Source organism: Lygodium microphyllum, chromosome 22, assembly GCF_053477565.2.
Source record: "Lygodium microphyllum isolate KBCC chromosome 22, Lygodium_microphyllum_v1.1.10, whole genome shotgun sequence".
NCBI lineage: Eukaryota > Viridiplantae > Streptophyta > Polypodiopsida > Schizaeales > Lygodiaceae > Lygodium > Lygodium microphyllum.
Window position 1 is genome coordinate 49,310,830 of NC_141156.1, and position 72,089 is coordinate 49,382,918.

A 72,089-nucleotide genomic window follows, 5' to 3' on the forward strand; every position below is an offset into this window, starting at 1 on the left:
GGACATCCAAAGCATTGCTACGTGCTCAAGGGTATTACACATGTAACCGATGGTTGTGGGTGCCACAACTCCCTACTAAACCACCTCTGTTAGCTGAACTACAGACTGCATCAAAAGCGAAGAAGTGCAGGAGGAAATCTAAACGAAAAACCAAGGCTCGAGTCAACAACATTGGAGTGACTGAGCCCCTCATGATTGAAATTAAGAAATTAAACATGACTGCTCGAAAGGTAGATCCTCAGCCTAGTGTGCTCAACAAGTAGATATTAGATGTAACCATCGGGTGTGCACAAAAGCCACTAGTGCCCAAGGAGCCTTTGATTTCCCAAGAGGATAACGAGCATCATAGGTGCAACATTGCTTATGGTAAGGTTGATTGCTCAACAAAGTGAATGGAAAAATCATATAATAGCCACAAGAAAATCTCCCAGCCAGTGCCAAGTCCACCTAGGAGTCCCAAATCTCCTACACCCTCTTCCCCTAAACGGACACAGGAAGCACAATAATAGTCATCAAGTACAACTTCTCAATCCCAATCTCTATCTCCATCTAAGATTCCAAATGTCCAAGAGGTGGGACATGACACCACCCTTAGCTCTCAGCCTAAGGATAGACTTGTGCAATCCATCGTGACTAGCTCTCTTGATCTGCACAAGTGAATGCACAAATGGCAACAAAAGACATGGCCATTTCTGATCTGCTTAAGGACTTGACACTGTGGTCTACCAATAGTATCCAGTCCACTGAACTAGCTGCTACTACTTCCAATTAGAAATCACAGCAGTCACAGCCTTGGGCCGTGACGTTGCCCCTTGCAAAACGCATCCTTAACAATTCACATGTGCAAGAGGTGTTGCAACCAACATCCTTGACACCTCTAGCACTACCAAAACACCTAAAGCCTAGGCTTGAGGAGAAATCTCTCGAAGATTTGGCCAAGGAGATGGCACATCTAACCAATGAACCAAAGATGAAGTGCTTGATGAATCTTGATCACAAGTTGACAGCCATCACACGTGCATACATCCATGTGGACATAGAAAGTCCAACATTAGAGAACACGAAGCTCATAAGTTGAACCCCTGACTTGGAATGAGTAACAACATGTTTGCTCCTGCTATGAAGCTATTGCTGAGGAAGTCATAAAGGATATCCCAAAGGCCACATCTAGAGAATTGTGCTTGATACCCTCTATATTTCCCAATGTGAGACAAAAAAAGGAAAAGCTCGAAGCAATCAAGCAAAAAGGGAAAGGACAAGGCAACTTTGTGCAGAAATGGTACTCCAATCAAAGTTTGGCATCCAAAATTGGCCACCAACTAATGACACTCGCTGAGCAAAGGAAAGCCTTTTGGAAATCAATACATGATCCCACATACATTGCCCCAACCTCATTATGAGTGTTGGTAGTTGTACATGAGGCCCAACTTTTTGCCACTATCCAAAAACATCCCTTGTATGATAAACTGCTTCTAGAAGAAGATCTACATGTGGCTAGCATGAAGATCTGCATGTGGCTAGCATGCTAGGAGTAGGGAGCATGGTTCTTGATGTTAGCATATATGTCTTCTGCGCCTCACTCAAGACCCTACAATCCTAGATCTCTATGCTTCCCATCAATACAACCCTGACTTCTTCAGTTGGTTTCGTCCAAGCCTACAAGACAAGAACCCTAAATTGTCTCTTGATTCTACACTAGAGTCACCGGAACCTCTTGAGCAAGACAAAAATAGCTCTAAATACAACACATGCAATGATAAGAAGCAATGGAGGCATGTTCCAACAATGGGTAAGGACAAGAGCCTAAAGCAAACGCCCCCAACCTAGAGCAACTACCAATGCAATTAGATGAGGAGCTAGACGGTTGAAGAGCTAGACTCTCCAAAAAGAGAGGCCCTCATAACCTAGTGAGGCTGTTCAACAAGCCGCAACTACGTTCCATGAGGACACATTAGAGGAAGAGAGGGTTGAGGCCCAACCAAGCACACCAACAATTGACTTAGTTCAGGGTCCAAAATCTTTAAAGGATACACCTCAATTGCTCAAGAAAAAGAGGAGACAACAATGAAAACAACGATAGTTACAAGTGATTGTAGATGCTAAGAAGATTGAGACCAAGAGTGCTGAAAAGCTAAGGAATAAAGCATCGAGTCCACCCATGAATGAACCCATTTTCATCTCTCCTAATAGCGGTGAAACCTCAGACACATCGATGTGTTATGATAAGTCAAAGCAACCATTACCATCAATGGTTGCTTGCAATACTCAATCCACCGACAACAACAAAACTTGCATTGACCAATCATGAGTGGATACAACACTGTCACAATAGGTTGACAAAAGTATACCAATCACATCTGAGGAGAACCATAACACAATAACAACAAAGCCTCAGGAGAAACATGAAAACCTCAAGGACATAAACAATCCTAGCATTGACCAATCTTGCTCATCTAGGCCTGAGCCCCCAGCCATGCTAAAGCCTAGAGAAACTCCCAAAACCTTGCATGAGATAGCAACCGACCAAGCCCTCATTGAACATAGAAGTGTCACAAAATACTTAACTGATTTGGATGCTAAACTCAAATTATTTGCACGTGTCTACGTCCTTGTAGACATGGGTGCATTCCCTAAACAGCTTAAGGAATACTTGCCATATCCTCTATCCTGGGAAGAGCAAGAATATCTTAGTGACACTATGACAAGCTCCTACATGAATGTATGAAACTCATCTCTGATGAGAGGAGGTCGACAAACTATGCCTAACTGTGACATTCAACGAAGCGCTTTGCCAACCAAATCTCTTAGAGATAGAGTAACTAAAGTGACAATCAAAGGGTCCAATTCAATTTAAAAAACGTTGGTTTGAAAACCTCACTACAATGGCCGAACTTGGAGCAGATTATGATAGTCTTAGAGGAGCGATTGGCCAAATGGCGGTCTCAAAGAGACCCAACCTATGTGGCGCCAACTTCCTTCCGAGTACTGACTCCCACTCGAGGTATGGACTTAGACGAAACTAGCCAAGAGAACTCTCTGGTTGATAAGATTCTCATTGAGGAGGCTATATGTTGCGAGTAGACTCAGACAATGTACCATGCTACTCAATGTTGCGAAATATCTGTTGATATTGAGTAGGCTACCACGAGTACTGGATGCGTGTGCCACACTCTAGTACAATCTTGAGTTCTACAACTAGTTTTTATCTTCACGAAGTGACATGGATTCATAAATGTGTACATAAATAAACAATGAGTTTTGTGACTGTGTATAGATAATACCAACACACACAAGCAATGATAATCAAGCGGAAGAAGAAAATTTTGGGCAAGCTGAGCTCCTCAGGTCCTCCTTTCACCACGTGTCTAGAAGCCGTGTGATCGTTCCCACCTCCCCTGGAGGGCATGCGACTCTCATTGCCACCATTGGAAGCCCTGGCCAACACCTCTAAGGGTGTGAACGGGGCGTTGTCCCCTCCTACAGGCTTTCCCCCTTTTCAGTCTATTCTTCTAGGGGCGAGCCCTGCTCCATCCCATCACAGCCAGTCCACACAACTTGGTAGGAGCGAAGATTTGCTACTGGATGGAATCCATTCTACACTTGAGGCAGGACGAGTATAATCACCGAGGTCATCCCTCTACAGCCAATACAGCATGCCTTGCCTCACCCCTCCTCGTCATATGCGCATGTTAACCCGCTGTGTAATCTCTCTCATGCAAATAGCTCTATCCTACCTCAGGGTCTAACCCCACGATTGGTGACCCCATGATTGGAAGTTCATGGGGTGCTTCATGGGGTCACCAATCATGAAGCACCCCATGCCGTTGGCCTGCAAGGAAGCACCCCATGTTGCAGAAGGGAGCACATGGTGCACTGCCACTGGAACACTATATACCCACCGTGAAGAGATACTTGCTGAGAAGAGGCCCAAAGCGGCACCACCTAGGACGCAGGTTGAACGCTCCCCAAACCAAGAAAAGGAAGGTTTAAAGAAATGCATGGAGGGTAGCGAACCCTAATGTGCAGACCTTCCCTAGACGCTCAAGCACCAGGTGCTTGAAAGAGGAAAAAGAAGTAAAAATCAAGAATGAAATTGTTGAACTATTCTAGAGCATTCTTGATATGGCAGCGACCAGGGACTACACCATTTGGGTTCTAGCCGATGTCTCCCCTGCCTTGCCTAATAGGAGCTCACCACCAACAATGCCCCAATCGTCCAGACACACCCTACCTCATACAAATAGAATAACCCTATTTTGTATAAGATGCTTACCAAGTGCTATCTTGCCATGACTTTTTGTCTTTAGGTGGTTAAAAGCGGCAAGTTTCCTAATTGTACAAACTTGCCTTACCTACTTCTAATACATTTCACGTCTTTAACAAAAAAGATAATCAAGCACATGTGATATGCATTGAAGTCAACACCATGGAATTCAGATATGTGATGTCTCTTTGTGTTGCACATGTTCATTATAGTTGAAACATATGACTTGCATGCACTCTCATGAGTTATTAAGTGGATATAGGACGACACAGGTCTCTATACAAAAGCGTTCAATGTCCAAGTTACGGCAAGACCACCAACCCCACAAAGAGCCATTACAGAAAAGCAAAAGAAGTACCAAGAACAAAGAACCATGACAAAAGCCCCACTGCGGGAAGAGAAAATCACCCTTGCAAAATGCCCACATTGCATTTGAGCATGGCCAAAAGCATAGTCATTGGCTACTCTCTCTTTCTTGGCCAAACTCTACATTTGGCTCACTGCATTTGCTACCTCAGTTATACCGATATCTCACATATTACAAAGAGGTTTGCAAAATCTCAAGTGTATCTCTCCATCTCAACAACTGTTCTTCTAGCATCAAGACTAGTAATAAAATTATCATTGTAATATCCATTTTCACAACCTTTGGATCTTGACATCCCAATCCAAATGAAAGGTTGATAGCCTCAACATATTGCAATGGTTGTATTCATGGTATCAAAAAAAAAGAAAAAGAAAAGAAAAGAAAATGAAAAAAAAGGCACTCACGATCACATCACAATACCTAGGGGTCCTCAAATTAGGTACATCCAGTGACCTTGGTCGGCTGGCTCCATCCCTAGCCCCCTAGCCCCTTACACATCTCCCACAATTGTTCAGGGTACATCAAGGGCATGACATACTTGTCTCGCCTATAGTTAGACCTATCACCCTCACCCATTTGCATGCTTCTTTTTTTGCACTCCATCTTAGTACCATTGCAATCAATAGTGGTAAGCAAGGCACAAAAGACCATGGAAAGTACACCGTACTCTTCAAACAATACAACTAGCCACTAGCTACTAAAAGTTAAGGTGTCAATAAGCTCAATTATGCTACATTGTGTTGTCAAAATCACAAATGATGCCTCAACAAACCTTTGTGTGTACTTCTCCTCAACATCGACAATTTTTTTCCACCCCATTGAACCCTTGCTTCATCCACACAGTGCTACAAGGAACCAGACCAACAGTCTTCTAACTATGTAATATCTAAGTATACAAGGGCACTCACATAATATCTAAACCATAACCTATACACAGTTTGGGTCCTTAAGTGCAGGCCATTACTCTTAGCTTGCTTAGAGTTCAACCTATCTCCTAAACTAATCTAACTACTTCTTATGTGCACAATACGAAGACTAGCACCAACCCCTCGGGAGGGACCATATGAGAGGTTTTCAATTGTATGCATTGACGACTCCAACAAAAATACCGATAGCTCTTCATCACCACTCAACTTTGAACTCTCGTCCTTTCTTGTCATGCAAGCCCACCAAATAACCGTCATGTGTAGAATCCCCACAAACCAACACCTATGCTAGCCCTCGGTGCAATTCCCAACAACGAACAACCGTCTCCCCAACTCCAACAACCCAACCACCAACCACTTAGGCCACCGATATGCCCCTAACGACCTTCATCTGCACCACCATCAAAACTCCTCCAGGGCAAACCACAAATGTCCCTTCTACCCACGTCTTTGGTGCATGCCAAAGCCTGCTACCTACGACGGTGAGTGCCATGGGACTGGCACTTGTCTAGGAGGGGGTAATGTTAACCCTCAAATGAAGAAGGTGAAAAATCCGAAAAATCTAAAGCAAAAGACAAGGCTAAGGTAAAAGTGAAATGAAAGACGAAGGCATGTCAAAGAAGAATCCGAAAACACAAGAAGTGCAAAATAGTCATCAAGCAGAAAGACGCACAAGAAAAAGCACAAATTAATACTTTTGTAAAAGAGTGTAAGGTGCACCATGATTTATTTTAAGAACACCGAGCTCTCACCCGTGCAAATTGCAGAGGTAGATGGGAGGTGGAAAGAAAGTTAGAAAGATAGGATGACAATGGGAAAAAGGGCCTAGGCTACGATCGGCCATGTAAAAAATGAGATAAGGGGATGGCCACCCAAAAGGGTTTTAGGTTTTTGTATATAAAGTTGAAAAGTGAATGAGAAGCTCATTCTTGTGTGTGGCCAAAAGTAGCTCTCTTCTTCTTCTTCTTATTCTCCTTCTTCTTGCTTGCTTGAGCTTGTGCTTGAGAGAGGGAGTGTGAGTGTGTGAGGAAATGAGTGTGTGAGGGTGAGGGATTGTGGTGGAGAAGCTCTCCATCTTCCCCTCTCTTCTTCTCTTTTCTTCTCTTCTATTCTCTTGCTCGCGGCAATGGAGCTTGGAGCATGGAGCTTGCTTGAAGCTTGCATTTGGATCGTGGAGTTACCGGAGTGGTCAAGAGAGGAGGCAACTCGATCGAGCATGGAGGTAAGCTCACTACACTCGTAGAGAGGGATAGTGCGTCAGCTATGTGAGAAATAGCCATTAGTGCTCGGCTTGGAATACTTGAATAATCAGCGGTCCGTGGGTTCTGGTGGTTGAGCGGTCCATGGATCTTGGTGGTTGAGCTTAAGCTCAACCACTAAGACCCACGGACCTCTTATTATTGTTCAAGCGTTCCAAGCCGAGCACTAATGGCTACCTCTCACATAGTTGACGCGCTATCCCTCTCTACGAGTGTAGTGAGCTTACCTTGATGCCCAATTGAGTTGCTTCCTCTCTCCAGCATTGTGATAGCTTCACAATTCGTGATGCAAGCTCCAGCATTCTTAAGCCTCTTCCTCCAAGCTACATCCTCCATAGCCACACGCAAGACAAGAGAAGATAAAAAGAAGAGACGAGAAGATGGAGAGCTTCACCTCCAAGATCCCTCACTCTCACAAGCTCACTCCCTCACACTCTGTCCCTCAAGCACTCACAAGCAAGCAAAAGAAGAGAAGAAGAAGAAGAAGAAGAGAGCTACTTTTGGCCACACACAATAATAAGCTTCTCACTCACTTTTCAACTTTATATACAAAATCCTAAATCCCTTTTGGGTGGTCATCCCCTTATCTCCTTTTTTACATGGCCAATCGTGGCCTAGGCCCTTTTTCCCATTGTCTTCTTATCTTCCTAGCTTCCTTTCCACCGCCCATCTACCTTTACAATTTGCATGGGTGAGAGCCCGGTGCTCTCAAAATAAATCCCGGTGCGCCTTGTGCTCTTTTATAAAAGTATTAACTTGTGCTTTTTCTTATGTGTCTTTCTCCTTGATTTGGGACTATTTTGCACTTCTTGTGTTTTTGGATTCTTCTTTAGCATGCCTCCGTCTTCCATTTCACTTTTGTCTTAGTCTTGTCTTCTACTTTAGATTTTCCGAATTTTCCACCTTGTTTGTTTGAGGGTTAACACCTGCATACCAATTAGAAAAGTCACATGTATCTAATTAAAATTATCATGGGAGGGGAATGTTAATGGACAAGTATGGGATAAGAGGGTTAAGAGTTTTCATTTACATAAAGCCCTATGAAAGTGTGTAAAAATAAATAAAGAGCTCATTCTTATGTATGCAACTTTGAGAAAAAACTTTATCTCCTTTTTTCTACTCTAGAGCAGCTTGTTCTTTGTCTTGTTCTCTACTCTATCTGCTTTTCTCTTTCTTTCTCTTTTTCTTTATCCTATCCCCTTTCTTTACCATCTTCTCCCTTACTTTTGATAATATTTGAAAAATCATTATTTAATATTAATATTTAGATGTTTAGATAAACTAGATCTAATATTTTTTCTAAATACTTATGAATAAATTTATTAAATATGTTTAATATTAATTTATTAATTAAACTCTTAATGAATGAATATTTAAATAAGATCATTTTTGTATATTTAAATTAATAATTAAATGGATTTTTTTATTTTTTAAAAAACTTACATAAAAATCATAATTATATTAATATACTAATTACATCATTTAAAAAAAATAAATATTATTTCTTAAAGTAGTTTATCAATGTGGAATACCGTTCAATGTGATTCAGCATCCCATATTTGAAGATGCTTTACTTAGCATGGTAAGAAAAGGCTTTGTTTTGCTTGATTATAATAAAATGCACATATAATATATAAATAAAGTTAAGAATAGCACTACATCTGTGCTTAAAAGAAATGTACTTGATTTTATGCCAATTTATGTGTGCACAATAGCATTAGATGAATGGACCAATTTTTGAAAAAAAACCTTTGATCAATATCATGTGCATTTGTCCTTGAGGTTTTATGTTTCTTGAGGAAAATGATATGTCCCTTAAGGAGAAAACTTCCACATACTTAGCTAAAGTGTATGAGAGAGCCATTGCTCGTATGAAAGAGCCTAAGGATATCACTACCATTGTCATTGACAATGCTTCAAACTTTAAGAGTTGATGATCTAATAATGGAGAAATATCCTAAATTTAAATGGATACCTTTGCATATAGTATATAAATAAAGTTAAGAATAGTATTATAGTTTTGCTTAAAAGAACTGTACTTGATTTTATTCCAATGTATGGGTGCACAACAGGATTAGATGAATTGACAATTTTTTCAAAAAAAACCTTTGATGAATATCATGTGCAGTTGTTCCTTAAAACTTCCACATACTTAGCTAAAGTGTATGGGAGAGCCATTGCTTGTACGAAAGAGCCTAAAGATATCACTACCATTGTCATTCACAATGCTTCAAACTTTAAAGGAGTTGATGATCTAATAATGGAGAAATGTCCTAAATTTACATGGATACCTTTACATATAGTATATAAATAAAGTTAAGAAAAGTATTATAGTTGTGCTTAAAAGAACTGTACTTGATCTTATGCCAATGTATGGGTGCACAACAGCATTAGATGAATCAACTATTTTTTCGAAAAGAACCTTTGATCAATATCATGTGCAGTTGTCCTGGAGGTTCTATGTTTCTTGAGGAAAATGATATGTCCCTTAAATAAGGAGAAAACTTCCACATGCTTAGCTAAAGTGTATGAGAGAGCCATTGCTTGTACGAAAGAACCTAAAGATATCACTACCATTGTCATCCACAATGCTTCGAACATTAAAGGAGTTGATGATCTAATAATGGAGAAATATCCTAAATTTACATGAATACCTTACACTGCTCACACTTTAAATATTTTCTAAAGAACATTGCGAAGCTCCCATTTATTAGACATTACCTTCTTGGATTCAAATGACATTACTAAGTTCATCAAGGGAACATCAAATTACCTTTCATGTCTTTAGAGCCAAGTCTCTCTTAAAGACCTTGCAAATCTTTCATATCACATGCTTTACCACAACATACTACATGCTATGTATATTGATTTTTGTGGGATCGATGATTTTAGTTTATAGACGATGGGAGCTATTGTTGGAGAAATACCCTTTTTATCAAAGTGATAATGACAAGTGTGTTCACCTTGTGCAATTAGTCACTTTTTGGCACAACATAGAAAAAGTGGTTGGCATTTTTAAGCCCTTTGTCGATCTACTTCACCTAATGGATACTAATAAGTTTGTTATTGGCAAGGTGTGTTGGCATATATCTAAAGCTATTAAGACAATGAAAGAGTATGATGTATTCATAGTAAGAGAGAAAAGTCAAATAGTGTCTCTTGCAAACCACGGATAGCGGCAACTTCATAGTCACCACACAAAGCTACCTTTGTTTTGGAGCCTAAGTATCAATTAGGTGGTCAAGTGGGGAATAATGAAATGGTGAGTAATTTCAAAAAAGTATGCTTACAATTATTACCAAGAGATCAAGGCAAAGAGGCTTTTCACCAACATGTAGTATATGTGAACAAGATGGGAATGTTTCCAGACCCATGGCATATTGATGCAATAAAACAAGTTGCCGGTCCCATCCAATGAAAGGAGTATGGTGGAGAGATGGTTAAGCTACAATTTGTTGACATAAGAGTGCTTTCATCGCAACTTCTAGTAGTAGTTGTGAGTGTAATTGGTTTGCTTTTGACCTCATGCACACTAAGTGGTGCAATACACTTGAATCCAACCTATATAGTTGATTTGGTGTATGTGTTTTGTAACATGCAATTGATGCATGTGTCATTAAAGATAGCAAAGAGAGTTACAAATACAAATTTTGGCACACTCCAAACTACAAAGGCTCTTGTGAAAGAATGGCATAGTGATGATGACATGGAGTAGAAGATAGCTTGGAAGTGCCCTAATGCAAAGGAAGTTGATAAACTAGTTCCAATTTTGGATATGCAGGACACCCTAGAAATAGAGTCATGTTTTTTTTCTCCATTGTATACATAACTTGAATGATTTTTGTGGTTCTAATATATATATCTCTTGATTTTTGGGTTCTCATGTGTATAATTCTTAATGAATACAATGAAAAAAGTACAATCGATACACGTTGAAACACAAGTCGACAATAATTAATGCATATTCATTAATAAAAAGTTTTTTGGTTACACCATTGTTTTGTTACATAAACAACCATATTTTGATTACACCATAACCATAGTTTCAAAATGAAGACCCGTGTTTACATGATATTTTCAAAATGATGTCACATGTTTATAACTTCTCAAAATCTAACATTGTGAATCTTTCAAATGAGCTATTACTAGCATTACTTGGGTGTAACTCTATTGAATTTGCAGATACGTTGAATTATGCTACTACATTCTTAAATCATTGAGCTTGGCATTTTTTCATCCCAATGCGGCACTAGATGCCAATAGTTCCTCCACACTTTGTCCTTGTGATGCTAGTATTGCTCCTTATGTTGCTCAAGCAATAGCACAATGGATCTCTTTCCTGGTGGTCGTACAACTTATCCTCTTCATAGTTGGGCCTTATTAGCTATTCACCCCTAGCCAATGCCCGTGTTGGTTGTATTTTTATTTCAGTTCATATGCCTTTGTAAAACTTAATGGACATAGCATTGTTGCACAAAGTAGATAGCCACTTGATTGTTGTTGTTGGGAAAGCTTATTTCCTATCAAATGACCCGTGCTAGAAGAACCCTAGCCAATCCCATGCGCTGCAAGTCAGATTCCTTCAAAAGTGTGGTTTCACTTGCCATGCCTAATATACAAAATTTTTATTTCAGTTCATATGCCTTTGTAAAACTTAATGGACATAGCATTGTTGCACAAAGTAGATAGCCACTTGATTGTTGTTGTTGGGAAAGCTTCTTTCCTATCAAATGACCCGTGCTAGAAGAACCCTAGCCAATCCCATGCGCTGCAAGTCAGATTCCTTCAAAAGTGTGGTTTCACTTGCCATGCCTAATATACAAAACAATGTGTCCACATAAATTTCATGTAGGAAAGCTTTGATATTAACATGTATTTTTCATATAAAAGAAAATGTTCTCTCTCCCAAATGTGGCTCAACCAAAAAAACAATGCTAGAGGACCATAAGATATGCAATTTGGGAGCATTATACAAGGCTACATATCCCTAGCACTCTACTCTCTTGTGTACCTTTGTGTATTGTCTCTTTGTTGTTTGGCTCCATCGTTTGCATTGTTTTGTGTGGAGAGCCCTCAAAATATGCTTTAACTTTGTATATTTCTAAGAGATGATGCATTAATCACATCCTCTCTTCAAATAATAGTTGTTGCAAGATGGTTGGGGACTATGTCTTTGCCATGGCTACAATCTAATCCATGATTTCCCTAATCTCCAAGAATAAGGACTTGGATGTGCAAAAGGCTATGTTGGGTTAGAAAAGAGTCTTCAAGACACACATACATGGGTTGCCAAGTCAACAATAAACAAGTCATATGCATCCTTGTCGGCATCAGTACAAGTATTGGCAAACAACTTCACTTAAGCATCTTCTTTGGGTTGGAGATGGAGGGCTCACCACTCAACATTACTAAAATGTTGAAAATAAACATTTATTGAATAAGATTTGAAACATGATAACCAAACCCTATTTGGTCTTATTTTAAAACACGCAAGCATAGATATGCATAAAACATTGTGAACTCAAAATATGCACCATATTGTCAATGTGTGTGAAAATGCATACACAAGTACAATCATTCACAAATTGAGCTATATGAGTGAGTGTATGACTCAAATTAAAAAATAAATAGCAACAAGGACTCCAAAACGATACATGTATTCCAAAATGCAATTTTGTTTTTGAAGTGTGAGGTAAGCCTCTAATACACACAAATGACTCATTACTCTAACATGTAATTTCATTCTTGGAATGTGAGGCAAGTTTCTAACACAAATAGAATAGATTACCCTAACACATAACTCCATTTCTAAAACATATCCAATAGCAAAGACTAAGCAAAATCTTACATTTGTATTGTGAGAGTGAGTATAAGTCTCTAACATGATGCAAATACAAGTACCACAATTTAAATACATACCTAGTGTGTAAAGCAAGTCTCAACACTCATTACAATATAACTTTTATAGCCCAAATGTACTATTGGAGTGTGAGTGCAGATCTCAAATGCAACCCGATAGCAGAGACTATACAATTTCTATGCTTGTATTATGAGTCTGAGTATTAATCTCTAACATAATACAACTACAAGCACCACCGAGTTTGAATTTGTTCTTGGAGTGTGGGGCCTGCCTCTAACGCATGTTAAAATGAATTTTTTATTACATAGACCTAATACTGGAGTGTAAGTACAAGCCTCGAACACTATCAATAGTAAATCCAAGCAAATCCTAAGCATGTATTGTGAGTGTGAGTGCAAGCATCTAACACGACATAAAATAATTAATCATAATATCTTCTGTCTAAAGTATGAGGCAAGGCTCTAACACACATAAAAAGGGAGACTCAAAATTTATAGGTACTTTTGAAGTGTGAGTTAAACCTTTAACAAAAAAAAAGTATTGAAAAAATAACAAATGTCATAAAAAGTAATTTAAAAATGACATGTTAAAATAACAAATGTCATAAAAAATAACAAATGTTAAAATTAAAAAAGTGTGTCACTAAGCATCTTAAGGACATAAAAAGCAACATTTGAAACCATTGTCTTTGTGTGTGTGTGTGTGTGTGTGTGTGTGTGTGTGTGTGTGTGTGTGTGTGTGTGTGTGCACGTGACATTATCTAGAAAGATGGATAATCATTATAGAATGCACACACCCCATTGTGTAAGAGCCATGCGATAAGTCAACCAATCTATGAGGTTGTTGACGCTTCTGATTAACATAAGGAAGAAAGAAGAAGAGAAGGCTTTTAAGACATTGTGTTCATGTTTCTTGCTCCAAATATTGTAAAATTTATATGGACAAGCAATGCCTTGCTTTATTAGTTTAAGTTTCCAAACTCTAAATCCAAAAATTAAGGATTTATTCACACCCACTCCCCACACCCCACCACCTAAATTATGTTTGATATAACATCACTTATAGGTTCAAACAATATTTGATTGAAATGGTCAAAGGATTATGAATATTGATGCTACATGTAGGAAGACATTATTAAATCCAATTGGGATTTTATACTTGTATCCGCATTTGGCTAGTAGTGTTTGATTAGTACTTTGCGAGATCCTCATGATGGATGGGGTAAAGTTGATCAATGCTTTTTCAAAATTTAAGTTACAAACAAGCTTATACTATTCTTTCCAATTATATTTGAATTTCATATAACTAGAAACTCATAAATTGTGTAGATAAGTCTTTCTTGTGGCTAGTAAAATTGATCCTCTAGCTCAACTAATCTCCTAAAGAGCCACATACCTAATTGTGCCTTGCACAAGGTTTGGTACCACATACAATTTAGTGGATTTCAATATTGTGAAAATCTATAGCCAATGCAACAACAAATTTTCCCTTCTAAGTGAGAGCAAGAGAGTTGGGTTGTGCGAGTCAAAACTCATACATGTAATTGTCAACATATATTGTCCACCTATTGTCACAATATTAAAAATGCTGCAAGAAACTCTCTAATACGATATGTAGGGAATTGCAATCTTCTAGAGCCTTGTGGATTTTAAAAAAGGAATCAATGGCTCTAATATCATGAAAGGAAGAGTAATTTTCAACGACTCACATGCATAAAAAAGGAACACCTAAGAAGAATTTTGAACTCTAATGCTCTTATCATGGTGTTAAAGTGCTTATTCCCACCACCATTGCCATGATTACCCCATTTTGTGGTTTCCCCAAAACACTATGCAATAAATTGAGACTTGGATTTACTAAACATATCCATATATGTATCATGTAATGCAAAAGTAGGCAAAGCTTCAGCAAATGCAACATAGAACATTCAACTATAGATTGAAATGAATTCCTAGGCAAGGCAAATAACTAGATCGCAAATTTGCTACACATGGTTCATTATTTATATAAGGTTTTTTCAACCTATGCAAGGGGATACCAAGCAAAAGCAAATAATTATTTAATTTTATAATTAGCCAATCTCCTAAAAATAGAAGTGAAGCATGCAATTTACTAAGGAAAATTCCAAATGTATAAACAAGAAGCTACTCTAGGACTTGGTGGTTTTCATGTCTCACTCTATGATTCTAAGACACTTGTGATGGAGATCATGTTGTATTGTGCACAATGTCCTCTTTTGCATGTGGGTGTTGGGAAGGGGTTGCATGTGAACTCGTGCACTTACATGCGTACGTGCGCACACACACACACACACTCTCTCTCTCTCTCTCTCTCTCTCTCTCTCTCTCTCTCTCTCTCTCAAAGAGTCATTATCATAGCTCATCTCCTCAAATCGTTAATCTCATAAGTCATTCCTCTACTTGAACAATCTCATTGTCCTTCTCAATCACCAACAAACAATATCTCTCTCTCTAAACCTTAGTTCATGTACCTTATACAGGAGCTCTTTAAAGTCAACACCTTCCCCTATGATGTAAGGGTGCCACCTAGAGATGATTAAATTTGAGTTCTACCCTAGTTGCAAGATGTATGCAAATACCTTGTCAAAGGTTTTGGCAACACCATCCAAGCCAACTTGAGAGCCAAGCCCACGGAGGTAATATATATACTAAAAGGTTCACACCTTGGAAGTGGAGAACATAGTCTTGAAGGACTAACTAACTAAAGTGCACAACACCAAGAGGAAAAATAGGTGGAGAAGATACATTGGTAAAGAAGATTGCATCCCATACACATCAAGGAGACCTCCTTCATGGGTGGCATAAGGAACCACAATAGGAGCTGGATGATTAAGACTGCCATACATGTTCCAAGTCATGCCAAGGAAGGAAGTAATTGAGCTACTTTGGTATTTAGAGACCATTAGATAAAATCAAAGCATTAAAGCAATCAAAATGTTTCAAGGAAAACAAAATGCGAATCATATATAAACTTGCACCAACATAACTCAAAGCACAACCTTGTAAAATTGCCAAGATAAAGCCAACTAGAAAAGAGAGCAAATGCAAAGTCTATGAAGGTGATAAAGCCAACATGGAGGAGATTAAAAACCTCAACACTAAGTTAACCTTAGCGCTAAGTTTCTATAGGGTTGTTTTGTATTTAGCAACTCTCGCAACTTAGAAACTAGGGTTTCTTTTACTTATGCCATTGGCACCTGAAGTGGATTGTGACTAAAATCTTTATGTGCGTCATTTTCTCGTATGTGCCTTTGAGGCATCTTAAAGGATGTTAATACAACTCTCTCTCTCTCTCTCTCTCTCTATATATATATATATATATCTATATATATATATATATATATATATATATTACAGTGAGCATTTCCTTCATACTATATATGATGAATTATTGTTCGCTTGAAATGCATGGACACCCACCTTTCACATGGGATATATATATATATATTTTTATTTATTTATTTGCCACAAGCATTTTCTTCATACTATATATGATGAATTATTGTTCACTTGAGATACATGGACACCCACCTTTTACATGGGATCAGAGATACTTTTGGCCAATTGCACACTTCCTTACATCAGTGGGAGATTGAGACTACTGGCAGATACAAATCCATCCCACCAAAGGAGTGCATATAGCAAATATCAGTTAGCACCAAGGACAAAGGAATATTATATGTGCCACTACCCAGCTTTTTACGAGGTCCAAGGTCATTCCCACTGTCTATTTAGAGAGACTACCTGATTGCATGCTATTCCTCACCCACTTTGGGTATTCTCATGAATTTGTCGCGATGTGTAAGATCTTGTGGCAAACAAAATCAAATGCTGACCCAGAGTTCTATGATGTCACACGTTCAATTTTTCTTATAAACGCCATTCATATGAGCCATTTCACCATTCTACACAATTTCACTCTTTCAAAATGACACTTTTGAACGATTCTTCCTTTTTAAACTTGTATTGGCAGAGTTCCTGTCACCCATCAGAAAACACCCCTCTGGAGGCCAATGAATGAAGTCAATTCCACAGCATCAGTCCTCTTCAGTTTATGGATGAACTATAAGGCTACAATTTATGAAGTGGACAGTTTTGGAAACTGATTACACAGTTTCTAGAACAGGGCATGAATTATGATTGCTTTATTAGAGACTGTGCAGATAATAAACAGAATTGCCAGTCTTGTAATTTTTAATACTTGGTACAAAGCAATCAAAAAATATTCCTCACTCACAAGTTACATATTGAAAAGCTGTTACCTTTATGAACAGATCTACAACGCACATTGGAAAAGAGAACCAATAAGGAAAAGAATGAAGATGCAGACATAGAAGAGCTTGATGGATGGTCTAGTCTTGGAGCCAAGAAAAAAAATGTGGAAACAGTATAGCAAGTTATTACCCTTCACTGAAAGCACCTTCCTTACGAAACCTTTTTACCACTTAACTTCCTGTTCAGGATTATAGGCCAGAACTGGAGGTCCAAGAACTTGTCCTTGACATGGAAGAACTTGACCTTGCAGCCACGTGCACCTCACTTGCTGCTAAAGGTTGCTGAGGATATGGAAATGGGGGTGGTAACAGATTGCGTTGAGCTGGTACAGGAGCAGTGTACTGTACAGATTCACCATTTGGGCTGTCATGAAGGGAAATCAAAAGCTGAAGTAAGGTCCTGAGCGGATTTATCAATAAGATAGTGATTAAAAAACCAATTTACAGACAGGTAAAGCAAAAAAGCAAAAATATCGTTTTCTCATAAAAAGTAAACACACTGATGAATAACATGTATTGTGTAGCTTGAGCCTTGGTTGGCTCTGCACCTTGCAAAATGTTGCTTCTGTCCAGCTGACACTGCTAATCAAACCAGCACTCGTGTCCTATGAAATGCGTGCATTACTCATAAGCATGTTTTCCAGAGTCACTCGATTTCCAATCGACTTGTTTTGAGAACCATTTTTGTCTCTCTTTCTCTTGAGAGGATTTTAAATGGCTCCTGCTGTATTTAGTTGTAAGTAATGTAATCAGTCATATCCATCTTTACAAGAAAAAAAGAATTGTACTCCCTCATTGTAAAAATTTGATTTGCACTAAATATGCGGTCCAAAAACAAGCTTCAAGATAAACAGGCCCAATGTGGATTACGATCTTTAAGCAGTAGTTTAATTCAACAAAAGTTACATCTCTTAGGTTTTTTGTCTTTAGCAGCTCCCTTTTGTAAGTAGTTTCTGATGAGGTCCCTTTGGGTGTCTTTTTAGTAAAGTAAGCTACTCAAGTAAAAATACTGTGTGTTGCCAAATCTCTCTCCACAAGCCATATTAAGGATATGGCTTCAAGTTGATATATACAGGCAACCACCATAATATAAGCTGGCCACACTACTGCGAAATTTCCATTCTCTGATAGAGGTGGTGCTAACAATGTACATGCAAGTCATAAGTTTAATTTCTAGCAGCTGTCAATGTGTTCTCCACATCAATTCGTGCAGAGCTAATACTCTTCTTATTCAGATTTGACACAATGGTCTAGTATGCAGGTTTTTAGATGTCCTTAAGCTTCCCCTATGAGAGTTTTGGAAACATCACCTCTGTAAGAATAAATCTGATTCTTCCACAAATCAGCAGCGGCAGAGCTTTAGAAATACTACATTGAGCTCAGCATAGCCCTTGATGTCTATATTGATCCTTCAACAGGATCAGGTCCAAAGTTTGTGCATACAAGAAGAGGAAAACCAGAAATGCATAACGGTCCAGAGTTAAGCAATAAAAAGCTTGAATTACAATGAAGAGCTCATGGGGCTGTAATGACAAATCATAAGGTCTGAACTATAACTCTAATACCAACTGTCAGAAATTGGCCGTTTCAAGTTGGATCAAACTTGAATCGTGGTAAGGAGAGACCAGCCGGATTAATGAACTTTTTTAGAACTAAAAATCTTGGGCATGATGATTACATGATTGAATCAAATTAGAACAAAATTTTCACCACACTATATAAGCAAAAGTACTCATGGACGTTATAGAATGCAAGATAATAGCCTTTCTAAAACAATGTAGGAGATGAAATAGGATAGGGTTATATAGAGACATGCATCCAAATGTGGGACATTTGGGATACTCTAGTGGAGGATTTGTTTTTCATGCTATGGCTGGTCATGGTACTACTTCTCTTGGTATACATGGCACAAACGTGTCTAGTATGCAACAAGGAATGCATGAACAAAAGTATCTAGGAATGGCCAGTGGAATGCAAATTCCCATATACAATCACATTGGAGTGGTCCCCAATATGCTAATAGGAATGTTCAGCAAAGCATTTAGCTCTCCTAGTATGTTTAGTACACAGGGGATTGGGGCTGGTCAACTAGTTGCAATGTTCAATGCTAGTCAACCTCGAATTGCAGCAAATGTACCATTTTTGCAACAATGTGAAAGTTCTAAGGATCTAGACTCTAGATGATCTCAAGGGTAAAAGGACTAGAAACTAGTGTGGGCTTTAGGACAAGTTAAAGGTAAATTTTCCATGCACTACTTGGTGAAATTTCACAAGTGTTTCACATATGCATACAAATGGATGGAAGGGGGTGACCTAGCAGATCATCCTCAGTCTTGTACTCTACCTTGATGTGTTTCAGTTGGAGCCAACTTTGGATCGGGCTCATTCAGGTTCAGTAGAGTATAGAGGGTTCTACTGAGTTAAAGAAGAAGCATTTTATATTAAACCTTTTTCAATTAGCAGAGCCCTAATAATATGCTTATTTCGCTCATTTAAACAGCCCCAAAACTATAACTAAATGTCAGAAAGAGTAAGCAAACTCCCACAGTTCGGTTGGATCCTCATCTATAAATAGATGGTGTGCTCAGTCACCTAGCATCTTAGCCATTTGATTCCAGCACCTCCACTCAGTCTATACCTTCCAATGGCTGCCAGCCCCTTCACTGCTGCCACCTGTCCTGTAGGCGCCCCATTTCCAACTGCTGCCAGTCCTCTAGAGGATTAATTCTGCTGTGTTTTGCTGCTACCAGCTGACACCCAGCATCTGGCCAGCACCCACGACCTGTCAGCTCCTGCATTTTGCTGATTTTTGCTATCGCGAGGCTGCTGGTCACCTTTTACACACTCAGGACAAACTCCTCAATTGTGTCAACCCCTGTTCTAGCCTCTCCAGCTGCCACCCTGATCAGATCCATTACTAGACAGCTGCGTATGGGGTTTGGCCCACGTTCTACTACTGTCACCCAACTCCTGGAGGTTTCCACTGCATTTATGTTGGCGCTACCCACTCTGCTCAGCTCTGACTAGTGGTTACTGCACTTGGGATCTATCTTTAGTGGATGTCACACTCTGACTTCCCCCTCAACTAGCTCCTAGGAGAGCCAGCGGCTGTTGGACAGATCTGCCTTTTGAGTATGCTACATAGACATTCATTCATTTTCTTCAGAGTTATCTTGTTCTTAAGAATGTTCATACATTCTATGTTTTCTCAATGCAAACCCTAGCATATCTTCGCATTGGTATCAGATATCCTAGCCACTCTCTCGTTTCTTTGAACCACAAGCATCACTTAGAGTGTAATGGTGAGGCTGGCCAACTCTCCACTAAAAGAAGACATACTACATTCAGGATACCTTGCGAGCCATTGTCTTCATCATAGCCAAGACTGGTGTCAAGTTCATATAATCCCTTTGAGTTATATGAAACAAAACCCTTCTTTCTTGCCCTTCTGTGTGCAAGATCCAAATTATGACTGGTATGAGTATGTTAATTTCGATATAGAAGGCTTTAGAGACAGATTTACGACTACAAGTATATTTGATCAAAACCTTCTATTTCATATGAACATGTTGTCAGTGTTAATCACTTGCAATTACCTCCCTCTCATGTTCCTAACTTAGATTCTCTTTCTTTTTCTTTCAATAGCTTAAGATTAGATTTCACATTTGCATCAAGCACACTGGGATTAGGATCTTCCATTTGTGTTCCAAGCACATTTGCTTTTTCAGTTCCATGGAAAAAGTTCCACATGTTAGCTACCTACAAGTGAATTCTGCACCCTAGTACACCGTTATCAAGAATGCCACCCACACACACCATACACTTGCACACACTCGCAAGTGAGCATATCTATCTATCGTAGGATGGCTGCATTTGGTATCCCCAAAGTGCCATTCGGATACGAACAAAACACACACACCACACAAATAGACACAAAGGAGACCTACAAAACAACAAAACAAAAAACAAATAAGATCTTATCAAAGTTCAACTTGTCCACAACACAAAAGACCACCCCAAGAAAACCATATCCTAACCAAAATTCAGCATGACCTACTCACACATGTGATTGATAGATTCATGATATACAAACATACAAGCACCTTGATCCCCGTATCAAGAAAGAAAATAAAAGAAATATATATACCATAGCCCAAACTACATCAGCGTGTGGATAACCACTAGAGAAGAGGTAGAAGGCTCAGATGTTTAGCGCCATCCTTCGCTCTCGGATGAAGGTGAGGATACTTCTTCCAACATTTCTCCTCTGATGTGTCCCCTTCCCACAGTATGGGCATGTAGGCTTCTCCGAGTTGGAGTTAGAGCCTAAAGAACTCTCCTGTCTTTTAGCCTTCGACTTCCCTTTCTTCTGCTTCCCCCCGCTCGAACCTGCAACAAAAGCTTTAGTGGAGGTGGATCCACTAGCAAACTCTTTGGCGCACTCGTCATGCTCCAAAATAAGCGGGGCAACCTCCTCCCATAGAAGCTTTTCACAAGTCCCAGATGCAAGAAGGTTGGTGTAGAAGACATCAAACCAAGGAGATGGTAGCTAAGTCAAAAGAATCATAGCCATATCCTTTGAAGAGATAATCCTACCAAGGAATGCAAGTTCATCCCTCATATCCTCCAACCTATTAATATGATCCTTCATGGAAGGAGAATCATCAACAAGCAGCATCCGTAATTTCTTCTCGGCAATAATCTAGTAGGCAGATGTCTTCTGATGCTACAAAGAAGCAAGCTTTGTCCACACTTCTGCTGCTTTTTGCAACCAGTGCACATAACTAGGACAGAATCCTATAAGCTCATAAAGAGGAAAGATCGGGCTCTAGAGTTGAGCCAATCCAATAAGGCCACACAATCCATCAATGATCCAACGATGGGATCCTCCAATGGACAGGAAATAGGGTGGGTAACACTAGTTGTTGGCCTAGGTCATTTATTTGGTTATAAGTGTTAGTTTTGGTGACACTAGAGAAGTGTTGTTTAATGGTATCTAATGCCAATATTATGGCTAAAGATGGTGCAAAGACACTTGGAAATGAAAGTTGCCTAGCCAATTTAATTATTGGCCAGTGAGATTAGTTTTTTGGACATCCAAATAATTATTAAATTAATTTTCAATATGCCCAAGCAAGACTGAAAAACATCTTTAGAGGCTGGAGAGAGGCATTTTAGTGCATTCAACTTATAGGAGGAACAGGCCAAGGACCCTGAGGATGCAGTGGGTACTAAAGGCAAAAGTTGTGTTAAGTTATGCCAACTGAGTTTTGGTGGTCAGTTGGTGCCAGGTTAGACCCTAGGACAGTTGTTTGGCCATTAAGTGTCAGTGATGACACTAGGGACTAGCATTAATTAATTAATTAATACTAGTCTAAGGGTCAACAGAGGTTGGGAACCACTCTAAGTTGCAAATGGCCTAGCCAATTTCATTACAGATGGGCATGTTTAATTTTGGGCAGGGTCAAAAGGGCTGAAATTAATTTTTAGAATTAATTAATTCTGAAAAAATAATTTAATGGCTGAAAATGCATTAGGAAGGCTGCCACTTGGCAAAACTTTCCCATGCAACTAGGAAGAAGGCTGTTGGAGGGTGGTGGAAGTGGAATTGCAGCCGTTCGAAGCTTGGTAAAGGGAGAGGAGGCAATCAGATTTGACTCTAAGAGGCGACGACGACTGATCGCGTGCCACGACAGGATAGGGGGCAACAGGATTTCTCTTCCGCCTCAAGAGAGGCGGCGGTAGAAGAGGAGAGCTTGCCAGCCGAGCTACCGTTTTACCCCCCTTTTGAAGCTGTTGGTGCCATCAAATTTGTCATCAGAGCTACGAATCAAAAGATACATTTCAACTAATTTTCTCTCTCTCTACAGCATTTTCTCATCTCCTCCAATCTATGCTCAAGCATTCTCAGTAATTCTCAGCCATTGGTAGCAGAGTACAGCTAAATTTGGTGGACAGCAGAGAGTTTACTGCTGTAAACCCTAAATTACAGCAGTAATTAGGGTTTAGCAGTCACCTTGGGACCCATGCCATTAGTCAAAGGCATTGCGCACTGAAATCAGCACCGGAAATTCGTGGAATTGTGAGGATTTCAGATGCCAGCCCATCTATTGTGAATTTGGAGCAACATTTGACTAATTGGGGTTCCATTAGAGCAAGTCCTGGGCAAAAATCAAGGAGCAATTTGCCCAAATGCTTTGCTGATTATTGGAACAGCAAGGGGCTTTTGAATCAGCCAAGGAGATCGTGAAATCTCAGCTTGTAATTTATCCATCAACAATTGAAATTAAAGAAATACCGAAAGGGGCACCAGTTTTGGGGCCAACAAGGTGTCCACTATCCAAGTTTATGAAGCTAAGTGAGCATTTCAGTTTATGTTCATTTGCTAATTGCTGTAATTAAGTGCTTAATCAGGTTAAACCACCCTATCCAAGAAGGAAGGCTGGTTTCATGGTTCAATTGCCAAGATAATCACTCAATCTCTTGATTTGGTGAGCCCGAGGCACCTGATTGCAAGCCAAAGCTTTGTGCTAGTGCTGATTTTTGTGCTCAGCTGAGAAATTACAGCAACATGTCTTCATACAGTGAGATGGAATCAAGCAGTGATGATGCCTCTCTGTATGGACATTCTCATGGGAATGAAGAAAATGCAATGCCTAATCTTGGACAAGGCTCTCATGATGGAAAACAAGCTGAAAATGTTGCTGTTGGGCAAGATGCAGGGCCTTCAAGCTGTCTTGAGGTAGATGACCGGCAAAATGAAGAGGAATTTGATGACCAGTTCAAGAATCGGATGAGGACAGCAGCAAATCTCTTTGCTGAATTGGCAAAGGATCCTCAATTCACCCGATTTTTGAATGCTCCAAAGAATGACAGCAAGGGCAAGAAGAAGAAGTCAACTTCTACACCTTCGGGACAACAAGGTGCACCGAAGGTAGTGCCAAATCCTTCACTTGAAGCTCCTAAAGAGGCCAATGAAGCTAAACAGTTGGTACCTATGGGGCAAGGAATGCAAATGCAAGGCCATTATGGAAGTGCCAATCCAATGGATTTTGGACAGCCGGGCATGCATGCTATGATGGGGCAGCTAGGATACTTTGGTGGTAGTACGATTTTTCATGCAATGGTTGGCCAAGGGCCGCATATGGGAATGCATGGCACAAATCCCTATGGTATACAGCAGCCAATGCATGGTGTGCAAGGCCCATTGTATTCGGGTATGGCTAGAAATGTGCAAAACCCTATGTATGGTAGCATTGGCTTGATACCTGGGGCACAAAGTGGAATATTTGGCAATGCATTTGCACCCCTGAATGCTTATGGGGCTCAAGGAATAACTGTTGGTCATCCCAAATGCTTCATTTGGGCTTGGTCATGATGTAAATACAGCAAATGCACCCTTTTTGCAGCAGCCAGTCTATGACAACTTGACTCCCAAAGGGGAAGCAAAGGACTATGATGAGGGTGGAAAAACAGTAAAGTTTGAGTCCTTCACTAGTACACAAGATAGGCTGAAAGCTTTGACCTTCATTCAGCAGTTTGATGCAGTCTATTCAGGGGAAAACTTCACCGAATCCTCTAAGATTCGAAAGGCAGCCACTTTCTTGAAGGGGAATGCATTGCAGTGGTGGTCCACGCTCTTGATGCAAGGTAGAGCACCGTCAACATGGGTACAATTCAAGAAAATGTTTGCATCGAATTGGTTAACTAGTACCTTTGAGGTGGACATCATGACAGCGGGAATAAGCTTGATGCAAAGGAATGTAAGAATTTAGAGCAATACAATAAGAAGTTTAGGGATGCATTGCTGCCCGTCACTTCTTATTGTGCCGTACCCCTTCATAAGCAAGTGAAAAAATATGTATGCGGGTTGCCCAAAGGAATCAAGGATTTTTGCATAAAATCCACCATATCTAGCATGTTTCAGCTCATAGAGACTGCTGCTACAGTCGATGCTTTGCTGCGTGGAAAGGATTCGGGCTTCCAAGAGAGCGGGGAGAAGCCGAATAAAAAGTTGTTTAAGGCTGAGAAAAGGGACATATTTGAAAACCAGCCTGAAAAGAGGCCAAAACAGCAAAGAAAGGGCTCGAAAACATTGGCACAACGTAGGGAATTGATGGCTGCAAATAAATGCTTTATTTGTGAATAGGAGGGTCATATTGCAAAGAACTGTCCCAATAGGCAGCAAGCTGCAAAATCAGAAAATCAAGGAGATCCTAAGGATAAAAGGCCCAAAACATCAGTGGGATTGGTACCCGATGTTGTTAGTAATCAGCCCAATGATGATGCTACTGAGTTGTGTAGAGCATGGGGCAAAATTAGGAATCAGCATGCATTGATCTTCTTTGATAATGGTGCACGAACCAACTTCATCTCTACTAACATGGCAGCCCGTCTAGGCATCAAAGAGGATGAGATGGGAGCCATGGGGGAAGTTGGAATGGCATGTAAGGGTCATGCAGAACCTGTCACACCACTCATTGGAAAGCTTCAGTTGCACATATAGGGATATGTGAACAGCGAAGAGTTTTACATTGCTCCGCTTGAGGGTTGTGATGTGTTGCTTGGTATGCCACGGTGCCACCGTATGCATGCAGTGATTGATTCATATGCAAAAGAGATCACTATTCAACATAAGGGAAAGACACTCACACTTGATGTAAAGTTGAAAGGGGAATCTGTCCTTGTTGTATCTATAGCTGCTATTTCTAAAGTAATGAAAAATCATCTTTCAGCAGCGTATTTAGTTTTTGCTAAGAATAAGGATGATAGTGAGAATGTTGGGAATATGTCTAAATTAGAGAAAGATCGCATATCATTTCTGAAAATGTATGCTAATTGCTTCTCTCAGTCACTTCCATGGTAGCTACCACCTGAAAGACCCAAAGATCATGGCATAGACCTTATCCCTAGAAATAGCCCTCCTAATAAACCACCCTATAGAGTCAGTGCAATCCAACAGGAAGAGATTATGAGTCAAGTAAATGAGCTATTAGAAAAAGGGCTCATTCAGCCTAGCTCATCTCCTTTCTGTTCTCCAATGCTTTTGGTACAGAAAAAGGATGGTTCATGGCGTATGTGCATTGACTATCGTGCTTTGAACAAGATCACGATAAAGAACCGCTTTCCGATCTCTCGGATCGATGATGTTATGGATAGATTGCAGGGGGCAGCAATATTCAGCCATATAGATTTGAAAAGTGGGTATCATCAGATACGCATTAGACTGGAGGATGTGCCTAAGACAGCTTTCAAGTTATCTTTTGGGTTATATGAATTTCTTATCATGCCTTTTGAACTTGCAAATGCTCCTACCACTTTTAATCGGATGATGGATCGCATCTTTCGACCACATAGAGCATTTGTGGATACTTTCTTTGATGACATGATTGTCTATTCAAAGAATGAGACGGAGCATAGAAAGCACTTGGACATTGTTTTCAATGAGCTACGTAAGCATAGACTGGTTATCAATGACAAGAAGAGTGAATTCTTTTTGCATGAAATCCACTTCTTGGGACATATTGCATCGGCTAATAGTATTCGTATGGACCCTGCTAAGGTTGAAGCAATACGTTCATGGCCAGCTTTGAAGAATGTTCATGAGATCCGCAGCTTCTTGGGTTTATGTTCTTACTATAGGAAGTATGTATACGGGTTTACTGAAATTGCATCTCCATTGCATGCTTTGCAAAAGAAAGATGTGCCATTTAGATGGACGGCAGTGGAAATTTCAGCATTTGAAAAGTTGAAGGAAAAAATGACTTCAGATCCTGTGCTTGTGTTGCCTGATCTAAGGAAGTCATTTGTGGTTCAGTGTAATGCATGTGGTAACAGCATTGGGGCTGTCCTTATGTAAGATAGCCAAGTTGTGGCTTATGAGAGCCAAATTCTCCACGGTGTAGAGAGGAATTTACAGGTTTATGAGAAAGAGCTCTTGGCTCTAATTCATACACTGTCTACGTGGAAACATTATTTGTTGGGGGCTGATTTTACAGTGCAGACAGACCATCAGACTTTGAGGTACTTTCTGACGCAAACAAAGTTGTCAAAGAAGCATATGAGATGGTCAAATTTTCTCTCTATGTTTCATTTTCAGATTGTACACATTGATGGTAAAAAGAATGTTGTGGCTAATGCACTATCACATAAGCCACAAATTTCAGCCGTCACTATGGTTTATCACACTGAGTTGGATGCCATGAAAGAGCAATATACTGAAATTTTGAGATGCTTTAGTCTTGCTAGTAACAATTGATTAAGTTATTAATCAAATGTGCAAGGTTGTTTAGCACATGTGATGCACATGGCAGTTATTTCATGGGAATGGGCCAAGGACTCCGAGGATGCAATGGGTGCTAAAGGCAAAAGTTGTGTTGAGTTATGCCAACTAGGTTTTGGTGGTTAGTTGGTGCCAGGTTGGACCCTAGGACAATTGTTTGGCCATTAAGTGTCAGTGGTGACACTAGGGACTAGCATTAATTAATTAATTAATGCTAGTCTAAGGGTCAACAGAGGATGGGAACCACTCCAAGTTGCAAATGGCCTAGCCAATTTCATTACAGATGGGCATGTTTAATTTTGGACAGGGTCAAAAGGGTTGAAATTAATTTTCAGAACTAATTAATTCTGAAAAATTAATTTAATGACTGAAAATGCATCAAGAAGGCTACCACTTGGCAAAACTTTCCCATGCAACTAGGAAGAAGGCTGTTGGGGAGGATGGTGAAAGTGGAATTGCAGCCGTTCGGAGATTGATAAAGGGAGAGGAGGCGATCAAATTTGACTCTGAGAGGCGACGACGACTAATCGCGCGCCGCGATAGAACAGGGGGCAGCAGGATTTCTCTTCCACCTCAAGAGAGGCGGCAGTAGAAAAGGAGGGCTCGCCGGCCGAGCTGGTGTTTTATCTTCCTTTTGAAGCTGTTGGTGCCATCAGATTTGTCATCAGAGCTACGAATCAAAAGATACATTTCAGCTGATTTTCTCTCTCTACAGCATTCTCTCATCTCCTCCAGTCTATGCTCAAGTATTCTCCTTCGTATGCAGGACATAGAGGTATTGATGCCACAGTCAAGGCAGTGGAGCATTTCTTTTATTGGCCAGCTTCGAGGCATGATGCAGAGCAGTATGTTAGGGCATGCATCATATGTCAGAAGGTAAAGCATGATAGGCAAAAGATGCCGGGCTTGTTGCAGGCCTTGCCTATTCAAGATAGGCCTTGGCAGAGCATTGGTATGGACTTTATCTTTGAGCTTCCTAGGACACCTACAAGGAATGATAGGATATGGACTATTATTTGCAGGTTTAGCAAACAAGCCCATTTCATTCCGGTGAGGAAGAAGATAAAGGTTGATCATATGGCACGATTATTTATGCAACACATTTTCAAGTATCATGGTATGCCTAAGTTGATCATCGATGATCGAGACCCTCGGATGACCAATCTATTCTAGAAGGGGTTGTTTGAGAATATGGGTACCACGCTGAAATTCTCATCATCCTTCCATCCGCAGACAAATGGTCAGTCTGAGGAAGCAAATTCCACAGTGTTGGATCTTTTGAGGTGCTATGTTTCAGACCACAAGACATAGTGGGAGCAGTATTTGCCATTGGTTGAGTTTGCATACAATAATACGGTGCATAGTTCCACTGGCAAGGCTTCATTTGAGGTGGTTGAGGGTGGCAAGAAGGTTCCACCTATTTTGCACACTAAGGATAAGATCTTTGAGGCTGATCGCTATGTGGAAAGCTTGGATGTAGCCTATGCAAAAATAAAGTATGCACTTCAGAGATCACAGGACAAGCAAAAGCGGACAGCTGATCACCATAGACGTGCTTTGCAGTTTGTAGAGGGCGATTATGTATTGCTGCGTTTCAAAAAGGCGAGGCTGAAAAAGATGAAGGGAAGAGAGAGGTTGTATCCGAAGTTAAGCATGAGATACTATGGGCCCTTTCAAGTGTTGGAAAATATCAGCAATGTTACATATCAGCTGAAATTACCTCCACATTGGCGGATACACAATGCCTTTCATGTCAGTTTGTTGAGACCTTTTCGTGGTAATGTGCCAAAAGATGTATTTATTGAAATTCAGCCAGAGGGTGACGAACTAGATGAGATCTTGGTACCCGAGCAGATTTTGGCACATAAGGAAAGAAAGGTCAAATATAAAGTTTCCAGAAGATATTTGGTGAAGTTTCAAAACTATTCACCAATGGATGCAAAATGGATGGAAGAGGATGACTTGGCAAACCATTCTCAGTTGTTGCAACTTTATCTCGATGCCTTCCAGTTAGAGCCGACTTTGGATCGGGCTTACTCACGTTCAGCAGAGCGGGGGTCCGGAGCATTGCCTGATACTCGAGGGGAACCTCCACATTGGCGGATATACAATGCCTTTCATGTCAGTTTGTTGAGACCTTTTCGTGGTAATGTGCCAAAAGATGTATTTATTGAAATTCAGCCAGAGGGTGACGAACTAGATGAGATCTTGGTACCCGAGCAGATTTTGGCACATAAGGAAAGAAAGGTCAAATATAAAGTTTCCAGAAGATATTTGGTGAAGTTTCAAAACTATTCACCAATGGATGCAAAATGGATGGAAGAGGATGACTTGGCAAACCATTCTCAGTTGTTGCAACTTTATCTCGATGCCTTCCAATTAGAGCCGACTTTGGATCGGGCTTACTCACGTTCAGCAGAGCGGGGGTCCGGAGCATTGCCTGATACTCGAGGGGAAGGTAGCACTTTCACTCCACCGGTTTTGGACAGCTCTCGTATGTAGTGGATCTCGGATGTATTCAACATGCATCCAAGGTACTGTGCTGACAATATGTCTGCCATGAGGTCACTACTCGGTGTACTAGTCACTGTGAGATACATGTATATGAGTATGGTTGTCACCGCGGCTCTGAGACTATACTTATGCATGAGTTTTTGGACGACTTTGGCATAAGTTTTTGCCTCGGTTTTGAGATCAATTTCTGATTAGTTTCAGCTCAGTTTTTGCATCAATTTCTGATCAGTTTTTTTTTACCATCAGCTTGTGATCAGTTTCGAGTGACATTTGCAGCCATTTGTGATCAGTTCTCATATCAGTCCATGATCAGTTTATGATCAGGTCATGCTCAGTTTTTAATGGTTTACAGCTGATTCCATGGACAGCCACATGTAAACGGATGTCATTGATAGTTTCAGCCATGGTTTATGCTGAGAATATGCTTTACTGTGGTTTTGAAGTCAGAATGGTTGAGAAACATGAGTTATGGATGCATCCAATGGATTCTAGCAACAGTTTTGAACTGTTTTTCAGTTTTCTATTATGTTTTGCTGGCTGGAAATTTTCAATAAGTTTTGCGCATATGCAACGGTTCGACAACAATGGCCAATATTGTGATGACTATCATACCAAATTGAAATTCCAGTGCAATATACTTTTCCTTTGGCCCAATGCAGTGCAATGGAGGACGATTGCAAGATTTTCAAGGGGGAGGTCTGTCATGGGGACGTGAAATTTTGAGATGCTTTAGTCTTGCTAGTATTGATTAAGTTATTAATCAAATGTGCAAGGTTGTTTAGCATGTGATGCACATGGCAGTTATTTCATGGGAACGGGCCAAGGACCCCGAGGATGCAGTGGGTGCTAAAGGCAAAAGTTGTGTTAAGTTATGCCAACTGGGTTTTGGTGGTCAGTTGGTGCCAGGTTGGAACCTAGGACAATTGTTTGGCCATTAAGTGTTAGTGATGACACTAGGGACTAGCATTAATTAATTAATTAATGCTAGTCTAAGGGTCAACAGAGGTTGGGAACCACTCCAAGTTGCAAATGGCCTAGCCAATTTCATTACAGATGGGCATGTTTAATTTTGGGTAGGGTCAAAAGGGCTGAAATTAATTTTTAGAATTAATTAATTCTAAAAAATTAATTTAATGGCTGAAAATGCATTAGGAAGGCTGCTACTTGGCAAAACTTTCCCATGCAACTAGGAAGAAGGCTGTTGGAGGGTGGTGGAAGTGGAATTGCAGCTGTTCGGAGCTTGGTAGAGGGAGAGGAGGTGATCAGATTTGACTCTGAGAGGCGACGACGACTGATCGCGTGCCGCGACAGGATAGGGGGCAGCAGGATTTCTCTTCCGCCTCAAGAGAGGCAGCGGTAGAAGAGGAGGGCTCGCCGGCCGAGCTAGTGTTTTACCCCCCTTTTGAAGCTGTTGGTGCCATCAGATTTGTCATCAAAGCTACGAATCAAAAGATACATTTCAGCTGATTTTCTCTCTCTCTACAGCATTCTCTCATCTTCTCCAGTCTGCTCAAGCATTCTCAATAATTCTCGGCCATTGGTAGCAGAGTACAACCAAATTCGGTGAATAGTAGAGAGTTTACTACTGTAAACCCTAAATTACAACAGTAATTAGGGTTTAACAATCACCTTGGGACCCGTGCCATCAGTCAAAGGCATTGTGCATTGAAATCAGCACCGGAAATTCGTGGAATTGTGAGGATTTTAGATGCCAGCCCATTTATTGTGAATTTGGGGCAGCATTTGACCAGTTGGGGTTCCATTAGAGCAAGTCCTGGGTGAAAATCAAGGGGCAATTTACCCAAATGCTTTGCTGATTATTGGAACAGCAAGGGGCTTTTGAATCAGCCAAGGAGATCGTGAAATCTCGGCTTGTAATTTATCCATCAACAATTGAAATTAAAGAAATACCGAAAGGGGCGCCATTTTTGGGGCCAACAGGGTGTCCATTGTCCAAGTTTATGAAGGTAAGTGAGCATTTCAGTTTATGTTCATTTGCTAATTGCTGTAATTAAGTGCTTAATCAGGTTAAACCGCCCTATCCGAGAAGAAAGGTTGGTTTCAAAGGTCAACAGAACAAGGCTTTTGTGAGACATGGAGAGAACGGGGAGGAGAGAGTTCCTGAACAAATGGGCTAGGTGACCTCGGTTCTTCATGATCTGCGCGATAATCTTGCCACCATTCGAAGGACTGCATAGAATGCTCCTCGTTTGTATCATCAAATCTGCGAAAATGGTGGTAAGACATTTTCAAAATCCTATAAGACACCCACAAGAAGTTTGTGTTTTGGTGGTAGACAGACCAAAACAAGAGAAAACAATTACAGGATCACAAGGAAGTCGATGTAGAGGATCCATTTGGGGAAGAAATATAATCGTTTGCACAAAGAAGTTGTCGCCTTCAAGAAGAAAGCTACATTTTTAACAAGACGTAAATGTGGATGCCCTCCTTTGCAAGAATCAGGGACTCTCCATCTCTCTCAGACAATAATACCATGCTCTGATACCATGTAAGAGTGCACAACAGAAGAGAAATACAAACACAAAGAGAAGCACGCAGAGAGAGAGAGAGAGAGAGAGAGAGAGAGAGAGAGAGGATGAAGGAAGAATACTACACTCATTGAAGAAGAATGCTGATACAATGATGATGGACTAATCAGTCCCTGCATGTAGCCCAAAGCGTCAGTGAGGGCATCGGATTAGACTGATGACGATGGCAGCACCAAGCGCATTGGAGTGTGCACCTGCAAAGGGAAGACTGTGTGTGTTTGCCAAGTGGGAAGGTTGGCTATAAATAGCCAAAAATTCCCAAATATGGCTCATTTGGGGAGGCCATAAATGTTGGCTGACCAATAATAAATGTTGATCAATGACAAATAAAATGCCAGAAAAATAGAGGTGATCCTCAAAAAATCCCAAATGACAATGACAATGTCCAGCAGGTGTAGGTAATAGACTGTGGAAAGCAATAACTGCCCAAGAAATGTAGACAAAACCCCAACTGGAGGAGAAAATACACTAAAAGGCAATAAATTGAGTGCTCTAGAATCAACTACCTCCTCCATCAAAACAAGTGATAGACACGTCAAAGCTCCTAAAGTCCTCATCTGACTCAAACTGAGACTCACAAGCAGGAGATAACAAGGCATGACAAACATGACTACTAGCAATAGTGACAAAAGCCCAAAGATCAAAGGTATCAAGAATACACTCCACTTTGCAAGACCAAAGGGAGTAATTTGATCCGTCCAAAAGGTCTTCTTTGGGTAGAGAAGGCAGAATGAGCTATACAAAAGGTGCCATCATACGCATCCTAGGGCCAAAAGGACAAGCCCTATGATCACCCCACCTATTAGAGAGAGTATAATAGACAACCCTATCAAATCTTCGCAATGATCACACCGCCTATTAGAGGGAGTATAAATAGACAACTCATCTAAATCATCAAAGCCTTGGAACCTGTGATATTCCATGTCCCTAGACCTGCAAACACACTAAATCTACTATATTTGACTGTAGAAGAGCCCAAGCAGAGAGAATAATCAGCTACACTTGCAAGAAATCAGTTATAGATGGTTGGCGTTTGTTGAAAGCACCTATGAAATGCAGCAAATCTGTGTTTTCTGCAACAAACAACAAGCTGAAATTTTCTGTTTTCAGTAGTAGGGTGGTCTTCTCTAAAGGAAACCTCCATGTCCTCACTTGGGCGATGATAGTGAGTGCACAACAAAAGAGGAACATGAACACGATAGAAAAGGAGAAGAATGCTGAATACAATGACGGACTGATCAATCTATGCATGCAGCCCAAAGTGTCAACAAGGACACCAGGTCAGGCTGAAAAATGATGACAGCACCAGAGATGGAGATGGAGTGTCCAACCAGCAGCACCTGCAAAAGACAGAAGATGAATGAATCTCTCTGCTCCCAAGTGGCCATAAATAGCCAACAATCACCAAAATTGGCCGACCTACCTAAAATGGCAATAAATATGCAGTCCAACTCCCATAAATGCTGGCTGACTACTACCATTGCAGCAAAAAATGCTGATGTGGCATCCACTGGGGAGATTGCAAGAGTCGTGGGCTGATCGCAGCCTATAGAGGCTGCTCTGACTGTCAAGCACCTGGCAGATGAAGAAAATCCACACCTAAAGCTAACTGACAGAGAAAATGCACACTGACCAGAGTGCAAATGACAATCAACTCCAATAGCTCCACTAGACTCTGACGGAGCTCACAACCAAGGGATGACAGACTGACAGAATGAAAATGGCAGGCTACAAGTTTGTGCTCATCCAATGCGCTTACTGCTGCTTGGCCAGTTCTTGCATCACTGAGTGCTGATTACCGCATGCTGCTGTAGCAATCAGTTTAGTCACCAGATTGTCATGTTTTCCCTTTCAGCTTTACATCAACAGTGTTGTCTTTCTGTGCATCAGTCTGCTCCACTGCCTGAACAGCAAACTGCTGTGTTCTGCACCCAGCATTGTTGCCTGCGCTTGTTGCTTGTGTTTCACCAGCCAGCTCATCACCAAGTTGTGTGGTCGCTAATTGTTTGGTGCATGCATTTTTGTGCAAATTACTGCCAGAGCAGAGCTTCTTTGTATCAGGCAAGTATATAATTGCACGATCAGCTTGTCACTCCAATATAGTCCCAATTCTAGTTCTTGCTGTATGCAGCACGCCTCAAGCTCAAAACCATGCATTTGGGCTGTTCTTTGTCCACTCCAATCAACCAGCTGCTCCAGTCATTATTATGCAGTTCTCCAGCAAGTGAAGAAGAGCAAATACTCTTTCCCAGGGTGTTTTTGGAGTTTTTTATGTGAAACAATCACACAATTGCTAGTTTTGGATCAACTAGTGAGCAAAATAAACACAAATGCCCAGTCATTATTATGCAGTTCTCCAGCAAGTGAAGAAGAGAAAATACTCTTTCCCAAGGTGTTTTCGGAGTTTTTTAAGCAAAACCATCACATAACTGCTAGTTTCGGATCAACTAATCAGCGAAATAAACACAAATGCCATCATTCTTTGATGTTTTCATGAGAAGCAGTCATGAGCTGCCCTTTGATTTCAGTTTTGACATCTGTGTGCTTGAATTGAGGCTTAGGTTCACCCAGCAGACATGGGTTGGCTGTCAAGTAACATTGGTTGTTGTCCACTCCGATTGGCGGGCTGCTCCAATCTTTGCACCCAATTCCTATAACAAGTAAAGAAAAGCAGATACACTTTCCATGGTCCAATACTTAGGAAATGCATGCAAGGGATTTTTGCCAGAGGCACTAGGGCAGGGGGGGTGGGGGGGCGTTGTGGTTGTGGTGTGTGTTTTGTTGTGTGTAGATCCTCCATGCAGCACCTTTCTGGGAGACAGATTGCTCAAAAACAGATGGTTCCCAACAGCTGAGGGCTAAGACCATCCTCAACACTTGTGATCTATGGGAGTTGTTTGCCAAGCCCACCCCACACCCATCTATTCTTAGAAGCAATGAAGTCTCTAGACAAGGCATCCTTTGTGACCAGATCATGCCCAAGCCAACACATCTTTTGATTTTCCTAACAACGTACTTGTGCATAGTACTTACACATGACAAAAAAATTCACAAATCTCATATATGGGCCCTTGACTCAACAAATGATTTTGTATGTACATATGGCTAGAGAGTCCTTGCCACATCAGTCAAACAAACTTTTTTCTCGATGTAATCCAAATGGAAAACAAATGTGAATGAAGCAAAATTCACACGTCTGCCCAGCCATTGTAATTTGAACTGCCCACTTTACAAGTTTGTTTTCTGCCTGTCATAGAGGCATGGTCACTCCAGCTACTTCTGCCAAAGCCTGTCATTCACTTTAGTTCCTTCATTCTAAGGCCCTCATCATTGCCAATACTCACAGACCTTGTGCAATGCTGCTCTTGTGCTCATGCTTCATCTACGGCAGCTTTCATTCAGCATCTACATTTTTTTATCATGTTTCTTCTTGTGCACTTATGCCTTTGCTTGCATTGGCATTTTCACAAGTACACAACTACACAAAGCCTCCCTCCCTTACTCGACAAACTTCTACTAAAGGGAGATACTATATTAAGAATCTTAGCTTCACAAGCGTTTTTTTTCCATTGCAATATCAAGTGAAACTCCTTGCCCCTTGCAAGATCAAGTAACCAATGCCATACACAAGATGTGCTGCAAAGACATGTGTAAAAGCAAGCATGCATTTGCAGGTGCATGCATTATCTGTTGTGACTATTCCACTCTAAGCAGCTTTGTTTGTCTATATGATGAGAGAAATGCATTGTCAACACATTTGACTGCACATACCAAACCCCCCTCCCCCCCCCAAAAAAAAACCCATCCCCAACCGAAAAAAAAAAAAAAGAAAACCTGCCAAGTAGTCTATTAGAATCATAAAATCACATGACTACAGTACAGAATACAGCAAATAGCCCAAGGCAAAAGAGCTAGAACCTTAAAAAGTTGTTCCCAAAATCATCATCATGTAAAGAACCACCCCTTGAGTGATAAGAGCCTAGGGTTCTTGGAGGGTTAGTCCATAATGTAGAAGGCTTAGTGTTTTCCTCCACAAAGTATCTCCGCTGGATCAGCTGTGCAATATGATAATTTCAAACAATAAGAATTGTGGATAAAACTTCTTAATCTAGCAAGCTGGAAACTACCCATTTAAACCAATTTTAGCAAAAGGAACTTGCTATTACTGTACTTACACCACGAAAGAATTTTGTAATAGCTTCAACATCCAAGCGCCCCTCTGTTGCAGACTGCAGCAATGATGTCAAAAAAATAACAAAAAATACCATAATTGCTATTTTGCCAAAAACAGAAACTACTTTAATGAGAGTCGTACAGAAGCTTACAGCAACAAGCCCTCCACTTCCAGGAAAACTCTCTGTAAGAGGCAATTCATCCCCAGCAGGTAGAAATCCTTGTTTTTCAACCCACTGTCGAGCCACATCTACAAGATTGCCACTGCTTCCACCAACCTTTGGAGCAATATCTGATTTATTCCCGATGACGAGGAAAGGGACTGGTATGCCAGCAGTAGTGCTTGTAGACATGGGTGCTGAGAAGGTTGCATGAGTGGCCAACTCTGTTGCCCATTTCTGCAGACTTGACTTTGTCTTTCTTTGGGTAAGATCATGTACAAAAATAACACCTGCACATTTATCAAAAAGTAGCAGCACTAAAGTCAGATGCCTTTCTAGTCAAGTTTCAAAGGATATTGTAACTCGACATAAAATTGCACAATTGCCCCCACAGTGTCTGTTTCATAAGCCCATTAGCCCTCCATTGCGTTTGATATACCTTTCTTTGTTCATTCTAGATTGTGGGCCAATTTCATAAACATTGTCCAAAAAGAAACATGCTAACTGCCATAGAAAAGAAGATGCCCTTTGAGCTAGTACACCACCATGGCTGACTCTGCCAAGATGGTGAGTGCAAGTTCCATACTGCTGAGGCACTAAGCCAAGCTTACACATCACAAATGAGCCTTTCTTACACAAGGCATGTTCCACAAACTAGGATTTGAGATACAATTCGTTAAATAATACTAACAGAACTTGGACTGCATGGGATGAATGAAAGATGAATAGTACAGAGTATGTAGCAATTTACATAGAGCACAATTTAAAGTTGTTAAAAGGGTGTAATCAAGTTTCAAAAGTTAAGGGCTTCAAGACAATCATCCAATTGAAGTGTAAAAGAAACAAACCAAAACCTTAGAAGAGGTTATTTGGTTTTCTTTTACCACTGTAAATCCAGATTCAATGTCAAGGCTATTACGGCCGCTCACATTCGGTTACCAATTATAAAGGTAAAGTGTGTTTTCAGAAGAGGGAAGATCTTTGAATAAGGCCACAAAGTCTAGGCAAGGATAGATTAACCCAACTTTCTCCAGGATGACTATAGTAGAGCTAAGAGCTGCTCCACAGCAGGGTGCTGCTGCCCTTGAGCTTCCTCTGCTGCAGAATCGCTAATCTCAGCCCAGAATTCAGAAAAAAACAGACTTTACCCTATCCAAAGTTCCAAAAAGGGTGTCCAAATTACAATTTTCAATTGACCTGACCAAACTTTGGCCAAATGTTACATTTTTAAGGTCCAAACTTCCATTCTAAGCTTACAGACCGCCTTTTTACCTTTACCTGTGAAAGTTTAGTGAGAATGACCAATGGAAGCAGAAGAATCACAACTACTGAACACCATGAAGAATGAACAGTGAAAAAGAGAACACGAGAACTCAAAAAATGAATGCACATGCAATTGAATTTATACCACAATACAAGAGATGTATCATACATACCACACACGTAAATGTCATTGAGTAGCGACCAGTAGTACCTCCAAACTCACTCAGTCAAGTGGATGTGATTCAACATAACAAGAATGGAGTAGTGGAGTATCTTTGTTTTTTCTTCTCTAGTTGGCTACCCAGGAATCATCTTGACAGCAACCATCGCCCAGGAGAGATTTCAGCATATCCTTCATTACTCTCAGATTCCATATTATTTATTTATGTTGCATCATCAAGGGATATCATTATCTTCATCTTCTTCCCACCCTCCCTTTATAGGTTTGACACACTGGTGCTATGGCTTCTCCAAAGATGGAAGAACAAGCCACTGGGTGCTCCTACTATGGCCAGAATGGTCATTCCACCACAGATTGTCATCATCGACCTTTGCTCCCTACCCCACTGCAGGACATACTCCTAGCACTCCTTGTGCCACCTCATCATCTAGGTTACACAAATCATTCTGCATCGGCTATCAGAGTTTTATACTCAAGGCCGTAAGATGCATACGGCACATACTAAGCCCTTGCAAGCAAAAGGAGACTCTAAGACCTCACAAGCCAATAACCCCTCCTGGAGACCACCACAACGAGCTATGGAGGTTTCCCCCACTTACTTTCAGGTCCAATGGCTTTCATGGCCCGCAGCTCTATAACCTGCTCCATCGAGAGATAAAGGCTGTTGAATACCACCTTTTCAATAGTCCACTCTATCGAGAGACCAAGGCTATTTGACTCCTTCAACTCCACAATCCACTTCACCGACAAACAGAGGCTATTGCCTCCTGTTGCTCAACACAAGATGCACATTTCTCCTCCTCCCTTGTATGGCTCCACAGACATCAACTCTAATGACTAGCCTCTATTCATTTCTAGCCTCAAATATCTTCTGTGACACCACTGACGGTCCTTTCGCCATCAGACACTTTGAAGGTCATGATCCATGAGCTTTCAAATTCGCCATCTCTATCATATGGGGATTCAAAGGGGATTTCAAATGGGGATCCTATTTCTCCATCATCAAAGGGGATCACTACTCAACGTGCGGTCCTTCGCACCCCTTCGCAAAAAACCTATCTATTCTTCGTCTTCTATTGGATGGGGTGGTCGACATCTAGCTGTCATCTCACCTATTGATACCCAAGATCTATAGGTTCTACCTATGTCAATAGGGCATTGGATGTTTCAGTCGTGACTTGGTGGCTATGCCTTTGCGTTCTTACCAGCGTCGAGACATGGAGCTAATGGCTTCTCTCCTAAGGTCGAATTTCAAGTGGCTTGAGAGGAAGTTGAGATATCAAATTCATTAACTGCATTGTATTCAACTGATTCCTATTTTGGCTTCTATTTATAGCCCCAAAAAGGCTTTATTTGCATCATGAATTAGTGTTTGGGACCTAGGAGCCACAGAGAGAGCCAAGATGCCACCCTAGACAATTCACTTACTCGTGTGCCTATAAATAGGGCATGGAGATTCATCCAACTTCACTCCACACTTACTCTCTCATTCATTCTTCATCATTCCCCCATCACACCTTTAGCCTTAGCCCTCTACCACTATTTTCCACACCCCTACCCCTGGCAAATACCTCAATTCGTAGTGCTATCCAGTTGATTGTGACGCCACCCAAGGCAATTTGCTCCCCTAGATCCTTTGTGGGGGATATTCTTTAATGGCATTGTATTCAAAGAATGAGATGGAGCATTGAAAGCATCTGGCTGTCTTTTAGGAGTTACTGAAGCATCGCCTGGTCAATTTTGGCAAGAAGAGAGTTCTTGGAGGAGATTCATTTCTTGGGACATATAATCTATAAAGATGGTATTAGGACAGATTCAACCAAATTGGAGGTCTCTTGCACTTGGCTCCATTCACATAATATGCATGAGGTTCACAATTTCCTCAAATTATATTTCTTACTACAAGACACTCATCCACCATTTTACAAAGATTACCTATCCTCTTCATGCTTTACAAAAGAAGGGAGTGTCTATCACATGGGCTTAAAACAAGATCGCACCCTTCAATTAGTTGAAGGAAAGCTTACGTTGGATTTGTTTTTAACTCTATCTAATCTTTGAAAAGTTTTGTGATGCAGTGAGATGCTTGTGAGAATAGCATTGGCAAAGTTCACATGCAAGATGGCTATGTGGTAGCCTATGAGAGTAGAGTTTTCTAAGGTGCTGAAAAGAATTTGGAGAATTATGATAAAGAGTTATTGACTATTGTTCATGCTCTTTCTATGTGGAAGCACTACCTACTAGATGTTGATTTTGTTATTCAAACTAATAATCTAACTTGGAGATATTTTCTCACTCAAACCAAGCAATCTGAAAGGCTAATGAGATGGGCCACCTTGTTCATGTTCCACTTTCCGATTATTCATATAGATGGAAAGAAGAATTTTGTGGCCAATGCTTTAACCAAGAAACCACACGTTTCATTTGTGTCTATTGCATATCATTAGAAATCACATGAGATAAAGATATAGTATGCACAAGATGCAAACTTTGTAATATTTATGATCAGTTGATTATTTAGTCAACAATATGAGCATTATATTCTCAAGGATGTGTTCTTATGACGCATGGTCATTTATGCCCACAAAGCCGACGAAATCAAAAGTGATGATTGAAAGTCCTACTCCATTGCATGTAAGGTATTGAGGTATTGATACAAGGTAAAAGCGAGATCTTTCTTTTAAGTGTTCGCCAACTTTGAGGCATAATGTTGATGCCTTTGTATATTACCACAACACAATAGAAAAAGAATTCAAATCCTTTAGCTAATTTGCATAGTCAATTATTTATCAAATTTGTTCTCTTTGTAATTAGTAGATATTTCGAAGAAAAGTGCAGCTGGCCATGATGAGTAGTTACAAGATTTGATGGATCCACATAGTAGGTTAGAATAAAGATGGTGAGCACTTCCACTTACATGACTCCCCCTGACAGGACTTGAGCATATTATGGTCACACTCACACACACCAAGGATTAATACCGTGGGCTACCTCCACCAAAATAGACAATTTCTACCAACAAGATGGCATGACCATGAAAAATCGTGCAATATATATGTGTAGGCTGAAAGTTTAGAATGCACATATCTTTTCATACAAATCTTACATTAAGATTCTACAATTGTTTTGATCATGTTCTCAAAAAGAACTTTTATATGATATCCTTTTTTTTTGTAAGGAGAAGGGGCCTTAATTTTATGAGAATTCCTAAATTTTAGGAGATACCCAAATTTTGGAAGACTCAATTTGGCCTAACAACGCTAATCATAATAGTAGAGATAGCTTTTTGAAGATAGTAAGGTTGTATTCTGATAGTTTTTACTACATTTGGTTGTTTATATTCTTGGCACATCTCAGCAAAAGAAAAGCCATAATGAAGAAACCAGTGTTTCACCAAGCTTCCAAGTGTCCCTCCACTTGTCTCACTTCATGGCATGTGGTTGGACACTTTTCTTATGCTGCTCAATTTTTCTTCTTTGCACTAAGTCTACCTTTTTCCTATAACTATAACTCATGTGCAGCAGTTGAAGATAGCTTTCTCTTCTTATCTTCTTCTTTGGAATTGTGAAGGAAGCCATGTTGATGTACAGCTCTGCAGCACAACTGAAGATATCTTCCTCTTCTTATCTTCTTCTTTGGAACTGTGAAGGAAGCCATGTTGATGTACAGCTCTGCAACTATGAAGAGCTTATGCGGCATATGCACTACTTGAAACAAATAAGCTTATGCAGCATAGGCAGTAATTGAATTGACTCATACTTCTGGAAATCTCTATTTACTGTCTCGTCTGATGTCACAACTCTATAGAAACAGAATTTGTATCCTTTTTCATTAATTTGTCTATAGAATGATTTATTAAATTTGTTTCCTTTGCACTAATTAGATATAAAGAAAAGTGCATTGGAGCTGGCCACTGATGAGTGGTCACAGGTTATGGTGGACCCACGCGGTGGGTTAGAGAAAAGATAGTTCACACTTCCACCTATATGGCCCGATTGGGCGCCTGTGACCAGAACTCACGCATATCAGGGTTAGACTCGCACACAGAAAGGATTGACGCCTTGAAGTGTGGGCTAGATCCGCCAGAACAGACAGTTACAATCAACAAGATGGCATGATCATGAAATGCTTGTACAATGTGCATGTGTAGGCTAAAAGCTTGAAATGCACATTTCTTTGCATAGGAAAGTCACATGAAGATTCTGATGCCGTTTTTGCAATGTACACGGAAAAAACTTTCATATGACACCCATATTGGGGGGTCCCTAAATTTTAGGAGGTCCCTAAATTTTAGGAGCCTCAAATTAGTCTAAAAATGCTAGTCCTAAAAAAATAGGGATGTCATTCTAAAAATAGTAAATTCTGTACTCTGACTGTGCTTACTAAATTTGGTTGTTTCTATTCTTGACAGTATTCAGCCCAAAAAGGAAGACCATAGAGAAGAGACAAGTGTCAAGACACTTGTCATACAAGTTTCCAAGAGTCCCACCACTTGTCACATCTCATGACATATGGCTGGACACTTGTCTTGTGCTACTCCACTTTCCCCTTTTGTACTAGCTCTTCCCTCTCCTATAAATAAGAGCTCGTTTTTCTTCATTTGGCATCATTTTTCTTTGCTGTAAACTCATGTACAGCACCCATAAATAGCCAAAAACTGGCCCCATCCATCCCCATCATCATCCCCCACTTCTCCATTATCAAATTCCTCCATATTCCCTCTTCTATCACTGCTGTTTTACAGGACAGCAAGCCTGTAAATTCATTACAGCACCTCCTTCTCGAGCTCTTTCTTCCATTTTAGCAACAAGAAGCAAGCCCTATCCATATACTCCTGATCAACGATGGAGAAAGGCTGATTTCCCCTCTTTCTTCTCTCATACTGTAAAGAGATCAGTTCTTATCATTGCATAATAGATAATGCATGTGTGTTTGTACATCTTTGCATGATCTTATGAGAGTGAGAATTACTTCTTCTCACTCTTGTGAGTGAGGATTACTTCTCCTCACTCTCAGGTTGATTGTAACTGAGCTTTTCCCTAAGGGACTTAGGTTGAGCAGAAATACATTCCTTCGCGGGGGGGGGAAGGGTTTGCCCATCTTCAACCCTCAATCTTGTCTCCATTACTTTTACATTTTCATGGCTCTATTTTTGTGAGTAATTTTCATTTTCAACTTTAAGTGTTCATTCTCTTTTATATTAAATCTCAAAAACAAGCGAATATCATAATTGTTAAGCATACTACGTTGTTCGGGGCGTTTACATCTGATTTGACAATACTTGTTGGCTTGATTTACTATGCTTGTGCTCTTTTCTTGTACCAACTACTGAGGCACTTGTCCTTAACCCTAACATGAATTCTGGAGTCCCTATACAAATACTCATATCCCTTTTTTCTTTTTTTTTTGCAAGTAAAATGTGGCTGATTATATTACTCAAAAAACTGATTACAACAGAGTGCTCATGCTCAACAGACTAGCTGGAGCTGATGCAAAGTCACCAATACATCATGTATACAAGCCTCTCAAGGCAGTCTAGGGGGGATGGGGGCAAGAAGCCATTGGGGAGGGGGGTATATCGCCAACTGGGGCTGCCTGCCAGCATCACGAAGAACAGACCCTGGCCGCCCCAAGTGCGCATGAAGTGACCTCGGAGCTCCTAACGAACCCTGGACTCACCCTACACCTGATCCCATCGGCCGTGGAGGGAGTGGATGATGGAGATCCAAAGCTTTGCTAAGGTCACATGTGCTGAAAGTCTCTCTCCGCTGAAAGCCTCCTAACACCGCACCTTCCAGATATGCCATCCAATAAGACTCCCTATGATCTCCCATACCTCCGAGCAGCCTGCTGTGGACTCCAATACCTGGTAGATGGGTAGAGCCTCCAAACTAACCATTATGCACGACCCTGCAATATCGTGTCCTGCATGCTGGCCTCATATAGAAGGTGACGGCTCTGGCTTATTGGCTGCCAACAGAAACCTCCCCATGAGATACATCCAAGGCTGGGCATGCTCCTCTCAACACGAGCTGCGCCTTCTCACATGACCAAAGGCAGTGCTTTGGGGTTTCTAGAGACTGCTGTGTGCAGCGCTTACAACCTCCCTCCTTCTGCATTTGGGCAAGCCAACTTCCCACTGCCAAGCCTCCATGAGCCACCAACCATAAAAAATACGACACCCTCCTCGGCCTCCAACTATCCCAGAGGCGGCGCCAGAAGGTCCATCAGAAGGGCTCCGTGATGTTGTGCTCCGCCCAGTGCCTGCTACGTGACGGCGCCCAGTCCATATCCTCCTACATCAGTACATGTCTGCCAATCCTGGCAGTGTACTCTAGGAACCTGGGTGGCTTCTTGGCAACTGCAGAGGCCGGCCATAGCCACTCTCCCGGATCCCACTCTAGCTCATCAAGTGGTTTGCCTTCCCTGATCCAAAGCCACTCCCTGAGCTCCTTCCAAAAAACATAGAGGTCCAGTCGTCATGTCTTCCCCTGAAGGCCCACCACCCGAATCCTCCTCCACGAAAGGGCAGCAATCCCCTCATCCTACTGCCCTCTGTCAAGGGCCAGACGCCCCCCCTCCTGAACAGCGAAGAAAGTCCCCTGCGGAGCGCCACCCACTCTACCTGCCACCTAAAGGGGGATGCCTGCTAGTGAAAACCTAGCTGCCCATACCTCCCCAGGCTCTATCAGCTCTCATATCGAGCGAGCAAGCCACTCCAAAGGTATTGATACATCTATCTCCCTTCTCCTCAACTCCACACCTCTCTGGCAGCCTGATACTCGCTACAACACCTCCTCGTTCGCCATCCTGTACACCTCCCGCCATGTCCTGATGGTACGAGCCGGGGGCTGGCCTCCCACCCAGCCCACTGGATGTGGGGGTGCTCACCTATCTGTGCCCCTTCCCGATCTTTGACCTGGGGGTTCCAAATCACCGGCTGACGGTCTATCTCTCCTAGCAGCCTAGGGGACTCTGGATTAGGGCCTTACGGAGGCCCTACCACATGCGGAGTAAGCTGCAAAGGAAAGGTGATCTAGGCTGACGTGAAGATCCATCTCAAGGACAACCTCCACTCACTGCCAAGCCTCGGCCTACAGTTCTGGAGGCCCTCCTGCACTAAGACCTTCCAAGTCTGCCCGCCTAGTGTGAAACCGCGGACAACTAGCTTGCCCAAGAGGGCCATACTCTCATACTCTTGGTCTATGATCCCAAGCCCTCCCTCTGACCTATGTCGTATGATGGTCGCCCACGCCACCTTGGCCCTGGAGTCACTTGAACCATCAGACCCTAACCAAAGGAAATTCCGCACTAGGCGGCGAAGCTGCACTACGCACAATGAGAAGCAGAGGATCGAGGGATGGTGGGATGAACAGGGATACATGGCGGATATATAGGGGAACTGGTGGCCCTGGAAAGGGGGGGCTGTGGGCCAGGGTCACTTGGAGAAGGGGGGGGGGGGGGGGGGAGGGAGGAGGGGAGGGGAGGAGGGGGGAGAGAGGGGAGCATGGGATGTAGAGGGGGGTGGGTACGGGGGTTGTGGGAACTCAGGCGAGGTAGTTGTGGCACGAGTGGTGGATGTTGGGGGCTGCAGTCCTATCGGGTGGGACAGGCAAGAGGGGGATGTGGAGTGCTCTGCCGAGGGGGCATCGCTCACCCACCTACTCCCTGCGTCGCTCCCCCTTGTCGTCTCCCTCTCTATCATCTTTGTACTCGTGTGAAACCATCCGTATCCACCTGTGGGCCTGTCGGCGGAGCCACCCTAGCAACAAAGCGCGTACACTCTGCTGCCTAGTGCCCAAAGTCATGGCAATGCAAGCACTGCCCTAGCTGCCCAGTCACAATGACCTGCTGCCTAAAGGAGTGTCCGCCTGCCTCAATCTCTAGGAACTATGGGATATTCTTAACCTCTTTCACTGCCACCCATACCTTTGGGACTCCTGCGGCGGCTGCCACTACATCCGCGAAGAACATAGGAAGGACAGTGCTGAAGAGCCATCCAAAGTCTTCCACCAATTAGCGATACTCTATCGCCAGGACGGGAAAGAGAAGGGTGACCAGGTGCCGAAGAAACCTGTTGTGGAGTGCAAATGTCTCCACAGTGAAGCCACTGTACCAAGGGACCATGTAAATGACCCCCTTTGTGGACGAATAGGGTGAACTGGCAAGTAACTCCCGAGCTGCATCTGCCGAGCTGAGCCGAACCATGAAGATCCCTTGGCCCATTAGAACCGCCTCCACGATCTACGTTGTGCCAATGTTCAACGTGGAGTGAAGCCAGTCCCGAAGCTGGGCCCTGGCTGGGGAATGTCCTACTACCTGGCCATAAATCGTTGTTTCCTTTAGCTCTAGCTCTTTAGCCCGAACGGCTAAGAGTTGCTCCTCAGAGAGGACGACATGCAAGGTGTTTGACTGGGGGGCACTCGCTGAGTACACCGGCGTCTAACCAGAGGTTTCCATTGTGCATCCCTTTTGAAAAGCTACTAGTCACGTTGTGGTGCTGCCTGAGGGGGAAAGCTGCTGCGGATGGAGGGAGAAACTGGGGGGGGGGGGTGTTTGTTGGGGGGTTTTGATGAGAGGGGAGGGGAGGACTGGCGAATGGGAAGGGGGAGAACGGGAGGGAGGACTGTCAAAAGGGGGGGGGGGTTTGTTGGGGGGTTTTGATGAGAGGGGAGGGGAGGACTGGCGAACGGGAAGGGGGAGAACGGGAGGGAGGACTGTCAAAAGGGGGGGGGGGGGGGGGGCGGGGGGGGTGTTTTTGTCGAATGGGAGGGAGGATGACTGGCGCAGGCGGGGGGAGGGGAGGACTGGCACAGTGGCAGTTCAAACGGGGACGGAGGGCAGCAACGACACGATGGCGGGAGCCTCCAGAGGACTGGAACCCTCGTATCCCTTGTATGCTCAAGCATGTGTATAATATGGTAAAAGAAAAATGAATCTCATATATCTGTCACCAGGGCATTCTGATGTATTCAACTGTCTAAGCATATGCAGGTAAAAGTTAATTCTTTTATTACAAGAATACAAGATGTTATAACTCCTCAGAAAAAGCTACACTGAATGCTTACCATTTATTTCAGAGTAGAAGAGTGATCGACACTCCTTGTACCGCTCATGTCCTGACAAATCCCACAGCTCCACAAAGAAGTCAGATTGTCGACCAGAAATGGCACTGTTTGAATAGCTGCCAGTGCCTCCAAATAATATATGCTGTAATATAATTTCAGCATCAGTACTTTCTGTATTTGTACTAAGTTCTAATCCATTTACCTTTTCCTTCTAAATTCAAGAAAGTTACAGTTTACATGAGCCTTTAAAGCTGTGGGTTACCCTGATTCAAGAGAACGTTGCTTCTGTGCAGTGGAAAGCAATCTATTGAACTCTAAGTGAAAGGAACTTAACACTGAATTTTGGAGAGAGAGAAGTATGACCTTGACCTCAACACTGCACCCTACAGTTCGTCGAGGATTTCCAATAGAGCTGCCATGCACCACCAAGTGAACAATGGAGGACTTCCCTACTCCTGCATCTCAACATATTCAAGAAGGCAAGGTTTTTAATTGCATATCAAATATAACAAAGTAACATAACTATAGTTGAAATATTGAACATTTCACGCTTCCAAAAAAAAATTCAGTGGGAAACACAGATTAAAGTTGAATCACACTGCGAAAAATTTCTCCAATGCACTCCCTAAAAGTCCAATAGCATTTGTCCTTCCAACATATTTTGCACTTTTAGAGATATTCACCTAATAGGTTCTTCCCAAATGCACACCAACACAAGCTGCAGGCTTTGACCAACCAAAAAGAAGATAATGCATGTTGTCACATAGTATACTCTAATTTTTCATGCATTACAAGCATCTGGTCCTTTTTTTATCCTTTGACTTGTAGCACTTCTAGGTTTCTCTCGTCTGTAAACATCCTGTCTCTCAGCTAAGACAATAAAAGCACTCCAACTATAGAATAAAGCTTTCTCTCCTTGGTCACACACAACAATCTAAACCTCTTTGTGACTTCAAATTGCTACAAACCAAAGCAAACATGTGTGTCAAGAAACATTGCATGTGCAAACCTATCAATGGGCTCACATTCTAGCAAGTTCTTCATGCACATGCTAGAGATTTGGTTAAGTCCTCTCCCACCAAGATGCATCACTGCAAAGATCATTTCCTCAAGTTCACAAATCATGGGTTCATCAGCTGCCCAAGCTACAAGATCTTATATATGTCCCACGCTATGAAAGTAACTATTGGCCAAATCAAAGTATCACCCCAATCATGAGACTACGGAGCAAAGAAGCATGGGTGGCTAGGGAGGATTATTGGCCCAAGTGTGAAGTAACTGCACAACTCATTGATAGACAATGAAAGAAAGCGAATGAGTTCATCGATGCACAATAACTCAATCACAAAATGAGATACAATGTATTTATGAATGAAAGAGGGGTGCAATGCTCAAGGTGATCACAATGAATAATGGCACACTTATATGTTAATGACACACAAAGTGCCTTTTTATAATAAAATGAAACCCTAAATAGCTTAATTGTCATAGGAAACACTATTTGAATCCCTAAACCTAGTATCACTTAGTGTCCTAGACACTAACAACTGCATTTAGTGACAATTTAAATGCCTAGGGAGCCTAGATCATGGATCAAAGGGCATCATCACATAACCCATGAGATGGCCTACAAACTCCCCCCCATGGAATGGGTAGATTGATCTATAAACCATAACAAAATCCTAGAAAATAAAAAGAGATATAAGGCCATGGTTGCACAAGTTCATCCAAGTGGATATAGCAACCTATGACAATACAATGAATCACATATCGTGTTTTAAAAGGTACCATAGATAAAAATAGCCAAACAGCTCAAAACTCTAATGAGAAATAGCCTTCACAAAGATCTATCAAAATATCTTCTAAATAACCAGCCCAATCACTATCCATAAATTCATGCAAAAGTCAAGAAATGGCCTTGAAGAAAAGGCTTAAATACTTGGTGTCCTTGAGGTATGTGAAAACACTCTTCACTGCTTGCCAATGATCCACAAAAGGTCTATAAATGATGATGCTAGATTGGACAGCTGAATAATTTGCCAATGATGGAGGTATGCCCCCCTCAATGGTGACAATTTGCCAAAAGTGGAGAAAGAACACTAACATAAATGACAGCAGGTGGGTGGTAAAAATGATGTTGTAATGCTGCAATTTGGACAGCATCAATCCCAATAATAAGTAAATAATCAATATATGCAATAAAAATCAGTAAATGTAATTGAAGGAACATGATCAAGAGAAATTTCAGCATGCTGCTGATCATAAGAATCAAGACAATAAAGTCCTAATGTAAAAGCCCCCCAGATGGTGAGAGTCCAATAGCCGGAAGTGCCAGTCAATACAATGGAAGAAGATATCCAATCATCATAAACCGCACACAGAGGGCCATCAAAGAGAATACGAAAACCTGAAGTAGCAATGATTGAGATGGAAAGAAGATTCTTCTCGATACCTGGTATATAGACCACATCCTGTAAGGTCATGAAAGTGCCAGAAATAGTACCAACTTGCACATTACCAATGCCTTCAATTGCATAGGAGGCATTGTCTGCATATATGACTACACCCCCCTTAGATAAGTGAGAAATGGATGAGAATAATTCTCGGCAAGACGAGATGTGCTTAGATGCACCACTGTCTTAATATCAAGTAGAAACCACATCAATGAGAGAAAAACAAGTATCATGAACAAAAGGATTATATTGACACTCCCTAAAGAAAGCATATTCCTTGTGCTTAGCGAGGTTGACAATCTCATTAGTGACAGTAAGACCGGACTCCTCCTCTGATGCAATGCACTTATGGCATTTTGTGATGTCATGCCTCATCTTTTGGCAGTAGTTACAACTCTTTGGTTTGTTGGATACAATGATGCAAGCTAATACCATACATTCTTGGTTGTTTGGCATAATCAAATGTGTGGAATGATACCTCTCTTTACAGATAAAGTGATTAAGGCATGCACTTAGGCATCATGGACATGCCATTGAATTTGCTCTTGAGTGGGACGCAATGTGGAAGAGGAAGATGATTCGGCATCATGAGAGCCACCTCTCAATCTAGAGGCGAGAGGTGGTGCCGGTGTTGGAGAAGCTGCCTTTCTTTGGACGATGCCATTTACAATATGCCATCAATTCTCACAACAAGAACATGTTGCATCAAATATGCCCATGTAAGATAATTGGTCTTGTCAAGCTTGTCATCAATACCAAGCATGCCCAATAAATCATGATTATTGCTAGCCATGAGTGAAATCAATATGATAATTTCCAAGTGAAGAGAAAGAAAATAAATCCTTGAATAATGATGAACCACTAATAGAAGAGTAGTTGGCTGCTTGAATGGAGTCGAACAATATGAAAATCATATTCTCTTGCTATTGATGAGATCAAGAAAAATATGTTGAAAATAATAATTTTCTCAAATAAAATATCACCCAAACAAGGCAGCAATCAGCAATATGCTAAAGTCAAGGATTAGTGGCTAAGAATGCTTGGACAATTTACAGCAAATTGTATGCACCTCAGTGCACCAATCATCTTATGTGCCAAGTTTTGTTCTTTGCAGTCAGCCTTTTGATCTCATACTTCCATTTCTCCTTGTAAGGAAGCATGCCTCATTGTATATCACTATTGCTACTTGACTTGCCAAAAGAAAAAAAAAATGATAAACAAAAAGAGAAAAGAAAAAAAAAGAGTGACAAAAAACGAAAGGCAAAAAAAGAAAAAAAAAAGAAATATGCACTCACATGCACTGCACCGCACCTAGGGATCCTAAATTTGGATGTGTCCCTAGTGGCTTCGGTTGGCTGGCTCCGTCTCTAACCCCCTAGCCCTTTTCCCATCTTCCTACACATTTGCTTAGGGTACATCAAGGTCAAGACATACCTAGGGAGTCTCGGCTCGCCTTGGTTAGACCTATCTCCCTAAGTCACTTGCGCATTTCATCCCTTCATTTGATTTATCCAATGTCATCAATCCTCACTTCCCAGCAAGGTGGAAAAGGTTCTTCAACATAAAGCCAACCATTGCATCAGCTACCATGTGTGGTTGATCCTGCAGAGACCCGTGTTCTTCAAGAGTTTATTGGATTGGACACCTGCTAACTCCTTTTCCCGCAGCCACGACAGTTCTTCCCATCCTCATCAGCTTCAAGGTTCCTTACTTCATCTACCAACATTATCAGAAGCATCCATGAAGCAATCTTCTAACTATGTATTAGACTATGTATGCATGCCCACTCACTATCAGTATTTAGATCATACCCTATTTATGGTTTTGGGTCCTCACGTGTGGGATAACACTTCGGGCTTGCCTGGAGACCCATCTCCCAAACCAACGTCACTATTTGTCTTGTGTAAGAAAAGCAAACTAGCACTTTCCCCTAGGGAGTGATTGCACGAGATGTTTTACTTTGCAGGTTCAAAGTTTGTGGAGGATCACGCATCATCACTGCTACATCAACACCACATCACCCATCCTCTGTAATCTCCCATGCATCTCTAATGACCATTCAAGCTATCTCCATCACAAGAACCAACAGTCCAGTATCTTTAGCAACATCCAATTCTACAAGATTTGTCACCAGCAACAATATCAGTCACCATTCACCACGGCATGAGTAACATCCTCTGTCCCAACCGCAATGGAAAAAATCTTATCTTCCTCGATAGCCACAGTTCTTCATCAACTATATTCATTACTCCTCCATCAAGCTTACTTCATCGACTGTTCCCAGCATTCTGCATCTTTGATGCAAGCTGCAGCATGCTACCTACGACGTGAGTGCCATGGAGCTGGCACTCGTCTAGGGCAGAAATAATATTAATGGTATTTTGAAAGGCTGCAAAAAGCACAATTGTCAGCTACTATTTCAGGGAGTTTGGACAGACTTCTATTGTTTCAAAAGCTGCAGCTCACTTCAGTGACAATCTCTCACCTTGTCTCTCAACACTCTGCTCTAACTAACTAAGCATCCTTCTCTCCAACCCAAGAAAGCAAGAACACAAGACTAGCTCGAGTTATAGTGAACTCACCTAACTTACCTTTCGAAAGCTCGAAGATGGTTCCATGACCACGATCCAATGTTGTCGCTCCTTCACATCCACCACCAAGCACACCAACGAGTGGACGAGCTAGTAGAGAAGAAGAGAAAAGCAAGAAGACGACGAAGAGCTTCACCTTCACTCAGTCCTTCGCTCAAAACACCTCTCACTCTCTCCCTCTCAGTCACTCTCAACGCAATGGAAGCAAGATGATAGAGTGAAAAGATAGAATAGAAAGCTTGAGCAATCACACTGATAGAGCTTCCGCAGTATGGATGTGCCAAAAGGGTGAATACAACTGAGACCTCCCACCCTTATATAGACCAAGAATTAGGGTTGGGGTTAGGGTTTGCGTTTTGCATTTAGGGTTTGCGCCCCTTTTGCATTTTGCGTTTAGGGTTTGTGCCCCTTTTGCGTTTAGGGTTTGCACAACTATGAATTAGGATTTGCACCCTCTCTTGGGAGTCCTACCCACTTAGTGGACTCTAGGCCGGAAGCATGCTTCAACCTTAGCCTAAATACAACTAAGGGAGATAAATACAATGTACATGGGAGTGAGCCCAGCTCTCACAAAATAATACATCCATGATAATACGATGATATCCATAATCCAAAATAGTAGCCGACACTTGTCCTTTTTGCAGCCTTCTCAAAATACCATTAACACATCTATAGACTAAGCATGAAAGATAGCCTTCATAGTGGACGGTAAAGGATGAAGAGACCATGACTGTTAAGATGATAAACAGCAAAAAAATCAATTCCACACAAATCATGCAAGGGGAACTAGCAATTGTCTCATAGTGGTTGAGGCTATCTTTCATCCATAGACTAAGGGAGTTGACTCCACATAGTACCCTCGGTTACTATGCTCTCAACAATAGCTTTCCAAAAGACGAGACCCAAGATGCTCATTTGTGCGAACTAGTATATGGCTAAGAGATCATGGGCTCCAAATAATTGCAGTACTACCACTACATGCAGCCTAGATGCACCTACAATGCAGCTACCATGCTGAGCTGAAGCGAATCATCAGAATGGACATCACCAAGGTAGCCATTGAGAGGACACAGATCTAACAACCAGCACCACTTGGCATGGAGATGGCCTTCTACAAGATTATCTTCTCCCTTGTGTGGAGATGGCTTCATTCTCCGACCAAGATACATGGATATGTGTATGTCCTTTGGGATGAAATGTCCCATAAGCTAGATTTGAACCTCACACCAGCTCCAAGTTGAGACAAGGAGATATACTAGAGGGGCACAAGAGAACGAGCTATGTCAGAGATGGCAATTGCGATAGAGACAGAGGAGCACGTATGCAAGATACACAAACACCGTGATACATTGACTTGGGGTAGTGGATATATAGGACATGACATAGTGGACACTAAGAGGGCCTCCTTTGCCTATGCAAGTATTACTACCTTGCAAACATGTGGGGTAGACAATCAAAGACATCCACCAACTATTCATCAAAATCCCCTTTTGACAAGGGGTTCAAGTGCATTCAATGGCCTCCTTTGCCTATGCAAGTATTGCAACATTGAGAACATGTAGGGTAAAGTTCAAGGACCTCCATCAAAATCCCCTTTTGAGAATAGGGTTCAAGTGCATTCAAGATCATGTAAGCATGCACAAAGCCAAGTGTCCAGAACCAATCGGCCTTTCTCTCTCTAGTCAAATTCATGCCTACATGCACCATGCAGGCCTTGTGCCAAGAGCTGGTTCCTTTAGAAAAGAGAGCTCTCCATCATGTAATGTCTTTTTAAAAAAGCAGTTTCTTACTGGTCTAATACCTGACCCATCTTTGAAGTGTTGTACCCTCAATTCAATTTTTGTGATCAGGTCCTTCATTATACCAAAAATCAACATAGTTACATGATTGACAAGGAGGCTCACAGTGCCTATATTGTTCTATATCTAGCGGCTATTTGATACTAATAAGTACCACCATAAACACAGGATCTCTGTACATCATCATGCATTGAGTCGAGCTTTGGAGAATTACCTGAGTCACCCACAACAAGTACTCTAACATGACCATAGTGGACCGAGCTAGTGTCACCTCCATCATGCTTTTTGTCTGACCTTGGGATCATAACCCCTGACTGCAACAAAGGAAGTGATTTTAGCATTGCCAAAGAGGTCAAAGGTAGTTAGTTCTTCTTAATGTGGATCAGATCAAGACTCATAAGCATGTGTGAGTTCACCACAGCACTATTGAGCAACAACCGACACTGACTTGCAACAGAGGCAAAACGCAAATGGGATTTGGTTCCCAATTGGGCCACTATAGCTGAACGTGGGCTGTGCTCACAGAAAATTAGAAATCCGTTTTTCTTTTGGGTGAATTACGGTCCAACTATCGAGAGGCCCTGTTTTGAGGGGCGTGCGAGAGGGCTTGTACCTGCAGTTTTTCGCTTTCCAGGCTCAGTAGACCAATCTCGCGGACATCGCTTGATCTCGAGATCTGCGCTCTCAAATGAGAGCACGCAAGGCTAGCCAGCCTACAAGGTGCATTTGGATTGGCGATCTGATCGGACAGTGACCTGTCGATTACTTACAGTCTTCTACTGAACTTATGGAGTCACATGTTTCGGGAGGTCGGTGTGTGACTCCATGCCAGCCTTCCACGATGAGCTCTCCTCCTCCAAAAAATCTCACACATTTAAAAAGAACTAGTGCTCCGAGCTAAGACCTGCGGAAGCATGGTTGGTCAGGGCGCCTGTGGGGCAATTTATATTTAACACCCCTCCCCTCTCCCTCTATGCTTCTAGCCATCACACCTCTTCTTAAAAACTAACCACCATCTAACTAAAAGTTGCATCATCATCTGACTAAATGTTGATGCCGATATCTTGCTATTGCTAGATTTCAAAGCATTGAGCCAACCAACAAGGACATATATATCTCCATGGAGCCCATCACTAACACCCTTTACTCGTCTTCATAGCCACCATCTCCATGCCATTTTGGCACCTAAACTAACATCACAAAGTCATAAGCAAGCTCAAAAAGTTTTCCCAACACAATCGATGGCTTGTGAACGATCTATCCTTGCCTTTTTTTCTTTTAAATAATGTGATAGGGGGAGGTGAGAAGGAGGACAAAACAAAGTGAAACGAAAACCAATCACAAATCACCTTGCTCAAATGGTAGGATAAAGCACCACTCTTTTGGGCAGCAGTATGGAACGTTGCAAGGGACCGTCACTCCCTTATCCTTTCAAGTGAAGTTGTCCTAATTAAAAAGGGACATGTGCACAAAGAAAAAACTCAACAGTTAATTAAGATTGGAAGTTGTAAATGATGAAAAGAAGTATAGTGTTCATCCAAGGTAACTCAACGTTTCAAGGTGCAAATTGTTAGCATTGTCCATAAGGGTCTCTCTCTCTCTCTCTCTCTCTCTCTCTCTCTCTCTCTACACACAATGCATAGGTTAAATACAAAGAAGAGTAAGCAAAGCAAAGGCACCATTTATATATGTGAGAGAAATAGACTCAATTAGGTAAAAAACGTAGACAATTCTACATATTCAAAAATCATATGGTATGTTGTTTTTGCTAACCAATAGATAACAGTGGGAAAAATAAAGAAATATTTTGGCATGAAAAAGAAAGAGAAGAGAAAAAACATGTTGAGAAGGGGAAAGGGTCATGTGGAAGCTCCACTTCTCTTGCAAATACTAAGGTTTCATCCTAGTGATCTTCCTATTCTGTCCTCTTCCAAGGATTAAAAATAGATTCTAATAACAACATTTTTTTAACAATGTGAATACTTGTGTGTGTGCTACATAACATTAGGATTAGTCTCAATTCACCATGGAACAATGGGTGGGTTAACAAATAGTGTTGGAAAGTATCTATGATCAAGCCATTACTAAAGAACCATGTGTGCTTGTCATAGGTGATGTTGGGGTAAAGGCCAATCGCCAATACTTAGCCCAGCGGGCACCCCTTGTAGCTCTTCTCTCTCTCAACCCTCTTGCACTTTATAGCTTCTACCTCACATCCCATCATAACTTCTCTCTCAACTTAAGAGCTACATTTGGTGTTCGTAGGAGCTTGTGCTTGGAGCAAGGAGTGCCAAGATTGAAGCTCTATTGTGAAGGTCAAGGATTTGAGTTTCTTCTTCCACATTAATGCTTGCTACCTACACATTGATAGAGGTACTATCCTTACCATCAGGATCTAGATCTAAGTTAAGGAGATACTTGAACCATTGAATCTCAATTTGGGGTTGCAATAGCCCACTTTGATACTAATTTGGTAACCATTTGTGGTTGATTTTGGAGCAAAATAGCTTGCCTTTGCTCAAGAAGAGATCTTGGTACATGGGTTTGATGCATGCAAGCATAGGGATTGCTTAAGTACAAGGGAAGATTATTTTTTAGAAGCAAGGGGCTTAAGCAACAACTTTGCTTGGATCTAGTAGAAGGCTTGCTTAAGCTCATGCTCTACTTGTTTTGGAGTAGGGGAATATGCTTGTATCTGTAAACAAAGAAACAAAAAGAGAGAGAGAGAGAGAGAGAGAGAGAGAGACCTTGTCAAGATAGTAATGTATATGGGCTATGCTACTTATCCAAATGCTCCACAAGGTTGCTTGTGTTCAAAATGACTTGCATGGATGCATTTTCATCAATCACACTGCTCCCGACATTTTTTCATTATTTGGAAGCTACATGCTATCTATTTTATCACAAAAACCTTTTTGTAAGGTTTAAACATTAGTTAGAAGTGAAGTTCACACTGGGAGGCTTTGGGATTACTTCCAGCTTTTGATTGCATATAGATTTTGATGAATTTGTCATCTTGGAGGACTTCCCATGTCAGTTTATGCTCAATTTGAAGAGATTATGTGGGTCAAAATTGATTTGTGAAGGCAATTTGCATGTACTTGGTCTTCGATGACTATTTTATACTCAAAGATAGCTACAATACTTAAAACAACTTGCAAAAAATTCATATACCTTTGGGAAGTGCTAAAATATCATTTTTACATCAGATTTATGATCGTTTGATATTTGGATAGACATTGCTTGGCTTTGTTGGGCACTTCGTTTTTGCAGTCCATTGGTTTATTTTGAGCTTGTAATTGGGTATACCTTGTTGGTTTTTGTGTGCAAACATATTATTTGTTATTATGATGTCTTTATCGAGTTCAAAGAATACATTGCTCAATATTGAAAAGCTTTATAGTACAAACTTTTCATATAAGAAAGAGCAAATATATAATGTATTGGTCTAAGAGAAAGCAAGTAATGCCGAATCAAATGTAGTGGGATTAAGCCTGAGAGGAATGGATGTAGATACATGGAAGAAATTAGATAAGCTAACATGCTCTACTATTATGTTGACACTCTCAATGTCTATATATTTTAATGTGAAAGACATGGCAAGTGCATATGGTATACGAAAAAAGCTTGGTGACCTATATGAAAAAGAAAGTGCAACCTTGTAGGTTTATTGGCTTTAAAAACTCATTGATCTTTGCATGGAGGAGAGGGCTTTGATGTCTAATCACCTCAATGAGTTTAACACTATTCTCAGTCAAGTGACATCTCAAAAGATTGTCTTTCATGATTTAGTAAAGGTTCTCATTAGTCACCTTGCCTGAGATTGGGACACTTTTAGGAGTGTCATTAGTAACTCCGCTGAGAGAGAAGAACCGTATGATTGAATAACTTAGGAAGCTTGTGCCCATAGGAAATTGCGCAACCATCCATTAATTGTTGTCAAACTCTGGGCGAAGTTTCCCCATGAGTGCTCATGTTGAGAGCAAATTACTCACCGAGGAAGTGAATAGAAAGAAAAATGTAGGGTCAATGAGCTCTAGGGAACTTGTGTGTGAGAAAGGTTAAACTCTAGGGGAAACTCTCATGAGAGATATAAATCAAGAAGCTACTCATGTAGCAAAAATGATGTAGAATGCTACTTCGGTACTAAGAAGGGACGCATAAAAAAGGATTACTACAAGGGGAAGAATAAGGAAAAAGGTAAATTGGAATGATAGCAAAGAGAAAAGCAATGTAAAAATTGAGAAGATTAATGCATATGGCATGAATGGTGATCTCTTGTTTGTATCCTATTTTGGTGATGCATTCTTGGTTGCTACAGATAACGGCACATCTCAGAATCGGCTTATGGATTCTTAAACAGCATGTCATGTCACTCCACATAGAGAGTGGTTCTCTACTTGATGCTGGAAAAAGAGGATGTTTCTATCTTGGAAACAACTATGTATGCAACATTGTTAGTATTAGGGATATACACTTATCATTGCCAAAGGGTTCTTCTTTTATCTGGCAAAACTGAAAGGGAAGTGGAACCCAGGAGGAAGAAGCTTGGCAGTGAGAGCTATGGTGGATGGAGAGCAAGAGCAAGAGAGAGAGTGAAACTCAAAGTGGGAACTCCAACAACCACAATGTGTGGCCGGGCCTTCCTTTATTCAAACTGTCACTAAAAGAATAAAGAATAAGTGACTGTGACGGGCACCCACCACTTGCAATGTGCAGTGGCAAGTACTATCAGTGTAGTAATACACGGGCAGCTAGGTGGAGGTGCCTTTACCCCCAACAACCTCCCACTTAAAGAGGAATCAGCCCTAGTGAGAGAGAAAAAAAGAAAAGACAGTACAACATGTACACATGTACAACGGGATGAGGAAAAAAGACATCATCCCATCCAATGCCCATCAATCTCCTGAGGAAGGCAAAGCGCTTTGTAGTGAGGCTCTTCTGAGCAAGTCTGCAAGATTCAGCTCAGTCGATATCTTGACAAGGTCAACAGACGTGTCCTCAACAACCTTGCAAATGAGGTGATACCTCACCTCAATGTGTTTCATCTTCGAATGGAAGCCCGGATTCTTGGCCAACTGAATGGCACTCATAGAATCTGAATGCAGTGTAGGCATAGCATCTGTCATACCAAGGTCTACAATCAAAGCTGGATTCTTGGCCAACTGAATGGCACTCATAGAATTTGAATGTAGTGTAGGCATAGCATCTGTCATACCAAGGTCTTCAATCAAACGGCCTAACCAGATAGCCTCCTTGCAAGTCTATGTGGCTGCAATATACTCGGCCTCTGTAGTAGAAAGAGCCATACACTTCTGCGCCCTGGAAATCCAAGAGATAGCCCCTCTCCAGCATAAGTGAACACATAGCCAGAAGTGGACTTCCTACTATCTGCATGTCCTGCATAATCAGAGTCAGTGTACCCCACAACTCCTGTATCCTGGCTACCATAGCAAATACACATATCTACTGTGCCCTTTAGGTACCTCATGATATCCTTCATGGCATCCCAATGTTTTGTGCCAGGTGTAGCTATATAACATACCACAACCCCAATTGCAAAAGCAATATTTGGATGGGTGGCTATCATGGCATACATAAGACTACCCACGGCTGATGCATAGGGAATCTTGGCCATCTCGGCCCTCTGCTCATCTGTCAGTGGACAATCGGCCTGTGAAACCTTCACATGAGAAGATAATGGGCATCCAATAGGCTTAACATCCTACATACGGAAGCGCTCAAGGACTTTATGAATATACTCCCTCTGTGACAAATAGAGTAGTCCCTGAGATCTATCGTGTGTAATACGCATACCAAGTATATGAGAGGCATGTCCCAGATCTTTCATCTCAAAGCTCTTCTTGAGCTGAGCCTTAAGAGCATCTAGCTCCTCATGAGATGTCCCTGCTAAAAGCATGTCATCCACAAAGAGTACCAAAATCAATAAAGAACTGTCTCGGGCTTTCTTCATGTACAAGCACGGATCCATAGCACTGCGGCTGTAGCCTTGTGACTGCATGAATACATCAAACTTATGGTACCATTCCCTAGGTGCCTACTTCAAGCCATATAGACTATTCTTTAGCTTGCACACTAGGTGCTCCCTACTAGGGTTTGCAAATCTCATCATGCAAGTCCCCATGTAAAAAGGCCATCTTGACATCCATCTGGTACAAGTCCAAGTCAAGCTGTGCAACCAAGGCCAAGACTAAGCGTAGGCTGGTCATCTTGACCACAGGAGAAAATACTTCATCAAAGTCAACACCATGCTCATGCTTAAAACCCTTAGCAACCAATCGAGTCTTGTATGCCGGCTTGGGGTGTCTAGGGGTACTTTTTAGCTTGTACACCCACTTGCATGGCAAAGCCTTCTTACCCTAAGGCAAGGAAACCAAATCCCTTTCTGATGCAATGAGTCAAGCTCAGACTGCATAGCCCTCTCCCAAGAGTGATAATCACCCCTGTGCATAGCCTCATCATAAGTGAGAGGCTCTCTTGCATCTGTAACGAGTACGTAATCCATAGAGGGTGCCAAACGGTTAGGAGATCGTCTATCTCTAGTAGAACACCTCAACCCAGGCTCTACTGCCTGACCGGACATCCTGTCTAACATCTGGGCCATGAGTATCAGGTGATACTGCACGCTGTCTAGCTGGCCGTGGAGCGGGGGCTGAAGGGGAGCAAGTGGCTCCTCCTGAAAGATAACTCTGTATACCTCAACCACTTTCTCAGGCTGCATATGCATTTTATCCTCATGAAAGATGACATCATGGCTGTGGATCACTTTTCGTGCCTGCGGATCCCATAGATGATAAGCCATCTCTCTTGCATCTCCATAGCCAATGAAAATGCATTTGACACTTTTAGGATCCAGCTTATTGCATTTGTCCTTGGGCACATGGCAGAATGCCTCACATCCAAAGACACACAAATGATCATAAGAGGGGGGCTTGTCTGCCCATACCTCCTCTGCAACCTAAAAGTCAATGCCACTGCTAGGCGACATGTTAATGAGATGACTTGCAGTAGTAACTGCCTTAGCCCAAAAGTGCTACGATAAACCAGCCTGGCTAAGCATTCTACGGACCCTTTCCTGAATGGTCCTATTCATGCGTTCAGCCATACCATTCTGGGGTGGGGTGTAAGGGGTGGTCAAGTGACGCTTAATACCCCGCTCATCACAGAACTACTCAAAACCACGTGATACATACTCACCCCCATTATCTGACCTTAGGCATTTTAGCCTTTTCCCAGACTGGTTCTCTACTAATGCAAGCCAATGTTGAAATGTATCTAAGATATCAGATTTTCTCTTTATGGGATAAGCCCAAACCTTACGTGAGTAATCATCTATGAAAGTAACAAAGTACTTTGCCCCATCAAGTGACTGACAGGGCATAGGCCCACATACATCTGAGTGCACAAGAGCCAAGGGCTCACCTATGCGTTTCTTACCAGACTTGTTATGTGTATTTCTAGTTTGCCTATCATACAAACAATGATCACAATAATCAAAATGCGAAGAGTCAAAAGGCGGAAGATATTCATTCATTTAAGGGACATATGCCCCAAACGAGCATGCCAGAGGGATACATGGGGGATAGAACCCATAGACGAAACATGATCCAAGGTAGCTCCAGATACGAATAAGGGATAGAGGCTGCCAGACTTGGCACCTCTTGCAAGCACAAGCCTGTCACAAGTAATCTTCCATGCAAAGTCTCCAAAAGACACAAAATACCCTGCATCATCAAGTTGTCCAGCTGACATAAGACTGCGAGTCAACATAGGTACATGGTGTGCATCATGCAACACAAAAGAATTGCCAGAAGGAAACTGCAGCCTAACATCTCCAATGCCCACAATGTCAAGAGACCTGTCATCACCAAGACGCACAGAACCAGAGATGGTACGATAGGTATGAAACCAATCTCTACAAGATGAAATGACGCACCCGAATCCAAAAGCCAGCACTACGCATACATAGAATGTATCTCAGAATCCTATAAGGCATCACATGAAGAAGCTACAAGTATGTAATCGTCATTTGAATCAGTGGCTTGCATGACATTAACCTCTTCTATCTTCACACTGGACTTTGCAAGTATAATACTGTGCTCAAAATACTTTTCCTGCACTTTCTCTTTTCCATTTTCCTTGCGCTTATCATCGCGCATCTTATGGCACTGCGGCCTCATATGTCCTGCTTTCCCACAATAATGACATGTAAGATTAGAATTCCATCCACAGGACTTACTGCAACTGCGTGACTTGGACCTGGACTTCTGAGAGTCCCTGCCCTTATGATCATTATCATGCATGCCATGTCTGCCACCTCTAACGGTCAATGCATGTGAAGAGTGGGACACATCATTGTTTCTCCTGTTGATTTCCTCACTCAATAAAGCACTCTCAACATCTTTGATTTTCAGCCCATCAAGCTTATTCATGCATATGGCAATATGGAAGACATCCCATGATTCAGGCAAGGTACCAAGCAGAAACAACGGGTGCAAGTTGTCTTTGAACTCAATACCCTGTGACAATAGATTCTTCATGATAGCATGAAACTGACTGAAATGAGATGATAGGGATGTCCCCTCGTTCATGTGAAGGTTCATTAACTGCTTCCGCCAATATATCTGTGACGCAAGACTCTGTTGCGCATAAAGCTCCTGAATCTTCTCCCATAAATCCCATGCACTTTGATTCTCATCTTCAACAACATTATGATGGACCTCTTCTGAGAGTGACAATATAATGGTAGACTTGCATAGCTCATCAACTTCCATCCAAACATCATTATCCATATCCTTGGGTTTAACACCCTTGAAATGCAAGGGTTTAATCTGTAATTTCTACACCAAAACCTGCCATATCTGGGACTTCCAATAACCATAGTTGGTACCATCCAACTTGGCAATGTTAAAGAGAGCTGTGTCTTTCAAATAACCAGCCATACTGTCCCAAATCAAAGCAAAAAAGCAAAATTGCAGGTTGTTGTAAATAGCAGAAAATGCACTAAAACCACTGCTAAAACTGGCTGAAAGAGTGGATATCACCAAGAGAACCACCTGTCCACCAAATATAACCAAGATAACATCAAACAGTAAGCATTACCCTCATAGAAGTGCTCGAAATCTGCAGATTTCATCTTGCTGGAATAAATGACAGTAGTATGTAAAAAAAACTATCCCAAAGTAAAGCAATCATTGATACATATGTCACTGCAACTGCCAAGTAGAAAGATACATCCAACAATGGGTGCCAGGGAGCAAGAAGGTACCAAGGACTGTCAAACCAATAACCTATCAGGCAAGAGACATCTCATAGGTCTAGATGTCATGCATGTAATGGGTCTCAGGGTAAGAGAAGAGACCAAGCACAAGCACAACTAATAGAGCAAGAAGCTCAATGCATAACCATCCAAGATGCATACAAAACTGGCAAACCTATGACAAAGATAGATGCATGCCCCAATAGGTATATCAAATCAGCCCACTACAGACTAACTGCAGACATAAAGCTCTCAAGAGAGCAAATGCAAGTAACTGTCCCACAAGCTCAAGCTCAAGGGTAAGTAAGACTCTATGTACATCTGAATATACCAAGAGGCTCCCACTGGAAGTAAAGTTAAATGCAAATAGAGCAAGCAACGCTCAAATATATCGAGTACATAGCATCAGACATGCCAAATCCCAGTAGGGTACATCCAGAGCATAAATCCCAAGCTATCTCAGACCCATAAAGCATAAGCCTGAAAACATTCAAAGAGCATGTAATTGTCAACCAAATGTAATGCCCAGTAGATCCAAAATGCTCAAATATATCTGAAGACAAAGCTCCAAGTAACTGTCAAGCATGGGCAAACCAAGTGGCATCCATATTTGACCAAAGCATAAATGCAAGAAGCCTAAATGTCAAGCAGTGACAATAGGCATAAACCAGTCCCAAATGCCAATGAATGACGACCAAGGCAGAGCCTAATCCAAGCTCAAAAGCATTCCAGAACCAAAAAGAAGCATTTGACAATCTCCAAATACATCGATATGATCATTCAAACCTCCAGTAAGCACCCCATATCCAAGAACCAATGCATACACCAAGTAAATGAGCTTCAGTCCACTGTATTATAACAGTATATTTACTGTCAAATGAAGCTCAATGGGTGCCCAAATCTGCTCCAAATTAGCCCCAAAGCATAGACATAGCATCCCATAACATCCAGGCATCACTGGGCATCAATAGGCATCAAACGGGCAATGCCAAGAAGCATCAAATAGTAAATGTCAAGTGCTGCCCTGTTTTGACAGTCCTAGGACTGTGTATACAGCAATGGCTGAAGGTGAAAGCACTCAAATCGATCACCGAGAGCCAAGATCTAATGTCGGGGAGTCCAACAATGATCAGGAAGGTTGCCAAGAGTGCCGAGAAGCTGGGAAAGAAGTGGAAAATGCCAGGAATGGATCAGCCCAGCCCCTTAAAAATGTGCTGCATTTTCCGTTGGCTGTTCCTGGGGGTTGGGGGGTCTTCAACAGTGCTATGGAGCACTTGACAATGTTAAGGGGACTTTGATGCAGCCTTGGAAGGTGCCAATGGAAGCCCGAAAGCTTGGGGAGGAGGCGGGAGATCAAAACATACCTGCAAATGAAGGTGCCATGGCTGCCATTGAAGCTCGGGTTGAAGCTCTTTAAATCTAGGCTGAAGAGAATGCAGAGCAAGCTCCAATGCCTTTGCTCTGATACTAGTTTAAAGGGAAGTGGAACCCAAGAGGAAGAAGCTTGGCAGTGAGAGCTATGGCGGATGGAGAGCAAGAGCAAGAGAGAGAGTGAAACTCAAAGTGGGAACTCTAACAACCACAATGTGTGGCTGGGGCTTCCTTTATTCAAATTGTCACTAAAAGAATAAATAATAAGTGACTGTGACGGGCGCCCACCACCTGCAGTGTGCAGTGGCGGGTATTGTCAGTGTAGTAATACATGGGCAGCTAGGCGGAGGTGCCTTTACCCCCAACAAAAACGTATGGCATATTCTAGACTATTTGATCAATACAAAATAATTTGATACTTATTATAGAGTGATCTTTGGAGTGATCTTTGGTGATCGTGTGTGGAAGATTTAAAAGGGATCTCTTGTTGTGGCCAAATAGCCAAAATCTAGTACGTTGCATTATTTGCATGTTTCTAGTCTTAAAGACCGTGTTGTAGCTGTCATTAAATAGCCATATACTTCTTTATGGCATCGCTATTCGGAGCATATGCTAATCACTAAAATGAAAGCTTTGTGTCATTTAAATTGTATTCCTTGTCTCAAAATTTTCTAATCTTAGTTTTTGTGAGCATTGTCTCTTTGAAAAGTAGATGAAAATGTTGCATAAGAGAGGCAATGGGAGTAGAAGATCAATTTGTCTTAATTTGGTTCATAGGAATTTGTGTGGTCCAATGCCCACAGTTTCATTGGGCGGAGCATCATACTTTGTTACTTTTATAGATAATTCCATCAAGGAAGGTTTGGGCTTATCCTCTTCATAAGAAGAGTAATGTATTGAATGCATTTCAAAAGTTATTGACATTTGTAGAGAATTAGTAGGGCAAGAAGCTTAAGTGCTTAAGGACTGATCATGATGGATAGTACGACTCACATGCCTTTATAAACTTTTGTGCAAGTCGTGGCATCAAGAGAGAGTTGTCAACTCTTGAGAATCTTGTTTAAAATGGTATGATTGACAAGATGAACATGACCATTCAAGAAAGGGTCCGCAACATGCTATCTAATACTGATCTCACTAATGGATATTGGGCTAAAGCTATAAAGACAAAAAATGCATTTGATCCACTAGTCTCCCGGCAAGCCATTGGATGGCAAGGTACAAAAGGAGTTATGGTCTAGCAAGAAACCTAGTTATGATCACTTGCATGATTTTGATTGTGAGGCAAAAGACCTAATTATGATCCCACAAGTGAAATAAACTTGATTCTAGGTGTAAGAAATGCATTTTTCTTAGCTCTGGAGAATAAGGTGAAATGGGCTATCGCTTGTGGGATCTTGAATCTTGGGGTATTCATTCATAAATGTGTAAGCATATCATTTGCATTCAAAAGAATGGATTTAAAAAATAGTATTTTTACATGTAAAATTTTTTACATATATTAGGGTGCCATGTAAAAGGGTTATTCACAGATTGAATAGAAAAAGAGAGTGTTTTATTTAGAAAAATTTCATAAAAAGGGTATTTGTAAATGTGCCTTGAATGCATATCATAGGATCTATATGTAGTGAACCCCTTGAGTCTTGAATCAAAGAAGGTAGTATGTAGCCATGATGGTATCCTTAATGAGGATAAAATGTCTAAGTGGCCCATTAAAACGGTTAAGATTCGTAGAGTAGTGTTTCAAGAGGATGAGCATCCAATACATGAGTAGATTGTATGATTTGTTCCATGCGATACAAGGCTTGGACAACTAGATGTTGAGAATAGAAGTGCCACAAGATGGTGGATAGCCTCATGTTTTACAGAATAGGTAGATAGGATAGCTAGAGACTCCTATTGATCTAGTTTTACACATGTCTACAAGGGCTTCTAAACCACTACATAAATACACTCTATCTTTAGACTATGTCATGGCCACCGATTGTGGTGAGCCTTCTTGTTATGTAGATGCTATGACTAAGGATGATAACCATAAGCAGAAGAGGGTATGTAGTCAAAGATAGATTCTTTGGAAAAGAATACTGCCTAGGAGTTAGTTCCTTTGCCTAAGGGACAACATGCATTGCCATGTAGGTGGGTCTATAAGTTAGAGCTATCTCCATCTGATGCATTACCTAAATACAAGGCAAATTTGGTGGCCAAAGGATTTAAGCAAGAGAACATGATTGATTTTGATGAGATATTTTCACTAGTAGTCAAGATAACCACCATTTGTACTATTCTTACTTTGGTTGTTAGTAGGGAGGATATAGAGTTGGCTCACATGGATTTAAAGATCACTTTCTTACATGGGGACTTTCATAAGGATATTTACATGTAGTATCCCAAGGGGTTTGTTATGGAAGGCAAAGAGCAGTTGGTATGTAAGCTAAATAAGAGCTTATATAGTTTGAAACATGCTCCCAAGGAATGGTATCATAAGTTTGATACCTTTTATGCAATCTCAAGGGTGCACTAAGAGTGAGACCGATTATTGCCTATATACAAGAAAGGCTAGGGATGGTAGTCTTATGATCTTGATTATGGATGTGGATGCTTTAAAGAAAGGATTACATGAAACCTTTGATATGAAGGACTTGGGGAATGTTGGTCATATTCATGGTGTGCACATTATGCAAGATTGAAACAAAAAGATACTCTATTTATCCCAAAAGGAATACATTGTTAACGTATTGGAGTGTTTTAGTATGGAGAGGGGAAGGCTATCACTATTCCATTTCCTCTATATTCAAAGCATAGCCAAGAGAACAACCCCAAGTCAGATGAATAGAAGGCTGAAATGGCTTTGTCTAGTAGAAGACTTGGGCATTACAGGAGAGGTACTAACATTACATTGTGATAGTCAAAAGTGCCATTCAGTGGCATGAAACCCTATCTTTCATGCAAAGATAAAGCACATTCAAGTGAAATATCACTTCATTAGGGAGGTGCTTGAGGGCAAGCACATTGAGCTTGTTAAGATCCATACGAATGATAATCCTATAGATCTTCTCACGAAGAGTTTACATGTTGAGAACTTTGCACACTGCAGAGTGCTAATGGCATTGGATAGTATCTTCCACTTTCTTTGTATACTCCCATAAAGGCACATTGGTCTTGGGGTAAAGGCCAATGGCCAATAGCCAAGCAGACACCCCTTGTATATGTACACACATACAATCATATATAAGTGAAAATAACAAAGAATAAGGGTACCATTCATTTTGTACCCACATAACTCTCTTGTGTTCTTCTCTCTCTCAACCCTCTCGTACTCCATAGCTTCTACCTCATATCCCACCATTGCTTCCCTCTTAAGTGACTTAGTCATGCTTGTTAAGGATTGGCCTTTGATGTACCTAACATACAAAAAGAAACTCACATATTGAGGCCCACTTATAAATTTAAAAAAAAACATGATATACAATTCAAAACTCATTTTTTTAAATATCTCATGAATATTTTTTAGAACTCTCTCACTACATTTCACTCCTATAGTTTGGTCAACATAGGCCAAGGAAAGAATTGTCTCTATCTATTAGCTGAATTGAAGCTTAAACATGAAAATTGTATACACGTTGCCATAACGTATTAAAATAACATGCTAAGAAATTTAATCAAGCTCATAACTATAACAATTACATTCACTACTAGAGTTCAAAAGCCATATCACCATTGATTTTTGTCTCATAAAAGACACAAAATGGCATTTTTGTAGGCATCACTTTTGCACATGGCTTAAGCGATGTTGATAGAAACATGTAATATATGCAATGGTGGGCACCCAATAAAGCGACAAGTTGTTTTAAGTGTCCCTTAGATGACACATTTGGCCCAAATGTAGCATAATAAATGTAACATTTATTTATTTATTTATTAAATCAAACTTGATCTTTCATACTCTCACTTTCTCTTTCTCTTTTACTTAGTCTCTCTTCCTCGCTCGCTCTCTCTCTCTCTCTCCCTCCCTCTCTTCCCTGATTCTTGTACTTTCCCTTTCTCTATCTTTTTCCTCTCCATATGATTATATTGTTTGATCAAGTACCCTAATCACATCATATTGTCTTTGGTGTGTTCACGATTATCACCCTACGTTAGCATTGTTCTATCTCACACAACTACCTATACTATAACTCTGATCAACCATACACTCCCTTTTCAAACCACAAAAGTAAGAATGTACACTACAATTTGCAGGGTATAATGATTGTGAAATTCATCACTTAAGCATCATTTAAGCTCATCATTTTGGCCATTACTACTATTAATGACTCATGGGACATTTAAACCTATGCGCCACTATAGAATGATGAATGTCTTTTATGCTACAACTATCAATGAGCATTGCTTAAGTGATGCTAGGGGGTTTTTTAAAACTTGTTTCTTGCAAATTACTCAAACTAGTGTGGGATGATAGCAAGAGTTAATAGCCATGTTTGGTATTTGATAGAAAAGAATAAGAGAGGCACTAGTTTAGCACTATATGTAGTAAGGAAGAGAAGAAGGAAATAGATAAAACATTGTTTCATATCCTCAATTGTTCTCTATCACTTCTTTCTTCTCTACCTTCCCTTGACTAAGGGCATCAAATTTTGGTAAAGATGGCACCATTGAGATCACCACTCAATTCACACGGTCCAAGATCACTATAGCATGATGAGCCCATGTTTTGATAGCCAGAACAACCAACCCACATAGAACAATTGATGAATGTGGTCTATTCAATGCTTCATTGAATGAATGCAACTAGTCACATACTCCTTGCATTTCTTGAACATCAACAATAATGAACCATATCCACATCAAACCCAAAGGTTTGTCATCACTCATTTGTGGCCTTGCCAACAGAAGGTATCTTATCATGGTTAGATCATTTTGATAACATAGCAAGCTACCATTCATGGATAGAAGAACAAAAGACAAAAGAAATTATCACACACCTAGAAGGCCTAGCAACAACACACTACATTTAGCAACCATATATTTGATATCACCTATTAGGATGAAATACCCACATATATAGTACCACCTATATCAAGCAATGAGGAGGAGGTCCCCAAGAGAAGACCAAATCATTAATGATGTAGTTAGAGACATGCTTCAGAAAGAAATAATATAACCCTCAAACAGCTCATGAGTAGCGAAACCTCATTTAGTGAAAACAAAGGATCAATGTTAATTCAGTGTTGACATAATCCTCTAAATAAAGTTACCATCAATTAGTATTTGTACCCATTACCACAATTAGATGACTTATTGGATCAATTAGGCAATTCAAAGTATTTCACATCAATTGATCTTATAGCAGATTACTAGCAAATACTATTAAGTCAAAAGGATGCCCCCAAGACACCATTTCGGTACATCCATGGGCCTATTTCAATTCAAAGTGATTCCCTTTGTATTAACCAACCTCCCATGAACATTTCAAAGGATGGGCAATAACTTGTTCCAAGACCTATTGAGAGGAAAGTGCTAGTCATATGCTTAGAAGATATCTTAATCCATACATCAACATGGATACATATGCAAAAGTACTAAAGAAAATGTTGAGCAGATTACACAAATACAACTTGAAAATCTAACATAAAAAATTCCATTGGGGACAACAACATTGAAGTTCTTAAGGTACGTAATTTAGTAGAAGGAATCCAAGTTGATCTAACCAAGATACTTGCCATAAAAAACTATGCTGCACCTACAAGAGTTAAACAATTACAATGATTTTTGGGCCTCATGGCTAGTTCTTTAAAATTCCTTCCAAATACTTGGAGAACCTACTAATGCTAAGGTGTGCCACTAGATGGTGGATAGCCTCATGTCTTATAGGATAGACATGTAGAACAATCAAAGGATCCTATCGAGCCAATTTTATGTAGGTTTACGAGGGTTTTTATGCCATTAGATAGATGCACTCAGTCTCTAGACTATGTCATGGTCATTGATTGTGGTGAGCTTTTTTGTTTATGTAAATGTTATGACTAGGGATGATACTCATAAATGGAAGAAGGCTCTGCAACTAAAGATGGATTTTTTGGAAAAGAATGCTACCAGGGAGTTAGTTCCTTTGCCTAAGGGTAAACATGCATTACTACACAAGTGGGTCTACAAGTTAAAGGTATCTCCATTTGATGCATTACCTAAGTACAAGGCAAGATTACTGGCCAAAGGATTCAAGAAAGAGAAGGAGATTGACTTTCATGAGATATTCTCATCAGTGGGGTCAAGATGACCACCCTTCATATGGTTCTTGTTTTGGTTGCTAACGAGGATATGGAGTTGGTTCAGATGGGTGTAAAGACGTTTTCTTGCATGTAGATTTGCATGAGGATATCTACATGCACCAACCTAAGGGTTTGTTGTGGAAAGCAATGAGTACTTGGTATGTAAGTTGTATAAGAGCTTATATGAATTAAAACATAATCCCAAGGAATAGTATCATAAGTTTGATGCTTTTATGTGGTGTAAGAGATACACTATGAGTAAGATCGATTACTGCCTATACACAAGGAAGGCTAGGGATGGTAGCCTTACAGTCTTAATCCTTTATGTGGATGACATGCTAATTGTTGGAAAGTTAGTTATGGATGTGGATGCTTTAAAGAAAAGGTCACATGAAACGTTTGACATGAAGGACTTGGTGAATGCTGATCACATTCTTAGTATGCACATTACTTGAGAATGAGAAATATACTCTATTTGTCTTAGAAGAAATACATTGAGAAGCTATTGGGATATTTTAATATGGAGAGGGGGAAGGCTATCAGTGTTCCATTGCCTCCATATTTGAAACTTAGTTAAGAGGATAGCCCCAAGTTTGATAAGTAGAATGCTAAAATGACCAACATTCCTTATGCATCCATAGTTGGTAGCTTGATGTACACCATGATTCCTACCAATCTAGATATTTCTTATGTAGTAGGATTGGTTAGTAGATATATGGCAAATCCTAGCAAGAAGCATTGAGAGGAAGTAAAGAGTATCATAAGATACTTGAACGGCACTAAGTCTATGTGTATATGCTTTGAAAGGAAGGATGCATCTATTGTTGGATATGTAAATGCTACTAAAGCTTGCAAAGAAGTTATATGGCTTACTCATCTAGTGGGAGACTTAGGTATTATAGGAGAGGTGCCTACATTACATTGGGATGATCAGAGTGCCATTCAATTGACATGGGACCCTCCCTTTCATGCAAAGACAAAGCACATTGAGGTGAAGTATCACTTCATTAGGGAGATGCTTGAGGACAAGCATATTGAGCTTGTCAAGATCCAAATTAATAATAACCTTGTAGATCTTCTCATGGAAAGAGTTTACCTTCTAAGCACTTTGCACACTATACAATGTTGATGGCATTGGATAGTCTCTTCACTTTCTTCTTATACTCCC

At 41.1% G+C, this 72,089-nt stretch overlaps 1 protein-coding gene across 2 annotated transcripts; it reads right to left on the minus strand.

Moving 5' to 3' along the window:
* Window positions 1-16,945: 16,945 nt before the first annotated feature.
* On the minus strand, window positions 16,946-55,016 carry LOC148017129 (small GTPase LIP1-like). Of its 2 annotated transcripts, none has more exons than XM_087662442.1 (8): window positions 54,618-55,016; window positions 54,219-54,318; window positions 47,525-47,622; window positions 47,162-47,303; window positions 36,641-36,939; window positions 36,491-36,544; window positions 36,234-36,370; window positions 16,946-17,334 (listed from the first exon to the last, which is right to left on the minus strand). In XM_087662442.1, exons 2-8 carry the CDS (start codon window positions 54,307-54,309, stop codon window positions 17,160-17,162), a joined length of 996 nt encoding a protein of 331 aa, XP_087518568.1. In that variant the 5' UTR covers window positions 54,310-54,318; window positions 54,618-55,016; the 3' UTR covers window positions 16,946-17,159. The 2 variants fall into 2 exon arrangements, with proteins under 2 accessions (XP_087518568.1, XP_087518569.1); XM_087662443.1 differs by having other exon boundaries at window positions 47,525-47,616; window positions 54,618-55,013.
* Between the last annotated feature and the right edge of the window lie 17,073 nt (window positions 55,017-72,089).

Excerpts from the sequence above, each read along its gene's own strand:
- LOC148017129 (XM_087662442.1), bottom strand. The coding sequence starts at position 54,309 with ATGATCCCAAGGTCAGACAAAAAGCATGATGGAGGTGACACTAGCTCG. Across the intron at positions 47,623-54,218 it reads ACTTGTTGTGGGTGACTCAG|ATGCAGGAGTAGGGAAGTCC; the intron begins GTAATTCTCCAA and ends GAATATGTTGAG. Across the intron at positions 17,335-36,233 it reads TTTGGGAACAACTTTTTAAG|CCCAAATGGTGAATCTGTAC; the intron begins GTTCTAGCTCTT and ends CCTTCATGACAG.